The sequence below is a fragment of the Nothobranchius furzeri genome, chromosome 18 (genome assembly GCF_043380555.1).
Source record: "Nothobranchius furzeri strain GRZ-AD chromosome 18, NfurGRZ-RIMD1, whole genome shotgun sequence".
NCBI lineage: Eukaryota > Metazoa > Chordata > Actinopteri > Cyprinodontiformes > Nothobranchiidae > Nothobranchius > Nothobranchius furzeri.
Genome location: NC_091758.1, coordinates 6,383,578 through 6,455,666, shown reverse-complemented (window position 1 = coordinate 6,455,666; position 72,089 = coordinate 6,383,578). Strand labels below are relative to the sequence as shown.

At 41.1% G+C, this 72,089-nt stretch overlaps 2 protein-coding genes across 2 annotated transcripts; one reads left to right on the top strand and one right to left on the bottom strand.

Moving 5' to 3' along the window:
• Positions 1-27,702: 27,702 nt before the first annotated feature.
• LOC107373429 (G2/M phase-specific E3 ubiquitin-protein ligase) lies at positions 27,703-43,611 on the bottom strand. The gene is made up of 9 exons (XM_054750614.2): positions 43,463-43,611; positions 40,627-40,709; positions 39,971-40,117; positions 36,443-36,508; positions 34,498-34,805; positions 33,203-33,384; positions 32,973-33,124; positions 28,921-29,135; positions 27,703-28,401 (listed from the first exon to the last, which is right to left on the bottom strand). Exons 1-9 carry the CDS (start codon positions 43,589-43,591, stop codon positions 28,142-28,144), a joined length of 1,542 nt encoding a protein of 513 aa, XP_054606589.2. The 5' UTR covers positions 43,592-43,611; the 3' UTR covers positions 27,703-28,141.
• An 8,201-nt stretch (positions 43,612-51,812) lies between these two features.
• Positions 51,813-66,985, top strand: LOC129166924 (uncharacterized). The gene is made up of 7 exons (XM_054750615.2): positions 51,813-53,094; positions 53,279-53,325; positions 60,679-61,212; positions 62,556-62,711; positions 62,783-62,994; positions 65,880-66,193; positions 66,301-66,985. Exons 2-7 carry the CDS (start codon positions 53,321-53,323, stop codon positions 66,499-66,501), a joined length of 1,422 nt encoding a protein of 473 aa, XP_054606590.2. The 5' UTR covers positions 51,813-53,094; positions 53,279-53,320; the 3' UTR covers positions 66,502-66,985.
• The last annotated feature ends 5,104 nt before the right edge of the window (positions 66,986-72,089 follow it).

Here is a 72,089-nt window from a genome sequence, read left to right as displayed (position 1 = left end):
TAACCCAGATCCATCTAACACTGAACACTATTCACAACACTTTGATTTACTTTGTAATCAGGTCCTGGACGTGGTTGCCCCTCTCAAACTTTGCAAGTCTCGGCCTAGGAGGGAGCCTTGGCTCTCTGATGTCACACGGGCTTGTAGGCGGGCGTGTAGAGCCTCTGAGAGAAAGTGGAAAAAGGATGGCCTACAGGTCTCGCGTGAGTTGTTCAAAGCATCACTGGTTGCTTATCAGGATGCTGTGAGGGCTGCTAGAACTGCATATTTTGCAGACATCATCGAAACAAACTCCAAGAATCCCAAGATTCTCTACAAAACACTTAATTCTGTTCTGGTGTATCAAGAGCCTAGCTCCATGTCTCCTACAGCTGCTGGAAACTCTGAAGATTTTCACAGATTCTTTGTTCATAAAGTATCAGACATTAGAGCAGCTATTTCTGCTAACTCTGTTGACCCTGTTCCAGTTCCTCCATCACCACCCACCCTGAGCTCCCTCAGTACTGTTTCATACTCTAAGCTAAGTAAGCTTGTTGCGAGGCAGACGACATCTGGCTCTCCACTTGACGTTCTGCCGCCTCGTCTCTGGAAGGCTGCCTTTCCGTGTCTTGGCCCTTCACTTGGTCAGATTATCAATGGGAGCCTCAGCACAGGTGTGGACCCAGCTGCTTTGAAAGCAGCAGTTATTTGTCCGACCCTGAAGAAACCTGGTGCTGATGTCTCTGTGATCGCAAATTACAGGTCTATCTCTACCCTGCCTTTTACATCAAAACTGCTTGAGAAAGTCGTTTATCAGCAGCTGGTCTCACATTTAGCTGACTCTGATCTGTTTGAGGTTTTCCAATCAGGGTTCAGGTCTGGCCATAGCACAGAGTCAGCTCTACTGAGGGTCCTAAATGACATCTATCTATCACTAGGTCAGGGAACATCTGTGGTGCTTCTGTTGTTAGACCTGACAGCAGTTGACCACGCGATTCTACTCGATCGCTTGGAATGATGGGTTGGGATCAAAGTGTCTGCTCTGGACTGGTTTAGATCGTATCTCCACAACAGGACATTCTGCGTTAAACTGGGTGATGTTTTTTCATCTTGGGAGGGGCTCCGCTGGGGGGTCCCGCAGGGATCAATCCTTGGTCCTCTTTTGTTTGCCATTCATCTGCTACCTCTGGGGTCAATCTTTCGTAAACATGGCCTATCATTCCATCTCTATGCTGACGATTGCCAGATTTACTCTCCATTGTGTCAGGAGAAAGGTTACTCTATCCAGTCCTTTGTGTCCTGTCTTAACAAGGTGAAGTCTTGACTAATGGCCAACGTTCTACATCTGAATGAGGGAAAGACAGAGCTCATCGTTTTTCACCCCAACAGCAGGAATGTGGGTCGTTATGTTGATCTTGGCCCTCTTTCTCCCTACTCAAAACCAGTTGTTACCAGTTTGGGGGTGAAACTTGATGCTGGACTTAAATTTGATGCTCACATCAACTCTGTGATCCGGTCCAGTTTCTTTCACCTGAGACGCCTTGCAAAAATCAAGCATATGCTGTCGAGAGCCCACCTGGAGCGGGTACTGCATGCCTTTGTAATTTCTAGGCTTGACTACTGCAACTCTCTATATGCAGGGTTGTGTCAGTCATCACTGCGTCGCCTACAGGTTGTGCAGAACAGCGCCGCCAGGTTCCTGACTGGGACCAGGAAACGGGACCACATCAGTCCGGTTCTGGCCTCCCTGCACTGGCATCCGGTTTGCTATCACTCACAATTCAAAATCCTCGTCTTTGTTTATCATTTCTTCCAGGGTGGTGGTCCCCCCTATCTGGCCACTCTCCTGAACAAACATTCCCCATCACGCGCTCTGCGCTCCTCTGACCAAGGCCTGCTCGCTGTCCCTCGTTCTAGGTGTCGTACCCGCGGGGACCGGGCTTTCTCAGTCCTAGCACCCTTACTCTGGAACCAGTTGCCACCCTCAGTTAGGCTGTCCCCATCTCTGCCAGTCTTCAAGAGTCACGTAAAAACACACCTCCTCCGCTTGGCGTTTCCAGAACATGTTTGATTTTGTCCCTCTTTTATGTTGAATTTATCTCACAGTTTTCATTGGTTCACTCTATCCATTGTTTTACACATTTGTCCTGTACCAGAATGTTTCACCTTTTTTGTAATTTGTATTTTGTGATTTGAATTGCTTTTATTTTTTATTTATTCAATATATTTACCTTCAACGGAACCATGTTCAGCGCTTTGGGCTTCCTGACAGGGTTGCGGAAGGTGCTTCATAAATAAAGCTTTGATTGATTGATTGATTGATTGATTGATTGATTGGTCGGAATTCCAAAGCATTCAAAAACAACAACAATAAAGTTTTAAGTATCAGAACAGACAGGACACGGTAAAAAAAAAGTTCTGTTCTTTATACAGGCTAGGTATTTTTTTCTTGGTTAGATTGAAGCCATTGGACTGGAATTGGATTATCTCCCTGACGAGAGAGATGGCGAGCCTTCCCATTTGATCGAACCAGATTTTGGCTCGAAAACAGGCTGTTCTCCGAGCACGAACTATTGCAACTGTTCGGTAAGACTGTTCCATACTACTCACTTGGTCTTGACTTGACTAAAACTACTGACTAAAAGGCCGGCTGGACAAAATTACATCTGAGCTCAGATTAGGACAAACAGGGCCAGATTAACACTTTGTTGTACCCTGGGCAACAATATTCAAGGGCCCCATCATCACGACCCAAGGATCACCACAATATGGTCACATACAGAATATTTTAATGGAATATGCAGTAAATATACTCAATACTTGAATGCCTGACATCACGTAACCTGCCCAGAGTAACCTTTGACCAACCTCGTCTGGACTGACCAATGAGGAGAGGGTCTTAACTTGAGGCCCTCTCTTCATTGGTCAGTCTGCATGAGACTGACTCTCAACTGACGTTCAGTCATAGGCAGCGAAGCGTCTCTGTGCAGTGCAAAAGCCTGGGTGGACAGTTTGTTTAATATAGGGTGATCATATTTCCATTTCCAAACAAAAGGACAGGGGATCTGTGCCTATGATGTCACACTATGGCAACCCCACACAAACCACGTTGGGACCCATTTTTTGTAAGAACTAAATTAATATCAGATTCTGCCAATAAAAGGGCTCCAAAACAATTCATATGCAAATATTTAGCATATTTAATGCAAAATCTCATTTTTCTGCTTTAGTACTGCAACAAGGTTTTATTAATAATAAATTATTATACATTTTGTTTAATAATTGTATAAACAAAGCAGAATGCTTGTTTCAACTGTGAGATTAGACGATAGGATCAATGAAAAAATAAGTTGTCACACACTCCATGGAAACTTTCAGAGATTCCACAAATAGTGGCTTTCAAATAGTTTTGTTACTTTTTGCAAGTTTAGAAAAGCAGCAGATGAGACAGCATGTCTGATAATTTAGTTTTTCATCTGATAACATTAGAACATGTCAGTAATGTCTGAGGGGCTTTTATAAACACTGTATAACTAATACTCCTGGAGAGGGTATGAATTACACAGAGGCTTCTGGGGAGCCCAGTTATGGGGGGGTGGGGGTGGTCATTTAGCCTTGGACCCCAGAATGTCTTTAAACAGCCCTGGGTGTGTGACTGAGTTTTGAAGGTGATCTGAATTGTATCAGATGTATAAATATTACATGTGTATAACTTATTGTTTTATGCAGGTAAAAACGTGTAGTGGAGATAAATCTACATACTTTTTACTTTTCAACACTTTGTTTTGTTTTCTTGTTTTTATTGAACTATTTTCCTGTCATGTCTGTCTCTCATCTTCCTGCATCTCCTCTAAACTCTCCAGAAAAACTGCTGCCTGGATTCTTACCTTTTCACCTCATCAGTTACTTCTGAGCAGATCAAAGGGATCTCCTGACCGCAAAGCGGAGAGCGTGTTTCGATGCTGCGTCAGCGAGGTGACATCACCGCAGCGCAGGTGATGAGCTCCGCAGCAGCAGAGCGCTTCAGGCACAAATAAGACAGAAAGTAGAGAACATGAGCGGACATGAACGATCGTGTGTTTATTATAGGTTTTTGGTTGCGCCACTTTGAGAATGGACCGTGCGCTGGAAGCAGCAGCCTGGATCGCTGCACAACAACGCAGCGCTGTGCCGCTCTCTGTGCTCTCTGCTCAAAAGAGTCCATAAATGATGTCATATAGGTAGAAAACTTTTTCCGGCTCCCCTGGATGTGTAGGATATACAGCTCCCCATAATTCGACCCCTGCTCCTGGATGAAAAACCGGACATTTTCATCAGTACAAGAACCCGCAGTCCGGACGCCCCGGACAGAGAGTGAAAAGTGGACATGTCTGGGGGAAACAGGACGGTCACCCTAATTTAATATAAAGCGGGAGATCACAGTTACAGTACTTTGCTCGTGCCCTTGCTGTCCTGGGCCCTTTAGAGTTCGTGGGCCCTGGGCAATTGCCCAGTTGCCCATATGGTTAATCCGGCCTTGAGGACAAATTACGGTTCTGTTTATTTTCTATTTTGTATTGTATTGTTATTACTGCTGTTCACACAAAACTTTTAATACAGTACAACATACTGTATCTGTGGCTCTACTCATTCTTTTGCATCTTGGCGTGTGTTAATAATCAACCCTCCTCAATAACCTAGTAATTGGCCCAGCTGGTAATAATTCTATTATAGGTTTATTATCCATTGTAATTGGGTTACATAAACTACACACCAGTTCTTATGACCATGACATTAATTGTGAAAACCGTGATTATGTGATCTGTGAAAGCTGAAAAGAAATGAGCTCACAAACATGAAAAATAAACACAAAAACATGAGATCTTATTTTGTTTGTGGAAATTACATTTTCAACTGATAAGGATGGTTAAGTAGCATTTTGATGAAAAGAAACCGAGTAAGCTCCCTAACCCTAACCCACACTGACCCAACAGTGTGGTCAAGCTGCTCAGATTCTCTCTATGTTGTTCAAAAAGGGTGTCCCCCAGGGTTTCATTTTGAGCCCTATGTCATTTACGATTTATATAAATGACTTGTGCCTAAACATAGTTGATGCCAAGTACCATTTTCATGCGGCTGACACTGTTTTGTACTGTTCTGCTGCATCTTTAGCAAGTGCCACAGAGAAACTGCAAAATGTGTTTCACATCATACAGAAGAGTCTTTATAATCTGAGACTTGTGCTAAACTCTCATAAAACCAAATCAAGAACTATAGACAATGACTTTCAAATTGTTATGCTAGATGAGAAGGTTGCTGAACGATTATTGCTCTACAAATATATCTGTATTTTGTCTTTCTAGCATCATATACAGTGTCTTGCAAAGAAACTTAGAGTAAAGTTTATCATCCAGTGTAAAGAAAAAAAACTTATACAAGCTACACTGTTGTTAATTATGGATTAGTGTGATTGGGAAGCAGTATAGCTCAGGAGGTAGAGCAGGTTGCTTCATGATATGATAATTGTGGGATCGATCTCAGCTCCCACCAGGGTTATTCTGCTGCTGTGTACTTACCTGGTCAAGACTCTTCACCCGACTTGCCTATGTTGGTGGTGGTCAGAGGGGCCAATTGTGCAAACGGCAGCCTTGCCTTCGGCTACATAGTAGCTTACCATCACCGGCTTTATGTGAATGTGAGAGTGTGTGAATAATGGAAAGCTTTTTGAGTGCCCAGAAAAGTGCTCTATAAATTAAAATATAGCCCACAAATTGCTTTTTTAAACTAAGGCATTCCACAAAGCTTCTGGGGGATGTCCTATGTACAGATGAGACAAAAATGGGACTTCGCTACTAGCTAACTTAGCTAACCCAAGAAGCTAAAAAAGGGCTCCGAGGTAGCCCACCCGCATGGCCGACTGGCTCTCGTGCGAGACTGTAGACATGCTGGTTGCCTGTGGAGATTTAATATAGATTGTGACTAATAATAATAATAATAATAATAATAATACATTTTATTTATAATGCGCTTTACATTACAGAAGTAATCTCAAAGTGTTACAGAGTATAGGGGACAGGTATAAGGTACACAGCTAGTTAAAAACAGTTAAAATTTCAGGATACTATCAAGTATGGAAAATAAAAACAGTACCCAGAAATAGATAAAACCCATCTAAAAAGTCATTACAGTAGATACAAACAATAAGTAAAAACAACACAATAAAGTAAAACACTGAATAGGTCACTGTGCACTAGAAAGCCTTATTAAACAAAAAGGTCTTGAGGCCTTTTTTGAAAAGCTCCACAGATTGTGTGGCTGGCCCTTAGAAACTCTGGGAGATAATTCCAAAATTGAGGGGCCACTGCCTTGAAGGACCTGTCTCCCATAGTGGAGAGTTTAGTCAGTGGTTGGTGCAGGCGTTGTGAAGAGGTGGTAGATCGGAGGGTTCTTGTGGCAGTGTATGGGATGAGAAGTTCGCTCAGATAGGCAGGAGCAGTTCCATGGATGCACTGGTGAGTAAGAAGGTCAATTTTGTACTGAACTCGATATTGTATGGGCAGCCAATGAAGTGATCTCGGAACTGGAGTGATATGATCGTATTTGCGTCTCCTCATCAGGACCCGGGCATCTAAGTTCTGGATGTGCTGGAGCTTTTGTATGCTCTTGCCGGGGGCCCCAACGAGGAGGGCATTGCAATAGTCCAACCTGGAGGAGATAAATGCATGGACCAATTTCTCTGCATCTGGCTGGGAAAGAGAGGGGCGGAGTTTAGCAATGTTTTTGAGGTGGAGAAAAGAGACCTTGCAGAGGTGGCGGATGTGGGTGTCAAATGTAAGATTTGAACCTAGTCTGATACCAAGATTGGTTACAGTAGAGGAAAGGGGAATGTCATGACTGAAAATGGAAATACTGCTAAGGGAGAGAGACTGTGTTTGATGTGGAGTGCCGATAATGATTGCTTCAGTTTTATTACTGTTTAGTTAAAGAAAATTTGCGGCCATCCATGCCCTCATCTCCTCCAGGCAGACCCGAAGTACAGATGGAAGAGTTTTAGGTGTAGTGGAGTCCATTTTCATGTATAACTGAGTGTCGTCTGCATAAAAGTGAAATGATATTTTGTATTTATGGAAAATTTGTCCAAGTGGAAGCATGTAGATGGAGAAAAGGGTTGGCCCAAGAACCGACCCCTGTGGTACTCCACAATTTACAGTGTGGGGGGATGACTGACATTGTCCTAAAGCTACAAATTCCGTTCTGCCCGTAAGGTACTCCTGGAACCAATGTTGTGTAGTTCCCGAAAGGCCAACCACAGTCTGGAGTCGATTTAGTAAGATGGTATGGTCCACAGTGTCAAACGCCGCTGACAGATCCAGTAGGAGAAGAGATGGTGAGCCCTGATCCGCAGTTAGAAGTAAATCATTCATAACATGGACCAGGGCAGTTTCTGTGCTGTGGGCTGAACGGAAACCGGACTGGAATTTTTCATACAGATTATGAGTATTGAGATGATTGTGGAGTTGGTGCGCTACAGTTTTTTCCAGTATTTTAGCTAAGAACCGTATGTTAGAAATGGGTCTGTAATGGGACAAGATGGCAGCGTTTAGAGAGGGCTTTTTCAGACGGAGATGAATTATTGCAGTTTTGAAGGCTGAGGGAACCTGACCTGAATGTAATGACTGGTTTATAATTGCAGTGATTAATGGACTGACGACTGTAATATTTGATTTTAAAAGTTGTGTCGGGAGAGGGTCAAGGGGGCAGGTTGATGTATTCATGCTTTTTATTGTTTTCTCCACTTCTGTCTGGGTGGCTGCTGAGAAATTAGAAAAGGTATTTAATGTATGTGGAAGGGTGGTGTCAAACGGATGCCGAACTGTACGACTGATGGAGGATCGGATTGATGCCACCTTGTTGGTAAAAAAGTCCATGAACCTATTGCATTTATCTATGCTAGTGTCAGTATGTGGATTTGTATTTTTAATTTGCTTATTATCTTATATTTTGGGAGAGAGCGGAGAAGGCTGAAATCTACTCCCCGTTTTCCAAGAAGCTGATATTTTACTTCCTTGTGTGCTCCCTTATTAGGCTTTGTTGTTATCGTGCTCTGATGACATAGCATATATCGCGTTGGGTGAATGCCGCGAAACTGCAGCCGGTGGAGCATTAGCCCTGTCGATGCAGACTATTGAATTACAAGCAGAGCCTCAGACCGCTGCAATCGTAGTCGGGTGCCATGGCCTTTTACATCAGCTCATGCTCCATGGTTGGAGATCAGAGAGATATTGGCTACATGCTAACCCGAAGCTAACAGTGATTTTCTGGGCGTTTTTATCAAGAACGCGGTAGAGCGACTTTAAATGAAGGCACCTCCAGTCTGCCTAGTAACAAAATCATAACTAGGTGAGCTGACCGAGGATATCGGGCTTCGGTGGTTGACCACGGTCAAACATCCGTGAGTCCACTGTTGTTAACAGTCTCGTCTCTGAGAGCGTCTACTACCGGCGTTGTGTCGACATGAAGCTGGAAGCCATGTCGCAGCACACCGGGACCATCGACAACGGCAGACTTGTGGATCTTTGACTGCGGTGGACCAGCAAAGCCCAATAGCCTCCACTATCCTCGGTCAGGTATAGCTCTAGTTTTTTTACCCAGCAGCCACACCAACATGTTATATTTCAACCCATTCTTGTCGTGAAGCTTGGCGGAGGACCGCAAAAACACCAGAACACAGTAGGCGGTCAAAAACAGTCTTTATTAGCCTGAAGCTAAGAGGAGATGTTACCGAGCAGAGTTCAGGTAAAGGCAGAGTTGAGGGCAGGCGTATGTCGGAACCAGGATGATACGATGCAGGTTCGAGGAGAAGGCAAGAGACTTGGTCGAGGACAGATGAGGATCAGAACCAGGCTGAGATGAAGCAGATGCGAGGAACAGGCAAGAGACATGGTCAAGGACAGATGTGGATTGGAACCATCGACATATATACTGGAAAATGTGTTTCCATAGGCTCCAATAATACGTTTTTAAGCCAAAATGGGAGGTGGCCACCACCACCATTTTGACAGTGTCACAGGTTCCGTCAAGCCCAGACAATTCCACAAAAGAGAAAAGAGGTGGAGCTGAGGGTGGGGCTGTAAGGTTGGGATCAAATGACGACACCCGTCGAACAGAAGCAATGTAGCTACAAGCTGACAGAGGTGGGAGCTAAGCTAACGGAGGTAGCTACAACCGGAGTTAACTGTGCACAACACCAGAGCTTCTGAGTCACAGATACGCCGGGCTGACCGCTGGGTAAAACCGGGTAGAACACGGAGGTCTCCCGAGAGCTCCACAAGCTGGCAGCCGCGCAGCAGACAGGCACTGCTGCGATCAGAGATGCGCCGAGCTGCTGCTGGGGAGAACCGGGTGGAAAACATCTGTTTCCATCCGAGAGCTCCATAAGCCGGCAGCCTGAGCAGCAGACAGGCGCCGTTGCGATCAGAGATGCGTTGAACTGCCGCTATAAGTCCATACTGATAGTCGGAACCCAGCTCCACCAACATGTTATATTTCAACCCATTTTCAAAAATGCAGCATTATGTTAAATGCACTGGGTTTTACCCTATTACATTTCAATTTCATGGTTAAACAGTACATGTTAAAATCTAAGCTCAGCTAGTGCAAGAGCGACAGTGACCTAAAATACATAAATATAATTTTACTTACTGAAAAAAATTTAGAGGAGACTCCTTGCACGCTCTGTTAGTGAAATTAATACCACAGCAAGTCATTTTGTCCAACAATTGCACAAATAATATCCAAAAAGAACGCACTCTAAGTTGAGAGACTGAAAATGACCGAACAGTTTTCAGGCGAGGCCGAGGCTCAGGCTGAGGCCTTTCCATGGAGCTAGCTCTGCGGTCACGTGGGTCTGATGCTCATTAATTATTCAGAATTTTAGGCAAAAATTCACCCCCCTCAGAGTTGTCATGAGTGTAAACTAGATCTATTAAACCTAAAACATGTTTTGGTACCAGGCTGTAAACATGTTTATTTCTGCTGTGAAATTGGCATTTTTAACATGGGAGTCAAAGAGGATTTGCTCGCTTCTGACACCAGCCCCTAGTGGATGAGGGTGGAACTGCAGTTTTAGCCACTCGGCTTCTGAGAGCCTAGGGTTTCCCCTTGGGCCAGACTGATGTTCTCCAAATATGTCAGAAGAACCAGGAACTGGCTTCAGATCTCATGAAAAAAATCACTAGTTTGGAAGTAACTCACATGAACTAAAGTGCAGGTGGTCCAAAGTGATGTAAATCTGTGCAAATTACAGTGTCTGAAACTCTCTCAACATGTTTAGACGAGGCTCACGGTCAGAGTCTCTCACTCTTTCTGTTCACACACTCCTGCTTTCTGTTACTTTTTCTCCAATTTGTTTTTAAGTTGTACTTTTCACAATAAAACCCTCATTATTTACTTTTTAATCATCTCTTTATACATAATTAACGTTCTGACTGCTTTAATTAAAGCAAATAGATTAGAGTTGGCTTAAGGTAGATCAGTTAACCATCGTGTTGCACTGTCAAACTGAACGTCAAACAGTAATTGCATTAACTCATAAAAGCTGTTTCTCTGAGTGATGTTTAATCAGATATAAGCTGATTATCAAATTAGGGTTAAATGTGCAAAGGACACCACACCTGAGATAACAGAACAAAGGAGGTTTTCACCTCTTTAATGTCAAATGATCTAATTCACCAATCCAACTTCAAAGTTATAAGTTTACCAAAATATAAAAATGTTTTAAAACACATTTTTAACTCATGTGTCAGATTTCAAATGAGTGAAAATGTAAAACTTGATAAAAAATACATTCTTCTGAAACTTACATTTTTACAAATGCATTACAATTACTTCAATAAATTACTCTTACATTCTTTGTACATTTCTTTTTTTTTTATCAAATATGAAGGTTTTAGAAAATGTGTTATAGAAATCTTTGCTGTACCTATTTTTTCCTATCCATTTTTATAAGCTTTGGTCAGTGAATCTCATTTCCAGATGTTTTACTGGGTAAATCCGTTATTGTGGGAATAGTATTAAGTTCTATGACATAATTACACACATCCTGTACTTTGTAAAATAATTTGGACAGATGTTTAGTCTTATTGTATTTAATATAGAGAGTCCTGGAGGACTCTAAATACAATCAGCCATTCACAAACACATTCACACCCTGGTGGTAGAGGTGAGTCTGCTGTGCACAGGTGCTGCCGGTCCCTCTGAACACCACCAGCAGGCAGGGTGGGTTACGTGCCTTGCCCAAGGACACAACAACAGCAACAGACTGAGTAGGGCTTGAACCTACAACCTTACAATTATGGGGTGAGCACTTAACCACTGTCACCCTATGTAAATACAGGCCATCCTTTATTGTGGGATTATTATTTGGGAATATGATAAGCCACTTTTTATTTTGGTGATTAAATTCTCACCCTTGTGTCTGGATGTTTGAATAAACTGAGGACTGAGCACAAAGGCAGGCTTACAGCGAAGGTAAGGAGGAGTCAGGTATGGATCAGGAGGGCAATGTGGGAAGGTGGGATCTCCTGTTGATCCTCCTGGGACCAACACCAGGAAGAGAATTGTCAGGTTTACAGGATTCAGCGTTCTCCTGGGAAATATGAAAGCACTGACGCACTTATATAAGGTCCAGAGCCTTACTTACACACATTCAGTGGGAAAACACAAGTCACAGCAAACACTGCTACATATGCTGGGATTCATGGGAAAACAAGTTGATGGGCTTCACATGCGTCGGGAGATGCATTCAAGCATGTAATCTCATGTAAATGTGTGCTCGTACCTGCTATGGTGTGGTGGAGATGCTGTAGGTTTATAGATTTCATTGCCAGATGCATCTTCTCTTGAGAAGTTAACAACCATAAGCACATGTTTGTCATCTTTATAAAATCTCTTTACTGAAACATGATTGAGCTAATGCCAATGAGTCGTAATGACACCAAAATCTTTCCACCATCTGACTGCAGCTGCCCACCTAACTCTTACTATGGGTGATGACATCAAAAGTATTTGCTGCTTGTGGACTTCTCATTCAGTCTATGATACATTAAAAGGTAGCCGGTGAACTAGACACGTCTAAGTTAATTGTCACAGCTTGGTAAAAACCAAGTGGAATGGAGAAGGCCATTTATATCCTTTAACTTTAGAAACAGCTAGATCGTCCAGTAGATGTCATGGATGTCCTCGGCCTAAGGAATGATATCTTGAATGGAGTATTTTTTTTACCAGAATGGTTGAACTTCTAAAAAAGAATTCTGTTTGTAGACTATTTGAGACAAAATTATCAAGCGAAATTGACAGACTGCAAAACTGTTGTGGTAGAAACTTGACATGGAACAGCAGAGTGTGAAGACAGCGAGTGTGTGGGACCCCAGCCTGCATTAAGGAAAGGGATTATAGTGATTAGAGCTAAAGAGCATCTCATCCTGTGGAGCCTCTTCTAAACACCAGCTCCCATCAGAAGTGCCTAGCGTACCAGAGGAAACAGCAGCGATTAAACAAGTTCAGCTGTAATCTGCTTGTTCTGGAGCTGTGCCAACAAAGAGAAGAAGAGAACCAGAGGAACAAACCCAAAGAGATTTTAAAAGAGTCACATCTTTACAGCTACTTGGGTGCATTTCACATGAGACTACCACATACTACACTGCTGGAAACTTCCAATGAGAAAAATAATATTCAGTGATACTATAATCTCTAGCTCAGTGGCCTAGTGTCCACCCTGGGACTGGGATAGTTCAAATCCTGGTGGGGTCATAACAAAGACTAAAAATGGGACTCAACGCCTCCCTGCTTGACACTCCGCTTTAGAATTGGGGGTTAAACCACCAAATAGATCTCGAGCACGGCCACAGCTGCAGCTCACTGCTCACCACGGGGATGGGACAAATGCGGAGGACAATTTTCACCACACCAGTGTGTGTGACAACTATGGGACTTAAATCCAAAGTTCCAATTTTAATACAGTACATAATATATATTGTGAAACATTTAGTTATTGATTGATTTTTGGGTCATATTGGAAACTTTAATCCAAAATTCCCTTTTGAAATTAGGTGAAATCTCGCAGTTACTTGATTCTGTGCAGCAGATAGTTTGAATACTTATAAGGCTGTTAAAGCTACGGACCAGACTGCATGAAAATCATAAACATTCAGTGTAGCTACACTTTACCATTTATATCAAGATAAACTGGTATCAGTTTTTCATTTTGTTAAACAACGTTGTCAAAAAAAAAATTAATTAATTTATATGTATATATATATGTATATATATATATATATATATGTATATATACATACATATATATATACATATATATATATATATATGTATATATACATATATATATATATATACATATATATATATATATATATATATATATATACATATATATGTATATATACATATATATATATATATACATATATATGTATATATACATATATATATACATATACATATACATATATACATATACATATACATATATACATATACATATACATATATATATATATATATATATATATATATATATATATATATATATATATCAAACAGCTCTACTCTAATCAGCAAAGGACTGTGTTTTGCATCCATCACTCGTTGAAGTAGCGCAAGGCACTACTTAGTGATTAACTCTATTTTGTCCAACATTGTGGTCCTAGTAGTTATGAAAAACTGGGTTTACATAAGCAGAAAAAAGTCTGAGCCAAATATCTGAGCCTTACATGCATTTCTAACTAACGAAGCAACATTAAAGTGATAGAAACTATTTTTGAGTGTGGAGCAGGGGTGGGCACACTAGTTCCCCCCCGATCTTGGTGCCTGTACGATGGGGTTTACCCCGGTGAACAAGTGGGTAGCCTCCCTCCGCCTAAGGGTGGGTGGACAGGTCCTGACTGTAGGTTTGTGCCTATGCACAAAACTACAGTTCAGACTACCTACCCTTTTCAGAGACCTTGGAGGGGGTGCTGGAGAGCGCACCTCTCAGTGACTCCCTTGTTCTGCTGGGGGACTTTAATGCTCATGTGGGCAAAGACAGTGACAGGGAGCAGTGCGTTACCAACACTATCATCTACAGTGGGGACAGTGTGCTGTTGAACTCTACTCGGGACATTGTGGATCGGTGGGCAGAATACTTTGAAGACCTCCTCAATCCCACCGGCATGTCTCCAATGAGAAAGCAGAGTCTGGGGACTTTGAGTTGGGCTTTCAAATATCGGGTGCTGACGTCACTGAGATGGTCAATAAGCTCTTCTGTGGCAAGGCTCCAGGGGCAGATAAGTTCCGCCCAGAGTTCCTTAAGGCTCTGGATGTTGTAGGGCTGTGTTGGCTGACACGGCTCTGCAATATCGCGTGGACATCGGGGTCAGTTCCACTGGACTGGCAGATCGGGGTGGTGGTTCCCCTATTTAAAAATGGGGACAGCATGGTGTGTTCTAACTACAGGGGAATCACACTCCTGGACCTCTCTGGTAAGGACGTTTTAGGGATTCTGGAGAAGAGGGTCCATCAGATTGTCGAACCTCAGATTCAGGAGGAGCAATCAAATCAAATCAAATCAAAGATACTTTATTAATCTCAGAGGGAAATTAGAGTGGTTTTTGTCCTGGCCGTGGAACACTGGACCAGCTCCACACCCTTAGGAGGGTCCTGGAGGGTGTGTGGGAGTTTGTCCAACCAATCTACATGTGTTTTGTGGATTTGGAGAAGGCAATTGACTGCGTCCCTCGGGGGGCCTGGGAGGGGGGATTCTGGGATCATGGGGTACCAGGCCCTCTGATACAGGCTGTTAGGTCCCTGTTTGACCGGTGTCAGAGCTTGGTCCACATTGCCCGCAGTAAGTCGGGCTCATTCTCAGTAAGAGTTGGACTCCGTCAAGGCCGCCCTTTGTCACCGATTCTGTTCATAACCTTTATGACAGGATTTCTAGGTGCAGCCAAGGTGTGGAGGGCATCTGTTTTGGTGGCCTGAGGATCAGGTCTCTACTTTTTGCAGATGATGTGGTCCTGTTGGCTTCATCAGAACGTGATCTTCAGCTTTTGCTGGAGCTGTTTGCAGCTGAGTTTGAAGCAGCTGGGATGAGAATTAGCTCCTCTAAATCTGAGACCATGGTCTTGATTTAGAAAAGGGTAGAATGCCTTCTCTGGGTCAGGGATGAGGGTTAGGGTTAGGGCTGCCCCAAGTGGAGGAGTATAAGCATCTCAGAATCTTGTGCACGAGTGAAGGAAAGCTGAAGTGCATTATTGATTGGTGCTGCATCTGCAGTGATGCATGCATTGTACCGGTCTGTCTTGGTGAATAGAGAGCTGAGCCAGAAGGCGAAGCTCTCGATTTACCGGTTGATCTACATTCCTACCCTCACCTATGGTCATGAGCCTTGGGTAGTGACCAAAAGAACAAGATCTCAGGTACAAGTGGCCGACATTAGTTTTTTTTCGCAGAGTGGCTGGGCTCTCCCTTAGAGATAGGGTGAGAAGCTCGGGCATCCGGGAGGGTCTTGGAGTAGATCTGCTGCTCGTCCACGTCGAGAGGAGCCAGTTGAGGTGGCTCAGGCATCTGGTCAGGATGCCTCCCTGGTGAAGTTTTCCGGGCACGTCCAACCGGGAGGAGGCCAAAGGCTAAAGGGAGACCCAGGACATGTTGGAGGGACTATCTCTCACCTGGCCAGGGAACGCCTTGGGATTCTCCCGGAAAAGCTGGCCCAAGTGGCTGGGGAGAGGGAAGTCTAGGCCTCTCGACATAGGCTGTTGCCCCGCGACCCAACACTGGATAAGAAGAAAATGGATGGATGGATGGATGGATATAGTTTACAGTCATAACAACTCTAATGGGGGTGATTTTGTTTTGTAATTCCTCCGTTTAGGTGTAATTAAAAACTTGAAATTATGAATAATCTGATTTGATTGAGCATTAGCAGTCAGAGGTAGGGCTAGTGGCTAGCTCCGGGAAGGCCTCCTACTCACGTTAAAAGTGTTCAGCCATTTTGATTCTCTTTCCTTTAATTGTGTGCTCTGTGTATTCGTGTTCAGATATTAATCATGGAATTACTGAACAAGAATGATTAGCTTTGGTATTGATTGCACTAACAGACCAGAAGTCTGCTTTCTTGTAAGGGAAATTATATTTCCGTTCTTTAATTTGCTTGTTCAGTATGGTAAAATGCTGCACGTTTAGCATGACACTGCTTGGTACAAGTGGGCTAAAATATGACAAGGTACTGAATATCTGGGTCAAATCCAGACGCAGTTGCACGGCTCCGCTACCCCACCGTGGCCCTGGGATGAGTGGAGTGTGGGCTGACCTACTTCTCCAAACACAAAAGCAAAGTGTCACAAGCGTGCCGGTGAGTGAAATGGAGGTGAGGATCCACACGCGGGTGAGGAAGGAGGCAGGCAGGCAGACAGGAACATTTAAAGGGTTTGAATGAGACACGCAGGACAATGAAACAATGAACCAACCCGACAAAATGGACTAACTGGCTTTAAATACAGGAGGAACTGGGACCTTGGGTGATTGGGAGACGAGAGGCAGGTGGGAGCAGTTAACATGGACACAGGACTAAACGGAATGGGGAGACAGGACAGGGTGTGACACAAAGTTTCAACACCTGAGGTCTGACTGCACAAGAAAAATAAATTCACTAGCACCTGTGGCTAAACACAAACCAGTATAATGCGCTATGTAAATATTTAAAAACCAGAAAACCTCTAAGGTAAATGTTTTTGTTCAGAAAGGACCTGCAATTTTAAAGAATTGTGGGATCAAGCATGTTTTTAATCCCAGGTTGGACTACTGTTTGTTTAAATTTTTTGTTAAAAAATAATCAATGCTTTCAATGTTAGATCCATTTAATTTTATTGATTTGAAATATTTAAACATGAAAACAAAGCTGAAACTGAAGAAAATTTTAAGGAGCACATACTTTTCCACAGCTTTTTTGCAATGTCGAGCCAGTTCAGATGACTTGGGCACCTGATTACTATGGTTCCTGGTGAGGATTTCTGGGCACGTCCAGCAGGAAGGAGACTCAAAGAAAGACCCAGGACACGATGGAGTAACAGTATGTGTCTTGGCTGACCAGGGAACACCTTGGGACTTTCTCAGAGAAGCTGGCCCAAGTGGCTGAAGAGAGGGAAGTCTGGGCCTCCCTGCTTAGGCTGTTGTCCCCGCAGCATGGATGGATTGATGGATGGATGTTGTCTTGCTTTTATTTAAAAGGGAAAATGATCTTTGTTAAGAAAAGCTCTCTAGCAGAATGATAAGCAGCAAATATTGAGCACAGAGAGGAATCCAGTGGTTTTCTGTGGATTTTTACACGATGTGAGTTCAAAAGCAAAAGGCAACACAATACACTTCAAAATCCAAAAAGCAAAAAGAGATCAAAGATATAAACAGACATTCATGCTGAATGAATGGCTAATACAGGGAACGAAATCTGCCAGAGACACTGACAGGGAGCTGACTCAGAGTCTGAGAATGAAACAAGATGTGGAGGAATTAGGGAACGAGTAGAAAGAAAATATTGAAAGTTTAAGATGAGTTTGTTAACTCTCCTCTGATGACTGGATGGTTTCCCGACCACACACACACGGATGATCAGATATGGACATCTGCTCAAACATGTCCTCTCTCTCTCTCACACACACACACACACACACCTGGCTGGGTGGGCCTGGTTGCTGAGGAGAATAGTTGCAGATTTAACGTATTCTCGTGTCAATCCAGTAGAGACTAGGGTCAACAATGATGCAGTGAATGATGTGCAGAGGGGCATGTTATGAAACTATGAGACTTTTTAACACGGACAAATTTGTCCTGATTCTCTTCCACCTCTCCATGCGGTAGCCACCTCCAAACCCACATTTCCCATAATTCCATTCCAGGAATTAAAAGTTTCTTCATATCTTTGTACTTCTTCTTGAACCTCATAAAATTAGCATATATAATCTATAATTTTTTTCAGTGTATGTATGTATGAATTTTCTGTCTCTAACATTATTTATTGTTTACCACTATTTTATGGAGCCATACAGACTTACACCACAGGGTGGGGGTAGTGGTGTGTGAGACATGTGGACTGATTTTTCCAAGGCTTGAACTGCAGTTTATGTTTACAGGTGCTGGCCAGTAAATTAGAATATCATCAAAAGGTTGAAAATATTTCAGTAATTCCATTCAAAACGTGAAACTTGTACATTATATTCATGCAATGCACACAGACCAATGTATTTCCGATGTTTATTACGTTTAATTTTGATATTTATAGGTGACAACCAATGAAAACATCAAATCTGGTATCTCAGAAAATTAGAATATTCTAAAGGCCAATGAAAAAATGTTTGTTTCTCTAATGTTGGCCAACTGAAAAGAATGAACATGAAAAGAATGTGCATGTATAGCACTCAATACTTAGTCGGGGCTCCTTTTGCCTCAATAACTGCAGTAATGCGGCGTGGCATGGACTCGATCAGTCTGTGGCACTGCTCAGGTGTTATGAGAGCCCAGGTTGCTCTGATAGTCGTCTTCAGCTCCTCTGCATTGTTGGGTCTAGCGTATTGCATCCTCCGCTTCACAATACCCCATAGATTTTCTATGGGGTTAAGGTCAGGCGAGTTTGCTGGCCAATCAAGGACAGGGATACCATGGTCCTTGAACCAGGTGCTGGTGGTTTTGGCACTGTGTGCAGGTGCCAAGTCCTGTTGAAAGGTGAAGTCTGCATCCCCATAAAGTTGGTCAGCAGCAGGAAGCATGAAGTGCTCTAAAACTTCCTGGTAGACGGCTGCATTGACCCTGGACCTCAGGAAACAGAGTGGGCCAACACCGGCAGATGACATGGCACCCCACACCATCACTGACGGTGGAAACTTTACACTGGACCTCATGCAACGTGGATTCTGTGCTTCTCCGCTCTTCCTCCAGACTCTGGGTCCTTGATTTCCAAAGGAAATGCAGAACTTGCTTTCATCAGAAAACATAACTTTGGACCACTCAGCATCAGTCCAGTCCTTTTTGTCCTTGGCCCAGGCGAGACGCTTCTTGCGCTGTTTCATGTTCAAGAGTGGCTTGACACACGGAATGCGACACCTGAATCCCATGTCTTTCATGAGTCTCCTCGTGGTGGTTCTTGAAGCGCTGACTCCAGCTGCAGTCCACTCTTTGTGGATCTCCCCCACATTTTTGAATGGGTTTGTCGTCACAATTCTCTGCAGGGTGCGGTTATCCCTAGAGCTTGTACACTTTTTTCTACCACATTTTTTCCGTCCCTTCGCCTGTCTGTTAATGTGCTTGGACACAGAGCTCTGCGAACAGCCAGCTTCTTTAGCAATCACCTTTTGTGTCTTGCCCTCCTTGTGCAAGGTGTCAATGATTGTCTTTTGGACAGCTGTTAAGTCAGAAGTCTTCCCCATGATTGTGGTGCCTTCAAAACAAGACTGAGGGACCTTTTAAAGGCCTTTGCAGGTGTTTTGAGTAAATCAGCTGATTAGAGTGGCAGCAGGTGTCTTCTATATTCAGCCTTTTCAGAATATTCTAATTTTTTGAGATACCAAATTTGGAGTTTTCATTAGTTGTCACTTATGAATATCAAATTTAAATGTAATGAACATTGGAAATACATTGGTCTGTGTGCATTGCATGAATATAATGTACAAGTTTCACGTTTTGAATGGAATTACTGAAATATTTTCAACCTTTTGATGATATTCTAATTTACTGGCCAGCACCTGTATGTTTCATATCAATGAAAGCCTCTATTTTTGGGGGCACAACTTTATTATACCAAAGATTCATATGCATGTTGATCATTTGATGGTAATTAGGGTTATATTGCCTCACAAGAACTTTTTCCCTAAAAAAAACAAACAAACTGGGGCATAATATTTTTTACTGTCATAATACTTTTATTTTTTCTTAACATTTATTTTGATCTTCTACTGATACTTATATATAGTGGACAAAACTTACCGTTAAACATCAGTTATAATACAAAATATAGATAGCTGCTGCTTCTTCCTCATTTCTGTTTCTCCCAGCTGGGCTTAAGACGGTTTCTCTTGCTTGAGATGAATTCGCCAGCTTTATAAAATAGCCTGTCATAATGCACAGATGAAGCAGGGGTAGCCAGAAAAGAACACAGCAACAAGCTCAGATAAACAAATCTGTGTCCAACCCAGAACTCTAGGGGATTCTCCAGTCTTCCATTAATAAGTTCATTAAGGTATTTTTGAACCTTCACTGTCATTTGTCCCCAGAACTGTGGGGTCCAAACGAGGCCACAGTTTGCTATGTAAAACAAACAGAATGTAGGTGACTAAATGCAGTAAAATAATCATAAAGTGTCCATACCTTGAGTCACAGGCTGTGAAGCTGCTGATATTGTGAACGAGTGACCTATAAAACCAGTCTCTTTTCAGCATTCAATGCTTCACTGGGGCTAAAAAGGTCTATTTTTTTAAACCTGGGATCCCACACTGTTGCCAGTGACATTATGCTAATCAACAGCAGGGGCGTCGGACTGGGGGGGGGGAGGGTACCGTTTACCCAGGGCCCACTGCAGAGAGGGGCCCTGAGACAGCTTTGAATAAAAATGTTTTATTGTTGTTGTTTTTTCCCCCCAACTTACTTAATGTCTTCATAAACTTCCCTTTACCTGGATAAAGAGGTTAAGAAACAGAATTTCGCCTTAAAAACAATACCTGAATAATCTCTGAGGCACCCCTTAAAAATGTGCAAAGTGGTTTAGTCCACACCAGCGGCCAGGGGCTGCACGGCCGCAAGTACAGCTTAAGCTTGGTTTATGCTTGACGCATTCACTTTCCGCGCGGTGATGCGGCTCGCGGCTGGAAGGCGCTTCACAACTCGCAGCGTTTTTATGGTTTGTGCGGCTCGTCTCTGCGGTGAGCCAATATTCTCCCAAACTGAACGGGGCAGCATGGAGCTCTACGGCATGCATCCAACACTACACCATAGTAGAAGTAGAAATGACTGTTTACAACATGGCATTTCAGCATTTTTAACAGCGTTCTCGTCTTTTCCGACAGTGCGAGCTATTTCTCTCCAAGAATTATTAACAACATGTTGATCACGGTGATCTCTGAGAGCTGAATCATACAAATGTCTGTGTTTACGAACCTCTGCCGTGCCGGTCCGCCATGTTTTTCCGCGTCCGACCGTGCGCGTGGTTAGAAATTTTCCGAGGTGCGCGTTGCGGAAATCTTGGGCCGTGCGGAGACGTGGTGGAGGGGCGTGGTTGTTAAAATGACGCAAAATGACGCAACTTTTCCGCGCGAAGCCGTGCGGACCTCGCAGACGCGTCAAGCATAAATCAACCTTAATGAGACATCGCAGATGCCGACAGCCAGAGCTGGAGGCAGGAGAGTCAGTCATGTCTTTTCCCAAGAAAGGGAAATCTGGCTTCCAGAAAAGAAAAGGAGAAGGAGAAAAAGTTAATTGAACAGAAGCAAGTATTGACTAGGTTTTTCAAGACGGAAGGTGAGTAGCAGCCAGCAGCAGCAGAACACAGTTTTAGCTGATATTAGCTAGCTCTCAGAAGCTGCATTCATGTTAGGTGTTCAGTGTTAAACGCCTTTAGCTTCACCATCGAGATCAAATATAAATTAATTAGTGTTATCAGTGAAAACACTAATATATATATATATATATATATATATATATATTAATCAGAATTATTATTGCGGGCGGCCGCCGCCAATTAATTTGCGGACCTCGCAGTAAAAACAGGTTCACTCTGTGTGGATATTTCAGCTCCTTCCCAGTCATGGACCAGGACAAACTTGGTATCGATGGATTCGTGGTAATCTCAGGAATGAGAAGCTGCCTCTGTTTTTCGTATAGCATGATGACACTGGTGTTAGAGGATTGTTATTGGCTTGGTTAGATATTTTAAGCCTATTTTAAATTTCTTTATATTTGATCTTGAAAACGGACAATCTTATAATTTGGCTGATAATGCAGGGATTATAACATTTAGAGTACATTACATTCACAGAGAGAACCTGGTTTATTTCATGTCATATGTATTTAATATATCAATATATATCAGTATTAGCAAAGCTTAACATCATGAACCATGACAGACATGACTGAAGAGCAGATGAAGATATCATGCCAGGCACTGATGAGAAAATATTACAAGGATCTCACAGCTGAATTTGAGAATGAGATGCTACACCTGAGAACAATATATGGTGCCACATTTCCACACATTCGGTCTCCTCTTGAGCTGCTTAATGCCATCTATACAGGATGCAATTACAGAGCATTTTTGGAGAAGTTTGTATTGGACTGAGGATATTTTGCACACTACCTGTGACTGTTGCTGGGGGTGAATGGGCTTTTAGCAAACTGAAACTGGTGAAAAATTATTTGAGATCAACAATGTCCCAGGATAGACTGAACAGCCTAGCTCTTCTTTCTATTGAGAGCCAATTAGCCAAAGGATTGGACTTTAAAGATCTCATAAGTGATTTTGCTAACATGAAGACCCGTCAGTGGGCATTTACTGGAAAATAAATTCCAGGATTTTTGTTTGAACACATTGTTGGCAAATAAAAATAATTATATGTGAAGTCTGGGCATTTCACTTTTATTATGCTGGCATTTGTATTTGCTCAATATAGAGGTTAAACTAAGATCATATTTATTATCTTGTCTTATAGCATGACAAAAAATGTGTAAGAGAGATATTAATTGAGCATGGGGGCCCACCTAGAAGACTTGTACCTAGGGCCCAGAATTTGGTGCTACGCCCCTGATCAACAGCAAAGTATACAGCTTCTCCTTCAACTGTCTCTTCAGGCTATCAACTATAGTTGAGTCCAAGGACAACCCTCCTTTCTTCATCATTTAGTGCATGGCGTAACATTGATAATAGTGGGATTCCTTATCCAGAAACAATTTTCTTCAGGCAACTCAGTGGTGCTATACAAATAAACATTGATTGATTAAGTGGGGAGAGCATTTTTAGACATTGTGCCATAATGTGATACTGTTCTGAGGAAAGTGGGCAAATGTCAGTGGCAGCGTGACAACTGCAAATTAATTATGGCCAATAAGATGTGATGATTCCATTTAAATATGAAATATCAATTTGATTGTTCTTTGAATGTTTAACCAGAAGAGTTTAGGATTCTTTGCTTGTTCAGGAACCACTTTGTATTAATTCAGACAGTCAAGTATATACTTAAAAAGGAATTTTATTATTTTCTAAACTAATGATTATACATGACAAGAATAATGAGATGATATGGAATAGCTATGCGGTGATGGAAAGTGATGTGTAGGTGGTCTGATGTAAGCTAGATGTTTATCAGATCTTTGTATCGGAAAGAAATTGTGAAATCTGGGTGTAAAATGATTTGTTGTCTGCTATAAACTAGAGAGTTGATTATTAATAAAACATCATCAGACACAATCTGTTGTGTCTACAAACCCTGGTGGAGAACCCCAGCAGATCCGGACTGTCAGAAGTCAAGTAGACCTGATGGCACCGGGATTTTGTAGATTAAACTCCGATACGAACATCCAGTCTTGAGATGTCTCCAGGTCACAACAGTAGCTGGAATGCTTGTCTACGTCCAAAGTGAATATGGCTCTTAAGGAGCCGTCTTGCTGTGTCAGCTTGCAGCGTGCAAACATGTTGACTGTATGTCAAAGAGATGTTTCAAAAGAAGCTTCTTTCCCGATTTGGCTTAATCAGGGTTCAGCTAGAAACTGAATTAATCAGGAAGTAAATCCTGTTTTAATAAACCGTTATGATTTCCGGCCATTCTGGCAAATCAGAATGTGCCATGTCTGGAAGGATTTACCAAAACATTCCTCAGTAAGCCACTCCTTCCGTCAGATACAAGATTCTTAATTCTGTGAATAAAGAATCTTTAAATGTTATGTGAGGTGATCCTTAACGTTAACTTGTATCTTATGAAGATGTGTAGATGGTGATTAACTTGTTAAATAAAACACATACTGATCATAAAATCTGCAATGGATCATTGTAAGAACAATATTCATTTCAAATTCACTGATTTAAAGCAGAGGTTATTAAAACATTTGATTTAGACATCTTGTTCATTCATCACATATGATTATGTTACTTATGAGTTGTAAAAGTTCACTTTTTATTCAGAATGAGGTATCCAGCAGTCTGAGACAAGAGAGAAACGGGCTTTTGCATCTGGTGAGACCTTGACAGTTTATTTATGCCTGCGTTGAAGAACAATAAGTGAGCAAAAGGTTGATTTGTACGTTTGTAAAAAAAAATAATAATAAAAGAAGATTTGTACGTCTGGATCCTCAAGCTAGCATAACCTTGACTTTGCAGTTCTGGCGTGCATGAAAGTTTATGCTGTGTCAGTTTGATGGTGAAAATTGACCCTTTTTATTTATTACACTCCTCATCCAGGAGGTGGCGAAGACAGAGGGCAGGAGGGCTGTCAGCGCAGTGCCAGAAGAAAAATAGGCTTCAGCAGAGACAATGGGCAAGGCACCACATCATGAAGCATGCAGCAGCCTTGACAGCGCCTTTGAGGAAATCTGACGAGAGGCAGTCACAGAGATAGTCCGTGAGTACCACATCAGCAGAGACTCAAGTGCAGGCCTATCTCTCAGGAAAAAAAACACCCCTAAGAAAAGCGACCCACTTCAGTACTGGAGAGAACATGCTAATAGTTTTCCCTCAATGGCTGCTGTTGCAAACCAGTATCTCAGTGCCCCTTGCAGCTCTGCGGACAGTGAGAGACTCTTTAGTGCCATTGAAAACGCCCTTGACGGGAACCGAAACAGGGTCAAACCTGAAAATGTAGAGATGCTAGTTTTCATTAAGAAAAACATACCTTTCCTTCAGAGCTCCATGTAATAGGAAACTGAGCGCCGACCAGAACTAACCAATAGCGTTAGACTACCGCTTAGATGCTTCAAATTTAAGGAGCTGATGCAGAGCTGATCAACTTTTCATGGACAATAAAGTCGTTGAAATATAAATATATGAAAACATAACATGACATGAGAATAATACTTGTAAAACTGCGTGTTTTAACTCTGTTTGTCGACTACAGAAACACATTTATAAACAAGAAACGTGAAGTTGCCATCTCAGAAAACAGAGCGATAGACATTTTGTGTAACATGCTTGTCAGCCACTAAATAGTGCCATCAGATAAGTGAAATACTCCGGAAAGAGACTTTAAGTCATTGTGTTTTTTGCTTTTCTGTCCATTGTCAGAGAGAGTGCTGGATGGTGCCTATGGCAACACATCTGACACAGAGGGGGACTTATCTTTTTGTTTTCCTAGTGGTGTGTTGCAAATACGGCTGCGTAACACTGCCAAAATACTGAATCAGTCTGATTCACAAGATCATGATTCAATTTTACAATACAACGCCATTCTTTGTATTTACATTTTATTATAAAATCCCATTTAAAACCAATTTTAATTGTCACTTCATAAAATTACTATAAATTTATGGCTACCACTTTTTCATGTTGGAGGGGTTTGATTGTCCCAATGATCCTAGGAGCTAAGTTGTCTGAGGCTTGATGCGGCTGGTAGGGTCACCCATGGAAAACAGGTCCTAGGTGAGGGGTCGGACAAAAGGCAGCCCATAGACACCTTGTGATCAGGGGCGGCGTTAGGCCCGGCTACTTGGGCTGAAGCCCCGAATCTTTAATGAAAAGCCCCGGATCTCAAACGTGGCAGTAACATGCAGTACCAAAGTCCAACAGAGAGGGAGCAGCTGGCAGTAGTTTGTATACAGCCTGCCTGAGCCTCCACCACTGAAGAAGAAGCCCTTCAGCAGCCGGCTTCTTCTGCACTCTCTGCCTGAAACGCACGAGTGAAGATGGACATAAGGACGTTTTTTAGACCAAAAGTACGACAGAACCCCAGCTCTGATGAGACTGGTGTTGACTCAGGTTTGTGAGTCTTATTTGAAAATATTTGTTGTGCTGCTGGTTTGCCTAAAGTTAGCTTACATCAGGTAAAGTTGTTGGAGAAAGAAAGGGAATATTTACTATCATCTCACACTAAACACTAACAGGAACAATACTCTGCCCTGAATATGCTTAATATGTAGCTTCAGATAAAAAAATTATGTGGTACAAGACAAATATGTCTGTTGACTAGTGCGTGTCACGTGTGTGTGTGTGTGTGTGTATGGCGCGGTATGGGGGCCAAAATTAAGACTACTGCCCAGCAGCAGGAGGCTATATAAGTTCCGAAGCAAACTACTGATCTGATTAATGATAAGCTGGCGCCGGTAACTGAGAGGCTGGCGCTGCTTACTGAGAAGTAGCACCTTTACCGGCGTCACTACTAGATATATTAGGGACTAGCAGCCCTCGGCTGGTAATTGACTGGATCTCACACTCCCTCTGCTGTCTATTAGCATGGATAGGCTAGCGTTAGCCTGGACGGGCTGGTGTTAGCATTGGAGAGGCTAGCCATTAGCGTGCCTAGGCTGGCCACTAGCTGGATTTCCTACCTCCTCGACGGACCATTAGCATGGATAGGCTGGCGTTAGCATCGGAGAGGCTAGCCATAAGCGTGCCTAGGCTGGCCACTAGCTGGATTTCCTACCTCCTCGACGGACCATTAGCATGGATAGGCTGGCGTTAGCATCGGAGAGGCTAGCCATAAGCGTGCCTAGGCTGGCCACTAGCTGGATTTCCTACCTCCTCGACGGACCATTAGCATGGATAGGCTGGCGTTAGCATCGGAGAGGCTAGCCATTAGCATGTCTCGGAGAGTCACTTTATTAGATGCGGGGGTTTTTTTTGTTTTAACTTTTATTAAACGTATGACATACGGTGAGACCAGCAATCACAGTTGCTTCTTTGACAGAACACACTGTTCTACAGATTAACTTTAAGCATATTGTAAAGCTGACAGCCTGTTAGCATTGATCAGGTGCTGCGTAAACTCCATTCTATTAATTACATGTTGATGGCGTTTTCTTTTTAAATAGTTTTTTTTTTTTTGCACATATCAGAGAAAAAGCCAGAGCTAACTAATATGTACTTTTCATCTCTGAATTTTAAATCCTTTGTATTGAATTACAGGTTAGTAATTATTAAAATTGTGATGTTATCTTTATTAAAACTATATATGTAAAATGTGTCTGATAATCATTTCCCTTAGGGGAACAATAGTTTTGTTGCACTAAACTTACTGTTGTCTCTGCTGAAGGTTATGGGATGTGAAGTTTTCTCCTCAGATGATCTTGTCAAAAGAAAAATAGAGTATGGCTGAATTTATACTTTATACCACACACAGTAAGTCAAACTTTACTACAACAAACAGCTGGAGTTTGACCTGAATTTTAAAAGTGGAAAAAGAACTTTAATTAGTCAGTATCCTAAGTCACCGCCTGCTAATGTATTCAAATTTAAAGCTCAATAAAACTGTAGCACTTCTTCAATAAGTTTTTGTAGATTAAAGAAATTCACCAATATCACAAGAAAGTCACATATTTTACTGATAAAAATGACTGTCTTAACAGTGTTGTAGATGTGTAGTCAGTATTTTTGCATTTTGGTGCAGTTTGTTTAATAAGGGCTGGTTGTTCATTCAAAAAGGTATAGGAACGACATTCATGTAGTGCTACAAGTACTCATGCCTCAATAAAAATCACTTAAGTGGAAGAAATACAGAACACTCTGCAGTAGTGAGCTAAAGATTTTTTTAATGTTGCCATCAAAAATTCAGCCAGCCGCAGTGCTTCCATGTACAAATCTGCTCCAAAACATGAGCTGGCTGTTAACGGGTCTATTCTGTCCAACAATCTGTTGACATTTTATATTAATGAGTCTGGATGCTCTGGCACGACAATGTCAGCAGTGGAATCAGAGGCGGGTAAAGATCCCTCAAAGTCATTGCCCCATTCACTGAGGCTGACTTGTGTGGACAAACAAATATTCAAAACAATAGACTCAATAGAATCAGAATGAGAACAATGGAGCACATTTGGTAAAATCTGTACTCTAACCAATAAAACTGTTTTCTGTGGGAGAAATTGGCACCTAAAATGCAAAGGCTAATATGAATAAAACATTTCAAAATAATTCTATTAGCCAACCTTGAACAAAGGAACAATCATTTAATAACTATGATAGTCCAAACCCTTCACTTGCACCAATCCCAAAAACCATGTGGCTTTTGAATTCTTGGTATGTTGTGTGGACTATGGGGAGATACAGCCGGTTTGTGCATGTGTTAGCTTTTGGGTATTTGGAAAACTCCCCACATTCCTCAGGATCATGTAGAAAGCACAGAGTTGGACTGGGCCTTAGGTCAAGTGGAGGAAAGGATTTCAAGCCAGTGGAGAAAAACAGGATCATCTCCAACGAGACATCTGAATCTTCATCTACAAAATAAAGAAAAAATGACATAATGTTGGAAAGTACTGGAAGCATTGTTTCTATAAGCATGTATATTCATAAACTGTAGGGTTAAAGTGACATTCTAAATATAATGCATAAAAATGTAAAGTTTTTAAAAAGGCCTAACCATGTAAATTGTAGTTGTTTTTTTATCATCTTCCAGGTTAAATTGTTATGAGTTGTTCTATTTCAGAAACAAAAACAAAGCAGAAATAAAAACAGTTTGTGTTTTTACAACGTACAGGTGAAATTAGAAAAATGAGAATCTGGAGCAAAAGTTACTTTATGTCAGTAATTCAACTTAAAGGTGAAACAAATCTATGAGTAGACGCATTCCATGCAAATCCAGATAATTCAACTGTTTATTTGTTATAACTGTAACAAAATGTTATGGCTTACAGCTGATGAAAACCCCACATTAAACATCTCAAAAATTTATGAAACATTACTGAAATAAATGGACTTTGCATCATATTCTCATTTTTTTAGTATGCCTCCCATACCCTCTGCTTCCAAGATGAAGTTTTCCCACAGACAGAGTATCAAGTTCTCAGTGGAACGCTTGTTGGACCCAGGGGTGTGTAGCACAGGTCTGAATGCATTTTTGATGTTTTCGGCTGTTATTCGGTTGTCGTGATGACACATGATCTTCAAGAAGAACTCCTTGTTTTCCATCATGGCAGAATAAACACCCAGGGTCTTTAAGCCATCTTTGAACCTAGCATGACAAAATATATTTAGCAAGTGATTTTCAAATTAATATATACAAAAAAAGAGCTAACACTGTAACGTGCTATATGAAATCTTTGTACAAAAACAAAGATTAGTAATAGCCAAAGCTTTTGGGAAAATGCTATAAAATCCAAATCCAGCGTAGATCCAGTTAAATAAAGGGCTTTGAACTACAGCCCTGTAATGAGATTGTGATCCTGAAAGATCTCATTGCAAATCTTGCAGGAGTGGCTGACTTTGAGGTTACAACAGACAGCTAAATTTACTAGAAGGTGGAGTGCTAACAAAGGCTGGTGAATATGAAACTGAAAAAAGAAAGGAAAATTAGTGCCTCAAGTGGAGGAGTTTAAGTATCTCGGGGTCTTGTTCACGAGAGAGGGAAAGATGGAGCGCTAGATCGATAGGCAGATTGGTGCTGCTTCTGCAGTGACGCAGGCGTTGTACTGATCTGTCATGGTGAAGAGAGAGCTGAGCCAGAAGGCAAAGCTCTTGATTTATCAGTCGATCTACGTTCCTACCCTCACCTATGGTCACAAGCTTTGGGTAGTGACAGAAAGAATGAGATCGCAGATACAAGCGACCAAAACGAGTTTCCTGGAGAGTGATCCAGTGTGTAATAAGGGTCTACATTTACATGTCTATTTCATCTCATTCATTCTATAAGATTCCATGACGGATCCAAGGTGCTGAACACAACCCAAATAAAACATAAAAGCTTTAAATAAAGTGTAACAATCGTAAAACCAACATAGAAATATTAAAAGAGAGAAGTTAAAACAGACAATTAAAATACAGTAAAAATAATAAGAGGCAGGGGCAACAAAACCAAGTTAAAAAAATGCTAATCCTGGAATGCCTTGACATAAAAATGGGTCTTTAAAAACCATCAATGGAGGTGACTGGTGCACCACCAAAGGCATCTGGTTTCAAAGTGTATGAGCCAACACCAGAAAAACGCACGGTCCCCTCGTGACCTGCACTTGGTGCACAGAAACATCAACAGCTCCCTGTCATCAGAGCAAAGGTCCCGCGAAGGGGCATGTCTATGCAAAAGGCTGACAAGATAATGCTGTAGCCAGGGACGAAATTTTGATTTCAGAAGTGGGGGGGACACAGCAGGCTTGTGCGGATTTGGGGTGGGGGGTGTTATGTAAAGACCCCTTGACACGTCACGTGCCCATCTCAATAATTTTCCATCCTCTCTCTCTCTCTCTCTCTCTCTCTCTCGCTCTCTCTTTATATATATATATATATATATATATATATATATATATATATATATATATATATATATATATATATATCAAAGTTAAAAAATGTACAACTCTATTATTATTTTTATTTATTATCATTATTGAAGTGCAGTTTTGGCTGTTGACAATGGACAGGCCATTGTATTTATTGTTTTGGGTCTTTTTTTATTGTTTTTGGTGCAACATTTTCAAACGGAGTGAGATTCCTTTTTTATTTAATTTTTGTTTGTTATTTTTATTCATTTAGAAGTTCTGGTTCTGGACATTTCAATGTTAAATGAAGGTTTATTTGTTGCATTTTAAAGGGTGTACTTGCATTATTATGATATATTAACATTATATTAGTGGTTATTTTGGTCTAGATAATGTTGACAATATCGTTTATCATCAACAATTTGTTGGACAAAATATCGTCCAGCAAAATGTGTTACTTTCCCAGGCCTAGTCAAAAGTATAAAAATTATTTATACATAAACGGTCCCTCCTGAGATCTGGCCGTTTGTTCATTTGCTGTGTTAGAGGACATGCTGAACTAATGTTTTACACATGATCATCACCCTAACATTTGAGTGTATAAAAACATATTAAATATGTTTTTTTCCCTTAAAAGTGTTTAAACAGTTGTTGCATTTCAACACACAAAAAATAAATGGAAAAAATAAGATAAATCTAATGAAAAGTGTACATCTTTGACATTAAGCTTAAAAAATCTGTTGACGATGATGATACTGTTCATTTTTCAGAGCTTTTTAATGTGAAAATATGCATAGCAATAGATAAGTTTACAATAAAGTTAAATGATAAAAGTTTTGAAGTTACACTTCTACTACTACTACTACTAGTAATAATAATTATGATGATAATAGTAATTAAAAAAATAATAATTATAATAATACGAACAAATTGTGTCTGAGGAGTCAGTTATGTGGAGGAGATGAGTTTGTAAAAGTTAGTTTTGAGTATGTTTGTGAAGGAGGAGGTGAGTCTGAGCTTAATGCAGGGGTGTCACATGTCCAACTTACGTTTTGACTTTGAAAGAAGTCTCTTATATCCACTTTTCGTTTTCTTGACATGCTGCCTCCTGGCTGTGCCTAACTACCAAAGACTCACAAATGAACACTTATTCAAATGTTATGTAATGGAAGCTGAGCTGAGCTCTGATATTACACAGCGTCTAGTTGACGATGTGACTCAGTACCGGTGTTCCCTAGCGGCTCCAAACTAGCAAAACAACGTGAGCACGTTCTGACTGTTTACAACTTGAGTGACAGCAGCAACAGCCAATAATACGTTAGCAAGTATCAGCAGAGCCAATAGATTAGCTTTTGGGCGGGTCTAATAGTAAACCGGTTTCCGTTTCGGTCCTAGTGCTCAACCAAATCCATTTAATGGAGCGTAATATTGTTCTTGGACGGAAAAAAGTGCAGGGGACCAAAACTGCCTTTTGAAAAAGTGGGGGGGACATGTCCCACCCGTCCCCCCCCAAAAATTACGTCCCAGGCTGTAGCCATTCCTTGTAGGGACTTGTATGTCAGTACCAAGACCTATGGTCAGCTAGCTATGGGCTAGCTGACATGCTAGTGCTGGAGTGTGCATCCAGGAGTGTGGTTCCTGCACGTTTTCAAATCTTTCCCTGTGTGATCACAGCTGATTTGTTTGACTTAGTGATGAATCGCTCCTGTAGAAAACATTGAAGGCTGAGGAGACATTTCAGCGGTTAGATTAAGTGTTGAAAACAGCACATGAGGAGGAGAGTACAGCAGTTTGTTTTTATAACAGTGAATTAAAACAACACCAGAGGGTGTTAAAGCCAAAACTTTGTGTGTCTTTATAGCCAGGCAACATCTAAATCAGGGCTATTCGTTTGGGCCTCGAGGGCCAGTATCCAGCACGTTTTAGTGGTTTCTGTGCTACAACACACTTGATCCTGTGCAGCATCTCATCAGGCTCTGCAGAAGCCTGTTAATCACCTGCTGATTGAAATCAGGTGTTTTGAATCAGGGTTAAAACTAAAACATGCTGGAAACCGGTAATCGAGGCCCAGAATTGAGTCTGATCTAAACCATGCAGGGCAATGTGCCTTGAGGGACAGGATTGGGATTCACTCCCATCTGGCAAGAACAGTTTCTTCCCATGTGGTCGGAGCCAGGAATGTCAATCATAGAGCTGCCCACTCCATTTGCTTTGCTTCAGTCACATAACCCTGTGTTGTGTTGGCACCTCAACTGATCTGCTCTGACCAGTACCTAGACTGTCTTGTATAAATAGTACCCGCTTCTCTAATTATTGCCAATATTATATTTTTATCTTTTCATTGGGTTTCTTTCTTAATTCTAATTTTTGCTAATCATTTATTTTTTCTTGCACCAAGTACCGCAGCAATTACCTAATGTTGTGATTTCATGCACACATAACAATAAAACCCTTCTGATTCTGAATCACTGGGGCACTGTTTGAAGAATTTGCATCTGGTGTGTGTTTGGTATAAAGTAAAATAGTGTAAGTAATATGACTGTTGTGAGTTCTGCTTTTAATAGTCACTAGCACAAGGTTGTGTGTACTATCATTACCTCTCAAATGCAGACCGTGTTCTGCCAAAGATGTACCAGTGTGCAGTGTCCAGAGCCATTTTTTGTGCATTTTCAGGTGTTGCCAAGTTGCGTCGTGACCCTGCCAAGTCAATGGTGTCTTCAAGGTTCTCAGGAACTTCACCAGAACAAACCTATAAAATATTGTGATATATGTTTATACACCAAATAATGTATGTTATATACATAAACATGTGTATTTATATACTGGCCTTCTGTAGATCTTCTCTCAATTTCAAATCTGGAACTTCGTCAATGGTCACCGTTGTCATCTCTGGTGACTCTGTGAGTGCATGGAATAGAGTTCTGGAGAAGAACCGGGGAGCAGGTCCTCCATGGACTAGAGACATTGCAATGGTCATTGCGGCGTAGAAGTAGTCATCTCTTTCCATAGCTACAAAGGTAGAGTTTGTGTGTGGTGTGAGGAACATTAAAGATAAAAAAACTATGCTTTGTGAAATACACTTAGAACAGATGACAGTGAAGAAATAACATTTTTTTATTTTAGCAATGGTGTGAAATTTTAATGCTATGTCAAATAGGGGTGTGCAATCATAGCTACTTCACAATTAAATTTCAATTCAGTGAAGTCTGTGATAGAGACTACCCCCACACCCACTTTATACCGCTATTGTGGAATCTTATTAAAAATACACGATCGCATTCGCACCACACTACTGCCACAGATCGAACACTTATAAACGAACAAACGCCCCCCTGGTGCTGCCTCAGCTTTGCAGCAAAGTAATGCTGTAGTTTTATGAAAGAGGCTGGAGTTGCGGGACAGTTTTATTGATCATTACTTGATAGTTAGCTGGTTAGGATGAACCACCGGCTTTTTCTCTTCATCTAATCCGTACTGTAAACATGTAAGGGGCTGTCACATGTTGGTAGAGTTGTTGGTGTATTTTATTTTAGCTTTACACAACTGTCCTTTAGTCCTGATGAGTGAATTCCATCAGTGGCTGAAGCTGAGAAACAGCTTCCTTGGTATGTTCTTTCTGTGTTTGGCTTCTAATTCCATTGTTGGTTCTTTTTTAAAACACAGGAAAGGTTTCTCTTTACCTTGCTGACAGGAGCTGCACAGCGTCAGCTCTGAGGATGTTTTGCTGTCGGCAAACCAAACTGTCAGCAAGGTAAAGAGAAACCTTTCCTGTGTTTTAAAAAAGAACCAACAATGGAACTGAGAAACAGCTGTTCATTGCTGTTTTGTTATTTACTGCTGATCAGTCCCCTTAAGTGTCCAGGTCGCATGCTTCATTTTCATGTTTCTTCCACGCTTTGTGGCAGTTTTTATTTATAATCATTTATGAAAGATTACAAATCAGTATTGAATTGGCACGTCTCATTGCGATGCATCGAATAAATTGTGAATCAGCACACCCCTAATGTTAATACTGCAATACTGTTCATATTTTTTGTGGCTAAAATGACTGTTGAAAAAACAACAACATTTAATACATCCTTGATTTTGACATGTCAAATAATTACTAAATATGCATCTCACCTGAACTGCAGTAAGATATGAATTTGCTGTTTTCTGGTCCTACAAACAGCTCACTACCATGCAAATAATCCAAAACAAGGGTGAAGAACTCCCGCTTTGGTCCCCCTGAATCAACTGCTCCTTCAGCTTTTCCAACATCGTCCATGAACTTGACATCGATGCGCCAATGAGGTTGAAATGACTTCCGGCTAAGAGCCAGTCTTACACCCATCCAGATCCGAGATCTGCACACACTTACATACGATGCAGGACTTTCATCTCCATATTCAATTGCCTTCTCCAGTTCTTTGAGAATATTCTCAATGTTTCTGTATAAAAAAATGAAGCACAAATAGAACTAAGTTAGGTGTGAATCATTGCTGCACCCAGTTTTGAATAAGAAACATTTTTTCTATAGCGCCTCACTAGAAAAAAAATCACAAGGTGCTTCACAAGAACAAATCAGAGAAAAAAGCAATTATTTTAAAACATATTTTGTGATGTAAAAATTCAGAAAAAAAGTAAAATATGTGAAGGAAGAAAGAAAATGAATTACAAAAAGGTAATCACAGGATCCCAAGAAAGACAGAATTAACAGAAACAGCAGCATGACAAAAAACTACTGAGGAACAGGAGGGTTGTCCAAGTGTGAGGAAATGAAGGTGTGGATAATATGTATATTCCAGTTACATTTTTTTATCCCAAATTTAAGATTTAGAGTATTTGCCATTATTGGGTCCTGATCTTGAGCAATGCATAAAAATAAGAAGAAAACAAGTTGTCCAAAATTTTTTTTATTATCAATTATATATTTATTTCTTCTTGTATTTGTATTTTCATTAGCTTACCACCAAAAATCACTGGTTTACGAAGTACATTGATAAATTTGTTCATATAATGAATATTTAAAAGCAGAGTCATTGCTCACATTTACAATTTTTTATGTCTTCAATTTACAGCTGTATCGAGTGATGAGTGTTCCCATTTTGGGGAAGGCATGTAACGCCACGGATGGCAGGCTCGCTTTACTCTGCACAACACGTGTAGCTACCGCAAGCAGCTCTGACGCAGCTAGAGACAACGAACCCTGATGTTTTGCAGTTCCACAGCAATTTATCTTTGTTTATCAACATATCTTTCGAAGCTAACTACGTGTCTTTTGCTGCTGCTTTTTGGCCAGATCATCGTCGTAAATGAGAATGAGTTCTCAATCGACTCATCTGGTTAAATAAAAGTAAATGAAATAAAAATCAATGCTGGCTGGCTCAGTGTTTTTGCCCAAGTTGCCACCTAGAACTGGCAATGTTTGTGGCAAACTGGGACTTAATGGTAATTTGCTTTGGCAACACCTTAACCCTTACTTCACAAAGCACTTTTTTGTGCTCAAATGACTTTAACGTTGGAAAATTTAAACGATGGGTAAGGGTTAAGGTTAAGTAAAAAGCCAAAAGAGAAAGGCGGTAGATCATGCAGCTCTGTATTTTCTACCACAGGAAGTACCCAGTATGCACACATTACAAAGGTCAGTTACACTGACTTCACTGTCCGGTTTACAATATGTCCAAACGGAAGACATTTTTCTCTCCTGAAGAGACGTTACCTAGCTAACCGCTACATGTTATGTTTTCTGAATTTTGCACCCACTGTAAATTGTGTGACATTACAGTGTTGTCGTCTAACAGACAATGAATACTGATGTAGTGGAACTTGTAAAAATTAAAACTAAGCCATTGTCGTTAAGTTTCAAAGTGTCTATCACAGGATGAATTTAAAAGATATTTCTTGTTCCAATGTTGAAGCAGATTTATTTATTTTTTTGCATCCATTAAGATACTTTGAAAATCATGTGATTGGGGTCAATTTTTAATCACGTGATCGGATTAAGTATCCCTAATTAAATTCAAATAATACCTCACAATGCAAAACTAAAAAAGAAGAATGTTTAAACTATGTGCTTTGTTCTTACCGCTCATTTGTGCCTGGAGTGTCCTTATCCTCAACAGCTGGCTCAGGAACATTTTGGTTCAGCGTCCTAATAAATATTTTATAATAATAACATTAAATCTTTGTGTTTTTAATACCACAAAAATGTATCATATATTCACTGTGTAGCAAGTCTGTATTTCTCAAATAACATTAATAATCATATAAAAACACAACTGTGCTTAATTCAAAGAGAGAGCATTGTTACTTGGCCTGATATTATTCAAATTATTATGCTCATGAGTCTAAGGTGTACCAGTTCTTCAGGTTGAATTTGGCATTCAATGTCTTAATTATTTAACAAATATCCCCCTATCCTTGACAAAGGTAATAGTCTTTTTTAAAATGACACAGAAGTCAAGCTGCAGGTGTGAATAGTTGACTCAGTCTAGGGCTGCTCGATTATGGCAAAACTGATAATCATGATTGTAATGAATCTAAAGGGTCAATTTTCACCATCGAATTGACACAATAACCTTTCATGCACGCCAGAGCTGCAAAGTCAAGGTTGCACCAGCAAGAGGATCCAGACGCACAAATCAACCTTTTGCTCACTTATTGTTCAACGCAGACATAAATAAACTGCCAAGGTCTCCCACAAAAGCCCTTCTCTCTGCTAAAAGTCGTACTGCTGGATTCCTCACTCTGAATAAAAGTGAATCTACACGAATCCTACAAGGCATTACAACTTATATGCTAAATAATCATGTGATGAATGAACAAGATGTTTAAATGAAATGTATGAATAATCTGTGCTTAAATCAATGAACTTGAAATGAATATTGTTCTTACAATGATCCATTTATATCTCAAATCACTGTGTTTGACTTAACAAGTTAATCATTGTTTACTCATACACGTTGCAAAAAGATACATATTAAGGTTAAAAACATTTTTGTATCTGAAGGAGGGCGTGGCTTTCTGAGGAATGTTGGTAAATAACCAGAAACTTCTCAAATTCGGACTTGCCAGAATACGCCATAAATCATAACATTGTAGTTTAATAAAACAAGAATTACTTCCCGAGGGATTCAGTTTCTAGTGGAGTTCCGAACCGGCCAATTCGGAACAAGCATCCTTGAGACATCTCTTTTGCCTGTTTGCACGCTGCAAGCTGACACAGCCAGACGGCTCCCTAAAGCCTGGTTTATGCTTCTCCGTCAGCTCCGCAAGGGACAGACACACACGGATTGACGGAAGTGTTTTGCTTTCATACTTCTCCGTCTCCTGGAGAGTGTTGCAAAGCAATTGCCCGGCAGGACCACAGAGGGCGTAGCGCTGTTCTGTGGTATCCTGTCATGTATCGGTCCAAGATAGTGTGTTTATATTGTTTTTTTTGTGTATATAAGAGACTTTTAACACGGACATGTTTGTCTCTCATTCTCCCACCGCTTCATGCGCTCCCCACCTCTAAACCCACGTTTCCTGTCATTTTCGTCCACAAATAAAACGCTTGCTGTGCATGTTTTCACTCCTCCAGTCACGGGAGAATGAAACGTTCATATTTTTAGAGTTTTTTTGCGAGGTATTCTTCAAGCTTCTCCGTGTCTGCCGCTAGTTATCCTCGGCTCTCTTTGCAATGGCGGCGCTGTAAACAACAGCGGCGTCCTGACCAATCACAAGCTTGCGTAATCCGTCTCATTCGACGGATGTTTAAAAAAGTGGGCTCGACTCCGTACGTACTTGCGTGCCTGCCGGAGCCCTACGCAAGGACGGATAATGGCGTTGCGTGTCTCCGCACTGACGCAGACGGAGAAGCATGAATCAGGCTTAAGAGCCACATCCACTTTGGACGCAGACAAGCATTCCAGCTACTGTTGTGACCTGGAGACATCTCAAGACTGGACGGGTCGCATCGAAGTTAATCTATTGGCTTCAGGTGCCGTGAGGTCCACCCGACTTCTGACAGTCTGGATCTGCTGGGGGGTCTCCGCCAGGGTTTGAAGACACAACAGATTGGGTCTGATGCTATTTCAATAATAATCAACTCTAGTTTATAGCAGACAACAAATTATTTTACCCCCAGATTTCACAATTTCTTTCAGATACAAAGATTCTGATAAACATCTAACTTACATCACACCACCTACACCTCACATTCCATCACCGCATATCTACTCCATCACATCTCATTATTCATATCTTGTCACGCATAATCATTAGTTTAGAAAAGAATAAAATTCCTTTTTAACTATATACCTGACTCTGTCTGAATTAATACAAAGTGTGTTTATGGTCCCTGAACAAGTAAAAGTAACTATAATACTCTGATTAAATGTTCAAAGATCAATCAAGTTGATATTTCATATTTATATGGAATCATCACATCTTATTGTCATAATTCATTTGCAGTCGTCACTCTATAAAGTGTGACCGCTACACCATTATTGTGACTGAAATTGAGATCTCAATTATTTAAGACAATTTTCAATTAATTTTGATTTTATATGTTTATTTATTCGGATTTTGCTCAGGGCACAATCAGGAAAAAAATAAATAAGAAAAAGAATGAAACAAGATAATCACAACAAATAACTCCTGATTCCTAGTAGAAAAAGACCAATATAATTGCTCATAGTTTATGACCCAAGGGCTATAGACCTTGGTTTAACTCATTTAAGTCTAACCAGTACAGACCCAAATACCAATATCTTGCAACTACTGACTGCAAGAATTATACTTTGACATTTATAACATAAATAAAAACATTAAAACATATATGTTTAGTGATGTTCACAAAATCTTGCATAATATTTATTTTGTCCTGTCAAGGTGCTGTAGTAGAGTGCACTAGCAACATGTCCTCAGTCTCAGAGAGATTAATTATTATTTATCAACGTGAGGAACTTATTTCTATCTATTTCTACCTATTTATTGACAGGTCCCATCAGTTAAAGTAATAATTGTCCCAACCACAGCGATCAGAGGTGCGCTGCAACCCCCAACGCAGTCTCGCAGCAATCAGGGGCAAGCTGCACGTGTGTTTAGCGTGACGCACGCTCATATTTTACTGCTTTGAGCAGCTCAGCAGCCTGCAGGTACGGTGTGTGCCACTCACTCTGGTTGATCCAAGAGAAAGCCGGCTCTGAGAGCCGTGTCTTTAGCGACCGACACATCACTACATCATTCCCTTTCCTAATGTCCTGAAGAACGGTCCGGGGCGCTGGCAGGGTGTTTTGCTGACTTACAGTAAATGTCGACAACAATTATCCAGAAAGAAGCTAAGGGTTACCAGAAAAATTTCTGGGTTTATCGCTATGTACTTTGAAGGTTTAAAAAGTCAAGAAGGAAGTCTGAGAAGCTGTTGGAAATAGCGACAAAGTTGCTAAGTTGGCAACACTGTGGGAGGAGCGCTTGATTTGCAACTCGTGGCAGCACAAGAGGGAGGAGCAAATAATTGGCTTGTTTTGTTTTTATAATCGTTCAAAACTCAGATCGTAATTGGTATTAAAATTAGATTTATTGAGCAGCCCTAACTCAGTCATAGATGACTCATAAAATGAATACTTACAATATAGACTCTTCAAGTGCAGATTGAACTGTCACATTATCAAGCTCTTCTTCACTTGTCTCCTCGGATACTTCCACATCATCCTCTTCACTCTCGGTCACACCTTCAGTCTCTACATCCTTTTCATCGGTTAGGTCAATGCATGACCTGAAAACAACAGCACATTAAATTAATTAACAGTAAAAATTTCTTTAGATTGAGGAAACACAAAAATTTCGATTTGTATAACACTTTTGAAAGCTGTTTATAACAGCACTTTATGAAGGAAGTTTTATTATTGAAAATGGAAATAATTAAATAACAATAATTGTAGCTATTCTATACATTTAAATATCAAAAGTGATAAATGATAATGATAAATGACCCGCAGTTGTACAGCACCTTTCAGAGTCAGAGGACTCCAAAGCGCTTTACACTACAGTGTATCATTCATCCATTCACACACACATTCACACACTGGTGGAGATGCGCTACGATGTAGCCACAGCTGCCCAGGGGCACACTGGCAGAGGTGAAGCTGAAGTCTGAAAAAGTCTGAAGGCTATGAACATCACTTCACTACAACAACAAAAAAATGAAATGTATTTACAAGTTTATTCTTGTATTTAGCCTTTTCTCATGTTAAGAACCTTAACACATGAATACAGTACACATACCCCTCACATTCGTTGAAGTGATTCTCAAGCTTATAAAGGGGGATGTCCTCTTTGCAAGACTTGCACTTCTCCAGCACAGTGTCCTTCAATAGAAAATATGTTGGGTTATTTCATTGATCAAAATGCTTTTTAAACTGTACTGTATGATATTTGCCTTTTAACCTAGTTATAACCTGTAATAAAAATGAACTTGTCATCTGTTGTATAATTGCTTTATATAAGTTATTGATCACTACTGTTTGTCAATCACACTTATCATGAGGATGTAATCAAGGGTAATCATGGTAGAGCCGAACATAATGTGATCATGAGGATGTAATCAAGATAATCATGGTGGAGGTGTGCAGCTTTGCACGCACATCAGGGAATGTATAAGGAGCAGAGCAGGGCTCAGGGGGTTAGAGCTGCTTGAAGGATTCTACCTGACGAGGTTCATGGATTACATGTGTTCAGTTCTTCACCTATCATGGATTACGTTTTCTAACTGGGGTGTTCAGCTCTCCACCCATAAGCAACGGTAAGAGAAATGTTTCGTTCATGATTGATAACTTGTATGAATGCCGGTTGAATAAAGCCTTGTTGTTCATCTGATATTCAAGTTGTGTTTCATTGTTTCTGGCGTCGACTTGACAACGATCCTGATTAAATAAATATAAAGTGTAAAAAGAGACTTTGAGTCTTTTAAGGTAATTAAAATAAAATAAAACATTTTATTTTAGAACATAACCGTATAAAAATTGTGCTCCACAACTGTCCCACATATTTAAACACATTAATTCTAATTAACAAAGAACTAGCAGTGTTTTCTTTTTGCATTTACATGGTGCATATGAAACAATTTAATAAAATGCTACATAATTGAAGAATAATACCACGGGGCGTTTAGAGCTGTGCAGAATGAATGTAATGTATTTCCTTTAAAAGCTCTACTTTAAAGGTGAAATATTTTGGCTTGCTTTGAGCACCCCATAGTGTTGGTTTGTAGAACCAAAACCAATCTCATTGCTTTTTCACAAAACCAGACATATGGTATGGCATGATACTTAAAATATAATTATCCATCCATCAATCCATTTTCTTCCGCTTATCCATAGTCGGGTTGCTGGGGCAGTAGCCTTAGTCAAAAGGCCCAGACTTCCCTCTCCACAGTCATTTGGACCAGCTCTTCCGGGTGAATCCCATGGCATTTCCTGGCCAAGTGAGAGACATAGTCTCTCCAATGTTTCCTGGGTCTCCCTTTAGGTCTCCTCCGGGTTTGACGCGACCAAAAAACATCACCAAAGAGGCGTCAGGAGGCATCCTAATCAGATGCCCGACCCACCTCAACTGTCTCCTCTCGATGCGGAGGAGCAGCGGGTCTACTTCGAGCCCCTCTCGGATGACCGAGCTTCTCACCCTATCTCTAAGGGAGAGCCCAGCAGCCCTACAGAGACAACTCATTTTGGCCTCTTGTATCTGGGATCTTGTTCTTTCAGTCACTACCCAAAGCTAGTGACTAGGTGAGGGTAGGAACTTAGATTGTCCAGTAAATGCAAGTCAATGGGGCTAAAAAAGCTATTTTCTAATCCGCTTTACCTCATGCCCTGCATCACACATATGTTGTGCTGCAATTTAAATTAAAAGTAATTACAGGCTTTTCAAACATGCCAGTCATGTACTTTCAGAGTTATCAGCTTGTAAAAATTTGTAATCACATGACTACAAATCAGATGCATATATGACGTCACCACAGAATCTCCTCTCATTTAGCGTAGCTGCTACTTACCACATGGCCAGATTTATGGTGGTTCTTTTCTCCTGAAGGAAGGATTTGAAGTTTGCTGAACTTACAGCCATTTTCATTTTGTTTTCCCCATGTTTGTTTTGAAGGAGCCCGTGGTCCAGAAGTAGATGGGCGTGACTTAGACTCCCTATTGAGGTCCCCATAGTGGGTGGTCAAATACGATAAACAATCTGCTTTACACAGCGAGGCTGGCCCTGTGGAAAATGGCTGACTTGGAAAGTCAAGCTTCTGCTTCTGAGCCCAGAAGATGTTATCATTCTCAGAAGAGGAGTGACCATAAAGGTTGTCACTGGACATAGTGCTGGTTGGTCACTTCACATATCAGCAGTGAGCCTGACATCCCAACGGCTGAAAACTTTGCTCCATTGTTGTAACTACAACGTCCACACACTAGATGTCACTTTGAAGTTTGTATTCTACATTCAACCTTTAAAATAACTTCGATCACTTAAAATTAGGGACGCTACAATCAAGTTTTTTGCTGTTGATACAAATCGCATGGATTGGCTGTAAATTTTTCAGTGCAGCTATGAGTGCTAATGACATAATCCACATCATCTTGTAATAGAATCATAACTTTGCCTTTAGACAGAAAATATATTTCTCTTACTTTTAAGAGAGAAAATTCTTTGGAGCGTCAGTGTTTCTTTCTGACCACAAATTATAAGCCTCCTACTCTCAAAACAAGTTTTAGAACAGAAGAAGCCTTTTGACTGAGAGACAAAATGCAGGGTTTCCCCCAGCGCTTTATAAGTCTGGCGGCCAGCCAGGCTTTGCTTGGCCACCCGCCACGCTAAGCGTCATGCCCTGCCCCCCTCCCCGACCCTACCGTGTTCAGAGACACGAATGGCGCAACAAAACTATAGCCCTCCGTCAGCTGATACTGGTGAGAAACAGCAGCGGAACGTGTGCAGAACGTGTGCAACGCCCCACCCCCACCACCGCTCTCACGGAGGAGCGTTGCAGGATGGAGTGCGCAACCACCACCACCCCCACCCCCACAAAACACAGAAATTATATATTTATAATATAATTACAAAATATGATTCTTACCATTGAACTGTTTGGTTTGTGTTCGTTGATTTGGGCAAGCTTCCCTTGAAGTGGCACAATGTAGGCCAAGGCCTTATTCAGGCCACTCTCCAACCTCAAATACCTCACACTGTAACCTGAGGAGGGCATTGGTATGTCGAACAACACTCTGTTCCGTCCACACCGCATCAACTTAAAGCCCCCTGCATCCATAAGCTGAGGGTATGCATTGGTGAGATTTTCAACAAAATCTTTGTGTGTCCCATTATTATTTGGGAAGGTCACCTTTCTTCTACCCAAACCCATAGTCTGGAGAATGCATCGCTCCTCAAGAGGTGGTGACATGTCAGACTCCGGATCAGAGAGGCAGAAGAAGTCATGGGACCAAGGCGTCTCATACTTTCTTTTTAAGTGGAGTTTCTTAGGGCCCGTTTGTTTAGGATATGGCCTAAATAAGGCAGACATCCTGGACTGAATCATATCTTGTCTTGATGGTCCAGGGTAAGGAGGAGGCTCAGTGGAAGCAAAGCGAGGCGCGCTGATAGACGAGGTACACGGCTGAGGGCTCAACATGTTAAAGGGACGATCATTTTCATTGATTGCATTCTTTGTCTCCTCCCTTTGAGTAGCAGCTATACACTGGTAAGACTGCTTCTCTGATTGTTTCTCGGTCACCAAAGGAATGAGGCACTGAACAGCATCCTGTATTAGACTTGCTGCTCTCCTGCTGGCTTCTTCATATCTGAAATCAGACAACAATATCAGACTTATGGAAAATGTTTGAGAAAGGACTAGCTAATTTTATCTTTATATATTTGCACTAAAATGGACTCCAACTATCAGTCGTTGGATTAAATCTTAATTTACCATATTCTTGCACCTGCAACAAACATATCTATGCAGCTGTCATTTCTTGCAAAAGAAAACTTCAGTCAGAGTAATTTTAACTTATTGTTTCCTAACAGAATTTCAACACCCTCACCATTATTAATGGTTAAAATGTTAAACATAGTTGAATCTAACAGATTTTGATGTAAATAGTAAACTGAACTAGGCTGACGTTAGCTTCTGTTTCCAGCTTCTGATTCGGCAAATGGCTAAAAGGGCAACCCGATCTTTCTCTACTCTGAGCATCTATAATCTGCTCGATCTTAAAAACTAAATTACTTGGGCAGCTGGTCTAGTTTACTCTGCACTTCTAGCAGAAATATTAAAACCACCTTCGGGATTTGTGACAGCTTTAAGTGATTTGTGAAACTTCAATAAAGCCAGATTTTAGCATGTTTTCTGAATAGACCACACTAAAACAGCTGTAGTTTAAAAATTACAATACCTAGATATTTTGTTCTGTTAGTAGTGATGAATAATCTAGTCCAGGTTTGAAATATCTAAGTACTGTGATTATTAAACTACATCTGTTTAACTGTGGTCTAGCATACAAAAACATGATGCAATTTGATTTTATTTAAGTTTCAAAAATCAGTTAAAGCGTTCATAAATCCCAAAGGTGGTTTTAATAGTTTTGCAATTAGTGCAGAAAAACTCCACCAGATTAGAGCTGTCTAGGTATTTTAGTTTTTATTTTCCGGAGTTATATCAATATATACATGGAGCAGTAAAACTGGCAGCACACATATCTGTTGATTACAGAATTATATTGGTTCACATTTGGAGCTAAGACCAGCTGAGAACTCGTCAGTTTAGTGCTCCCGGTGGAGCACAGAAATTAAATATTTAACAAAATGTGATGGGACAGACAGATCTTGTCTGGTCCCATCCCAGTACAGAACCAGGTGGCTCACATTAGACTGATTGCAGGGCAGGTGAGCCATCCAATAAAAGGCAGGTGTCTGCTTCCAGCAAGACAGCTCTTGTATGGCACTTCAGGTGCTGGGGTACTGAGAGACTCCAACTGCAAGATGCGATCGTAAGTACTCTCCCTCCCGTGTTGCCTGTGCGGCGTTAGTTCATGCTCATTTCTTCATCTTAATTTGTTTGTAGCATGTGATCGCAGAATGGAGCTGCGCATGAGGTTATAGGGTTAACACTGCATCCAAGTACTCCTTGTCAGCTCTCTGCCCATGTGGGTGTATCAGCCGTATGAAGGCTGATCTGATCCAGTGGCGCAACAACCGTCCATAAGTCCTCGCCTCTGCTTGGGGAAGGTTGTGCTGATCTAGGGGGACCATGCCAGTTTTGTTTGTTTGCAGTGTGGCTGCCTGTGCTGGTTGGCCCGAGAGCCGCTCTTCCATCCGGTTTTGCCTGCAGCGGTACCACATAGATCAGCGGCGCGTCTGATGTCGGCAGCGGTGAGCCTTCTCCTCTACTGCTCCATCTCGCCGTCCTGCCATTACCAATTCCATCTACCGAGCTGGTGGTATGCCCAGGGGGCTGCATCACTGCAGTTTCGTCTAAATTTGTTTTAATTAGATGTTGGGCTTTAAACGCCTGGTTGATGGGGCAACCACCAGAACCCCCACAGGATTAAAAGGAATTATCCTGATTTCTTTTGCTAGTTTTTTTTTTGTATGTTTCATTATTTTTATTCTTTTAAATTTTTCATGTTTAACTTTGTTTGCCCTCGGCCTGTGTAATTATTGTGGACTGACTGCTGATAACTGGACACTGAGCACTTCATCTGTAAGCTTTTAGCCTATCTATAGATATTTAAATAAAGATTTGCTTTATTGGAAAGACGCCATCTGTTCCCATAGTGATTGAACTTAAGGGCCTTCTACCCTTCTCTAGGGGATTAACCCAGGGTGGCGTTGTTGGAATTTATCCTTAATTTATTTGTTACGACTACCACTAGCCACAAAAAGTAAACTGTACCGATTTTGCTTCTGGTCGCGGGTCTTCATCAAACTGTCATGTCTGCACCTCCGGTAGTGATATCCAGCTAGCAGGATTTGAGTTCGTTAACTTCTACGGTAATCCAATCTGTCACCATATCCCAGAGTAGAAAAACCTAATCTGAGCGACTCGCAGAGGCTTCTAAAGCTCCATGACGACACATTGTTCTCTGCTATAACGCTAATGCAGAAACACCAGAGTCGGGCGTTGTTCACTGTAGCTGTTTCAGCTCCTTGTGAAACGTCGACAGCTGCCCAGGGATTAAACCAGTTTCTGTTTTTCCCGCGCCAGTCAAACATCGGCTTTTCTTAAATTTCCAGCCGTGAAAATCCCAAAACTTAAATTTTAATCCCACTTTACACATGCCATTCAAAGGAAATTTGCTTCAAAGGAAATTTGCCTCTGGCCGATATCTTGAAAGGCCAGTTATAGATGGTCAGAGGTAGGAAAATTGGCTGTAACTAACCTTTAGCCATGTCCACAATCTTAAACTGCCTTCAGCCTCTTCCGAAAAAGTCTGTTAGGCAATTTTCCCGTGATGCCATGTACAGAGCATTGTCATTTTACAGTTCTAATATTTCAATTAGGAAAAACAGGAACAACCCAGAAAAATGCTAATTGTACCTTTTGTAATCTTCAAGTAGCATGTTCTCAAAGTCTTTCAGCAACTTACCTTTGATTATTGTCCATTTTCTGTTGACCCACCATGTGCTGCATAAACTTAACCATCGACATATAAATTTAACGCTAGCTGATCCTAATCGTTAAGGGTGGGGAGGAGGAAACCAACAGGATCTGCTGTGATTGGTTTAAAGACAACATTTCATTCTAGATAACCAATCACAGCTCTACTTCGATAGTTCCCGCGAATTACTACCAAGAACAAGACGTCTGTTCTATTTTTTTTTTTTTTTTTTTAAGCAATAGGCGGTCTGGACCGGTCTGGACATGACCACATGACTGATTCCGTAAAGACCAACTAACAACGCGACACAGCAACCGCTACGTCACCTGAAAAGGACCGATAGGACTTAAAGTTACTTTAAAAATGATTATGAGAACAGTTGCATTGAGTAAATTAAACAGAATGTTTTTAGAGTTCCAGTATTTCTTTATTCTATTAACTTCAGCTACTTTTACATTTATTTCCAGTTGTACGTACCCACTTATTAAACGTTTTTACTGAATTTGTCTGGTCTTAAATTCAGTTATTTGTAAACATATTTTAATGTTTTTTTTAATATCATTTCCAGATCTATATCAAGTGATTAAATATTTTTTTTCTTAGGGCTTGTCTTTTCAGAAGTCACCACAGCCAATCGTCTGTCTCCATTTAGCACTTTCTTCTACGTCTACCACCGTCACACACTTTACTTAATTTCCTCTTTAACCACATCCATAAATGTTAGTTTTGGTCTTCCTCTCAGTCACCTGCCTGATGGCTCCAACCTCAGCATCTTTCTATGTTTGTCATCACTGTCTCTCCTCTGGACATGTCCAAACAGCTAAGTCTGGTCTTTCTGATTGTTATCACATATCACATCTCACTGGCCACACCTCTTTTCACACTGTCTATAGCTTTGGACCATAGAGCCTTAGTAATTAAAATACTTTACCTTTTTTACTTCTACTCACAGTAACATCACCAGTACTCATCACCACCTCTCTAGCTTCTTCTCTACCTGCACCCTGCTCTCACTGCAGATTATGTCATCTGCAAACACCATGGAGACTCTTGCATAACTTAATTTATCAGCCTTTCCATCACCAAAGCAAGCATGAATAGAGATTCCCACCTCCACCTTGAACTCTTCTGTCACTCCTACAGCACACGCTCTGCACCACTCTAACAGACGTCTCTGCCACTCCAGACCTCATGAACCACAGCTATCTCAGCACATCATACACTTTCTCTAAATCTACAAAGATAAAATTCACATCATTCTGCTCTTTGTACCTCTCCATCAGCATCCTTAAAGAAAAAGTAGCATGTAGTACACTTTCTTTGCATCAAACCATTCTGATTATGACCTAACCCATAGCTTCCACCATTGTTTCCCAGAGCTTCACCTTATGTCTCATTAGCTTTGTTCTTCTGTATTTCCCACAGGTCTGTAAGCCATCTCTGTTGATATCTTTTAATGAAATAAAGTGAAATTATTAAAAAAGCAACAGAAAATAATCTTTTAGAGTTTGATGAGGGGTGAATTGGGCTCTTTGGAACAGGCCTGAGGGCACCTTATAGCGGTGTTTCCCAAACCTTGGTCATCAAGGCACACTGTCCTGCATGTTTTCAATGTAACATCAGTGTTTCCCTGCTGCCACAAACCTGACTTAAATGAAAGAGTGATTAACATGCATCTGCAGCACTTCATGTCTTGGCCAGAACTCCCTTGGTTTTTAATCTCAATAGGACCTTCCTGTTTAAATAAAGAATAAAAGAAAAATGTCCTCCTCAGAAGGCAATGTAAATCATGTGTACTGAAGCAGAGACATGGAAAACATGCAAGTCAGCGTGTCCTGTGGACCAGGGTTGGGAAACATGACCTTATAGGGTTCCTGGGGCACCAGGTTGGTGACCCCTGTTTCAGAGCTTGTTACAATACAATAATACTTTGTTATTACAATCTCTAGCCTAAAAATCTAGACATACTGTTTCAGTAGTAAACACCTATATATTCACATATATAGGATGGTTTTCTAGGCCAGTACTCCTCTACATGCCCTAATGTTTTTGGAATTGTTTTAAAGCTGCCCATGTATTCTAACACAAGTCGTTTGTTTGTGAAGCACTGTGTCTCTGAATTAGAGACCGTGAGAACATGAGAAATTTTATTTATGAATGTGTGTGTAGGTTTAATAATGAGATGTTTAAAGTTTGATTTTCAGTGACACCAGACATACATCTGGTTATTCAAAATATAGGATTAAGTCTTATGTGTTATACGTTTTTGACCGTTTTTTTTAAATGTATTTCATGCTAGTTTTTTTTCTGTACCTGTAATGCATTGTATGCTATTTCAAACTGTAACAGTGTGTAAAGTTCGTCATAAGTGCCCACAGTTTACAGTGCATGTCAGTGCACAAACCAAGTGTGAGGTCAAGGCACAAATATGGAGAAGGTTACAGACCATTTTCTGCTGCTTAGAAGGTCTCAGTGAGCACAGTAGCCTCCAAAGTAAAAGGTTGGAAACCACCAGGGGCCTCATTTATAAATCTGGAGTTTGGCCAATAGGCATCTGAAGGACTCTCAAGACCAAGAGACCAAAATTCTCTGGTCTGATGTGACAAAGATTGAACTCTTAGGTGTGAATGCCAGGCGTGGTTTTGTATGAAACCAGGCACCACTCATCAACATGTAAATACCATAAATACAGTGACGCATGATAGTGGAAAAATCATGCTGAGGGAAGATTTATAGCAGCAGGAACTGGTTGACTGGTCAGGATAGAGTAAAATATTGTTTCAGCAAAGTACAGAGGCATCATGAATGAAAACCTGCTCCAGAATACGTTTGACCTCAGACTGGGGCAACACTCTCAGAAGTACAATGACACTGAGCACACAGCCAGGATACAAAGGATTGTTCTCAGGACAACTCAGTGAATGTCCTGGAGTGTCCCAGCCAGAGCCCAGAATCAAATCTAATTGAACATCTCTGAAGAGATCTTAAATGGCTGTACCAATGCTGAGAATTCTAATTTGAGATGTGCTGCAAAGAGGAACAGGCCAAACTGCCTGTTATATCACATTTTTTTGTAGCAGTGATGGTTGTACAATGTACTACACTCCACTCCCTGAATGTCCACTAGTAACAGTTGTTTATCTATATATTCCCTTGTGGAAATCCACTATCCATAACTCTGTGTGCTATAGACTGAGCGTTTAGTGCAGGGGTTCTCAATACTGGTCCTGGAGGGCATATATCCAGCATGTTGTAGTTGTTGCCCTGCTTCAACACACTTTAATTTAATCAACAGGAGATTAAAGACGATGCTGATAAGCCGCTGAAAAAACCACTGAATCAAGTGTGTTGGAACAGAGGAACAACAAAAACATGCTGGATAACAGGAGGAATATTGAAAACCACTGGTTTTGTTTATGACCAAAAATTTTCTTAATGCTAATTACATGACAAAATATTATACGTTGTATGTGAGTAGTACCAGTCAAGCATAAACATTTTTGATGAAGAAGAAGAAGAAAAATCAAACATTCTGATTAAAGATAAATAAACATCTGATGTAGCTTTTTTCTTTCTAACTGTTCACTTTTGGTACAAGTTTTGATTTGGTTTTTATTTTAGAAAACAGCAACAACAAAACCCACAGATTTAAATATGACTAAATGTGACTAGTTGAATACTCAAACATTTATTATTGAATTGCATGTAATATAAATCAAACTAGCTAAACTAATAATGCCCGTTAACTGTTTTCCGCACTACTGGTAGCAGAGCCTTGTACAGACATCGTATAGGTAGACGCCCCATAGACTGGCGCTGCCGCAGTGGGCGGCCACCATTTTAGATGGGTCTCAATTTGACCCCACTGCATTCATTTATACTGAGTAAGGTGCTTATAAAAAACACATTTTATCAAGCTTTTGCACAAAACCATACACAAGATATGGCATGACAATTAAAATTTTCATAGAAGTAAACAAATTAAATTTAAATACATTTAAATATAAAATTCTATCAGGTAGGCTAGAGAGGTCCCTATTAATCCCACGTGATCTGTTTTCTCACACAGGTTGTTTGAACCGTAGGCTGCACAGAAATGGACATAGTTGCCCACTCTGCTTTGACTTTGGAGAGTGAGGAGACCCATTCAGTATGGCGGTGTCGGTACAGGATCTGCTCGGGTGCAGGATCGGCTCGGGGTCCTTCGACTGCCGATGACGTCAAAGTAGTTGATTGGCTGAACATGAAGCTTACGGAAGTTACGTTACGTTATGATTTTGATTGGTCAGAACAAATTTGCGGTCGTAGCCTTAGCGGTTGTAGTCCTGTAGTCCAAAAATCAACACTTTTTGGAGAAAATATGTTTGAATTTCTAAATGAAATGTTAAATATAAGCTAATGATAAACGGTGACCCTCAAAAGCTCTTGATGTTGATGAAATGGGGCAAAATAAAATATAAGAACTTTATTGAAAGACACCAAGCGACATTTTGAGTCAAAGAATGTATTTAGATAACAACTAAGGAAATATACAGACGAACTCCACATCAATACAAACAGATGTGGCTTCACATTTAAGAACTGTTCTATTTTTTGTCAGTCCGATGTTGGTTTTATGCAGTTTCACATTCTTTACAAAACAAAGATAATATGGTGTTTTATTAACAAATTACAATTATAAAGAAATCATTTAGGTTTCAACAAACAAGAATTTATTAACAAAACTACTGATGTATTGTGTGTGAAAGCCGAGTAGATTTGCAGTAATGTGACGTCATCGGCAGTCGAAGGACCCTGAGCTATTCTGCGAGGTCTGCAAAACTGTTTTATTTGGAATAACTGCAATATTATTTATAAAAATAAAACTATTTTTTTAAATAACTGGTTTAATAATGGAATCATCTTGGTTAGCCAGTTATTTGATGAAAAAGGGCTTTTATACAATTACTCTGAATTCCTTAGGAAATACAATATACCAATAACGCCTAGAGAATTCTCAATAGTGTTTGATGCCATCCCATCCGGTCTGTCTATGTTGTTCAGATGCTCACACAGCGCTCCACTACCAGTCAGTCGCCCGGATGTGTTACATTCTTCTCTTGGCAACGTTTGTTTTTCCTCGCATAAGTCGGTGAATAGAAAAATAAGAACTCTCTTTCAGGATACAATGATTTCTGTTCCATCAACTATATCTTATTGGGCTAATTTTGTAACAGATATTTAATGGAAAAAAGTTTGGACCTTACCACAAAAATTTCTTTTAACGAACAAAGTTAAAGAGATTACATTTAAATTGATTCACAAGTTTTACCCTACCAAACAATATTTGTCAGAATTTATAGCTGATATAAATGTAAGTTGTACCTTTTGTCAAGAGCAACCTGAAACAGCTTCTCACTTGTTCTGGTCATGTAAATTTACAAGTAAATTCTGGAAGGACTTCCACAAGTTAGTTTATTAATGACTCTGTTCTCCCTAACTTTCAACTATACTACAAATATGTTATTTTTGGTCTTCATAATTTTAATAAGAAGGACAACGATGCTTTCTTCTTTGTAAATATGTTTTTATTTTTGGCTAAATTTCACATACACAAGAGCAAAGTCCTCGGCAAAAAACCTGAACTTCTTGTATTAAAAATGGAACTTGAACAATATATAAGGACGATCTCCTCATCAAAAAACACCAAGGCTCTTAAGTCTGTTAACATTTGCAACCATCTGAAACTGTTCGATTGACTTGACCTCTTCCAAACCTTTCTTTTATTTATTTATTTATTTATTTATTTATTTATTTATTTGTTTATTTATTTATTTTCCTTTTTTCTCCATGTCTCCATTATTTGTCATTCTTCGTTGTAATACCACAATGGTATACTTTATGTGTTGGTTTCATGTCTTACAATTGTATGTTGAAAATGTGCTAAATAAAGTTATATTTAAAAAAAAAATTCTGCGAGGTCTGCACCCGAGCAGATCCTGTGCCGACAGCGGCAGCCTTGCACATGCGCAACAGCTCAGTACTTACACCAGACTGCTCGCTCACGAGTAACAACGGTTGATTATCTTTCTTCGTTTGGAAACACGCTCATGGGTATCAAGTTGTAACTAACACGGTGAGTAAAAGTAGTATTTCAGTTTTTAACAATGATTGACATTACTTTTTCCAATTATTTCCTTTATGCGCTGCTGAAAATTATGACGTTAGCTAGAATTGTTAGCTAGCTACACGATGACCCTCAGTATGTACCGTTTCAAAATAAGTTTCAAGCAACATTAACACGTGTCTTTGTATTTTAGTGGATTGTTTTGTGTAACTCGGCACGTACTGCGAAAAAAGTCATGAGGTGAGTCAAACTGTGTAACATGTTATATTTGTTGTTCACTAAGTTGTTGTTGTAGTAAACATTCTATACACATTCTTTGTTATTGCTAATTCCCAGTCCTTTTTTCTGTGTTGGACCACTAACTTTTATCTGATTTAGTTTTAAACAATATACATTAGCAGATGTACTACATTTTCATATGAAGCTGAAGTTGGTTTACAATTAGAATCAGAATCAGATTGATTGCCATGTAGGTGAGAGGCTCATCTACTAGGAATTTGTTTAGGTGGCAAGGTGCAAACTTAAATTCAAATCAAAGTCAGGTCAGACTGTATGTACATTAGGATACATCCACTAATCAGAAAAGAGAAATAGCCATAAAGAAATCATTAGCGTAGGAATGTGGGTGACCAGGGTATAGGGCTGAACAATTTTAGGAAAAGATTGAATTGCAATTTTTCTAGCAGAAATTGTGATTTCGGTTCAATTCACGATTTTCTGCAAACAACGGTCCAAGCCTGCCAAGCCATCCTGTAGATTAAGTGAAAAGATGGTCTAAATTCGGATCTAGTACAACAAATCATTCACATTAAAATTTACTATTTAATCATACAATAAAAACAGTTAAAGATATTCAAATTTTCTCTCATTATCTTTTTTTTAATGCGTGCGTGCGTGCGTGTGTGTGTGTGTGTGTGTGTGTGTGTGTGTGTGTGTGTGTGTGTGTGTGTGTGTGTGTGTGTGTGTGTGTGTGTGTGTGTGTGTGTGTGTGTGAAGCAACTTGTGCTTGTGATTTTTATCTAGAGAGGAGATTTATAAAAACATGTTCTACTCCAAAAATGCATGGAGGAAATCTGTAGGTAGAAATAGCTTTTAAATGTATTAAATAAAAAATGCACAGTTTTCCCTGCATTACCGCTGCAGGCTGGCTGCATGTTTTCTAAGCCGTCTGATATTTTTTCCTCACTAAAACGTCAGCTCTGTGACAGAGATGCACGCATTCTGACGCCTTAGCTTGTTTGAACAAACTTGTGCCTTCATAAACATTCAAACCATTTTTAAAAGAGAAGTTGAGCTTAAAGTGCGCAACTCCGCACTCGCGCTGATGAAGCATAAACCAAGCTTTAGAAATCAGTCTGAACCTGCACCGACGTGGGAGGAGTGTCTCTCTCCCTTAAGCCTGGTTCATGCTTCTCCGTCAGCTCCGCAAGGGACAGACACGCACGGATTGACGGAAGCGTTTTGCTCTCATACTTCTCCGTCTCCTGGGGAACGTTGCAAAGCAATTGCCCAGCAGGGCAACAGAGGGCGTAGCGCTGTTCTGTGGTATCCTGTCATGTATCGGTCCAAGATAGTGTGTTTATATTGTGTTTTTTGTGTATATAAGAGACTTTTAACACGGACATATTTGTCTCTCATTCTCCCACCGCTTCATGCGCTCCCCACCTCTAAACCCACGTTTCCTGTCATTTCCGTCCACAAATAAAACGCTTGCTGCGTATCTTTTCACTCCTCCAGTCACGGGAGGATGAAACGTTCATATTTTTAGAGTTTTTTCGCGAGGTATTCTTCAAGCTTCTCCGTGTCTGCCGCTAGTTATCCTCGGCTCTCTTTGCAATGGCGGCGCTGTAAACAACAGCAGCGTCCTGACCAATCACAAGCTTGCGTAATCCGTCTCGTTCGACAGATGTTTAAAAAAGTGGGCTCGACTCCGTACGTACTTGCGTGCCTGCCGGAGCCCTACGCAAGGACGGATAATGGCGTTGCGTGTCTCCGCACTGACGCAGACGGAGAAGCAAAAATCAGGCTTTACTCAACTACGTTCTCTCTCTCTGTCCCCGGCTCACCAACGGTGCCATTATTACCGGCTCTAGCAGCGCTGTGTGTGGAAACATAAAACAGGGAAAATAACATGAACATGCAGCTCTGGCATCTGTGGAGTTGGGCTCGGCTCTGGACGGTACTCCCCACCCCCTCCCTCGCGCTGGCCTTTGCCGCCACCATAACATGGGGAAAACCCCGGATGTAAAAAAAAAGTGACACAACTGATCCTGGATCAGTCAAAACCTCTAAAACCGCAGCTTTGACGGTCACGTGATCGTGCTGTTTGAAATCGCTATTTCGGTCCAAAAACAATAGATCGTTCAGCCCTACCGGGGCATTTGTGTGTGTTTTGGCCATTCATTTGTTGTTCAGGAGCCTTATAGCAGAGGGGAAGAAGCTGTTTTTGTGGTGTGAGGTTCTAGACTGTAAGGGCCTGAACCTCCTCCCTGAAGGTAGGGTTTCAAACTGTCCATGACCAGGGTGAGAGGGGTTAGCTGTTATTCGACCTGCACGTTTCAGAACCCTGGAGTTGTACAGGTCATGTACTGATGGAAGGCTGCATCCTATTACTTTCTACACTGAGTGCACTACCCGTTGCAGTCTTTGTATGTCTCTGGCAGTGGCTCCTGTGTACCACACAGTGATGGAGGAGGTGAGTACTGATTTGATGATGGCCATGTAGAACTGGATCATCATGGCATGCAGAGCTTCCTCAGTTGATGCAGAAAGAACGTCCTTTGCTGGGCCTCCCTGATGAGGGTATTGATGGACCCCTCCCTCTTTGGTGGACCCAAGGAAGCGAAAGGAGTTCACGGTTGAAATCTGGATGTCTGTGTCATGGTTATTCTGGGCAGTGGAGCTGGTGTTCTCCTGAAGTCTACAATCATCTCCACTGTCATCTGCTCGTTCAGCTCTAGGTTGTTGTTTCTGCACCAGCATGGCACTCCACCTCTCCTCTGTATGCAGACACATCCCCATCTGAGATAAGGCCAATGAGGGTGGTGTCTTGACCAGTTTTATCGTGTGGCAGTTAGAGGTGCAGCAGTTAGTTTAGAGGGAGAAGAGTAGAGAGAGGACACAGCCCTGGGGGGTTCCAGGGGGTTCCAATGTTGGTGGTTCGGGTGTCTGAGACTTTTTCCCAGCCTCACGTTCTGTATCCTATCTGTCAAAGTCTGTGATCCACTGGATAGATGGGGTTGGGCACGTTCAGCACAGATAGCTTGTCCTGAAGGAGAGCTGGGCAGACCTTGTTAAATGCTGAGCTGAAGTCTACAAATATTGTCCTTGCATTTATTGTCCTTGATTAGGAAAGGGCAATTCCAAGCAAATTTTCCACTCCATGATCATTCTAATCTACTCCTATTATTAAACTATAACACCTAGACTTCAAACCTGGGGCCTCATTTATCAACCGTACTTACACACAGATCTGTGTGTATTAACTAATTTACGCATTGTTTAGCATTCGTCATTTTGTACTCGTGCGTGAAAAAGTTTCTAAGGATAAGAAAACTTCTAACCATTCGTAGGAACAGCATCTAGTAGTAGAATGGGTGAACAGGGTCTCAGTCGTTCACACATTTTGAAAAACGTGCATTCCTATTTCACAATCATACATGCATTGTCAAGGTAACTAACTCAAAAGAATGACTCCTTAAAGCAGGGGTGCCAAATCCTGGTCCTGGAGGGCAGGTATCCTGCATGTTTTAGGCCTAGTTCACACGTAGCCGGGTTTTTTAAAAAAACGAATATCCGCCCCTCCAAAAACTTGCATCCACACCACCTCGTTTAAAAAAAAAGCTCTGTCCACACGTACCCGGATAAATACGTTGTTAAGGACATGCCAGACCTGTAGGCGGCAGTACTTCCCCCGTTCTTAACCTCGTCCTTCGTCTGTGGTCTTCCGCAAGGAGCAGTAATTCCGCTTGCAAAAACAAACAAGCAAAAAGCGCTTGGACAATTGATAAAGCGAGCGCAGCTCTGAGGGCATCCATGCTGTCGGCTAGTGTAAACACAGGTCGCACACGTGATGTCAGCATTTTTTTGTCGCGGAAAGTGACGTTGCAGACCTTAAAACTCCGGTTTTGTCCGTCTACACGCAGACACCCAAAACGGAGAAAACTCAGATCTTCACTTTGGCCGGAGTTTTTAAAAAGATCCGTTTTTGTGTGAAAAAACTCCGTTTTCGTGTGGATGACAGGCCAAAACGTAGAAAAATATCTACGTTTTGGCAGATCCCCGGCTACATGTGGACAGGGCCTTAGTTTGAACTCTGTTTCAACACATCTGATTTCAATCAGCAGCTAATTAATAGGCTTCTGCAGAGCCTGATGAGCTTCTGCACAGGTGTTTCAACACTGATTCAAGTGTGTTGGAGCAGAAAAACCACAAAACCTGCTGGATACCGGCCCTCCAGGACCAGGATTAGGCACCCCTGCGGCTTAAAGGGAGAATATGCATTTTTGTATTGCTTTTAGCACCCCCATTGGTAGAGGCAAAAGCTAAACCTATTTCCTCGCAGTCCGCTAAACTAGTATGCCCACCCCTGCTCTGCGCCTCTCAGTGGGGGCAATTCCAGAGTGGTAGAGTGTCCATCCCCTCTTAAGGAAACTGGTTCCGGAGCCAGAGCCATGTGTCGAGGTGAGTCTGACTATATCTACTCAAAACCTCTCAACCTCTCACACCAACTCAGTAGAGGTGCTGAAAAAAATCGATTCAAGTCTTAATCGGGTATTCTTATTTATAAAGGTTCAGAATCGATTCCAGGAACTCAAATTTTTGGCATGTTACAGGTTTGATATGCACTTTTGTATGTTTTTTGGTCTTTGTTAGGAGAGTCAGTACTCCATTTACTTTTGTGGTCCCATAAATTGGGATGATTTATTTTTGAATCTGCTGAAAAGTGGGGACTAGAATGTCATTTTTTTCCATACTCAGAAATTTGAGATATTCTCATATTTATTTTCTAAGTTGATAAGTGAGTACTCAGGATTACTCATGTGTTTATTTTAAGTTATTGATAAATGAGAGAACACATTTTCCTTTGTAAGAAATCTGAGGCACTTTTTTTAAACAGGTTGAAGACTCAAATGTTAAACATGTTTCCAGAGTTACTTAAAAAGTATTTGACTGTATTATTTTCAAAGCTACTGTTAGGTAACTAAAGATTTGTTATATTTTACAAGATAAGCAAAAAAAAAAAGTTGCCATTTGGTCTAAAGATTGTTTCTGTTTACAGTTTTAGAATCACTTTATTTTACTTGTAAATTAGCTTTTTTTTTTTTGCATGACCAGTTTAAAGTAAAATAAAAAAATTCCCATAGCTTTAACTAACTTGCACAACAAAGTAGTTAATCCTGGAGCTGAGACTCTTTGTTAATATTGATTGTGAATCGATTTAAATCGAGAATTTATTCTGAATCGAATCGGCACCCCGAGAATCTGAATCGAATCAAATTGTGAGTTGCTTTAAGATTCACATCCCTACAACTCAGGCTTCTTACCCACCATGGGTAACCCACGTACCGAGAGCCAGCTTCTGTAGCTGAGATCAGACTGCCAAGGTCCCCATCTTCGGCTACCACCCATCACACATTGCACCCAACCCCTTTGGCCCCTCCCACAAGTGGTGAGCCTATGGCAGGGCTATTCAGTTCCGGGCCTCGAGGGCCAGTATCCAGCATGTTTTACTTTTAACCCTGCCTCAACACAACTGATTTCAATCAGCAGGTGTAACTTCCAAAAGGGTCAATTTTCACCTATATATTGATCAACATAATAACCTTTCATCTACAGCATAAATCCACTTTCTAAATGGCCTATAGAAATGGAACACTGTCCATTTATATTATCATAAGAGGTCTTCGGGCTGCTCTTTGTCTGATCCCTCACCTAGGACCTGTTTGCCATGGGTGACCCTACCAGAGGCATAAAGCCTCAGACAACATAGCTCCTAGGATCATTGGCACACTCAAACCCCTCCACCACAGTAATGTGGCAGCCCAGAAAGAGGTATCGTTTCAGTATTATTTGGAAGTAGATGGGCGTGACTTTGGCTCCCTACACCCTTCTTGTAGTAGCTGGCACAAACGTTGCAGAGTTATAATAATTGGAAGTAAGAGTGTCCAATGTGGCAGTGTTTGGTGTTGTAGCAGTGTATTTGTGTGAAACATTCAGGCGGTCCCTTTCAGTAAAACAACTCAGGAAAAAGTCTGCGTACATGTTTAAAGGGGCATTATGGAAGTTTGACAGCCAAAACATGTATAGAAATAATAAAGTTCTTCTTCATACATTCTCCTGCAATGACCTGGTCCTGTAGAATGAGCCCTGGCATTTTTACTGTGATTGCCTGTTTTTCTGTAAAATCACAGAAAAAGAGAGATGCTCGGGTCGAGCAGGCTGCTTCATGCGCGTTCACGCTCAGGCATAGCCCGTAGCATTTGCTATCCGTAGCTTTAGCAGCAGAGAGAGAGGCAGTGCCACTTTGTCGCTGTTCCTAACGCCTAGTGACAAAGCTAGCTACATTTCTGAGGACCCTTAGCTACTTTCTGTAGAACTTTCTTCTAGATATTTCCTGCAAATTAGCAACAAAATAGCCATTTTCGCTCCGAACCGTTCTTTGGATTGATGTTGTTTCAGCTGTCATCAAGGATATAAAAGTTACAGATACACCAAATGTTACTGGCACGTAGCTCACCCTGTAAGATGTCTGACTCTCATGCAGAAGTCCTGGGTTCGATTCTGGGTGTGAACACAATTTATTTGGAGTTTCTTTTTTACATTAATGGTATACTTTTTTACAGTAAAACGCCCAAATTTTTATTTGAGACTCGCCGAACGGCGTTGAATTCACAGATAAAAAAGATGTGGGTTCAACTTTCATTTTGGAACAATTTTTCAAGCAAGGGAAGGGAATGATCTGAGCATGCAGGACTGACCCATCATAAACCTTTGTCGGCTGTGCTGAAGAGAAAGGTACAGAACCAAACTATTTAATTAATTAGCTGCACGTTCTCCTGTCCTCTGTCCTCCGGGCCCCACACACACACACACACACACCACACACTGCACGTTCGGCCGGCCGACGAGAAAGTGCAGCTGCAGAGACAGAGGCACATTATTTTTATTAATTTGTTGTGTTCTTCTGTCCTCCGGGGCACACACACGGGACTGTCTCAGCTGTTATTTTCATGAAGGAGTGTGCACGTACAGCATGCGCGCCTCGTGCACGAGCCTACTATTGAAGCTGCCGTTATGCTTTTGGCCTGAGGGGGCAATCGCGAGCATAAAAATTCAAAAGTCAGAAAAGTCCCTTTAATTTAAATAAATATGCTCGAAAGCAATTCTTACTTTTTGTTTTATCATTGCAATATTAGAGCCAAAAAATGTAATATTTTGATGGTATTTATATTTGTGAATTGAATGGAAATCACATTCTGCCATAAAAATCAAAATAGGATATTTTCCTAAATTATGTGGTATTGTTTAAGTGTAGGCTGTTTCTGATCTTTACTGTTTAACAGTTAATAACATAACTTTCTGTGTTTACAGTCAGTATGGCATTTCAATGGCTGCATCACGAGTAACAGCGCTGCTCAATTCAGTCAGCCAAAGCCTTTCTCAGCAACATTCCACTGAAAATGCAGACTATGCTTGCTACCAGCTGGACTGCATCATAAGGCTTTTAGGAAGATACTCAGACCTGTTTGTGAATGCTGACCAGGCCTTACAGAAGCTGGAAGAAGCATGTCACCTTTTGGAAAGTGGATCCCCAACATCAATTACAGGTTTCCGAGTCCCTACAGTAAGGATGGGCAACAGAGGACGCCCAGCATTCATCATAACAGCGGAGCAATTGGAATATTTGCTTAACTTCGACTTTACAATTCAAGACATTGCACGCCTGTTATGTGTCAGCGTAAGGACAATAAAGAGAAGACTGAAAGAGCATGGTCTGTCAGTGCAACAAACTTTCAGTGACATTACAAGTGCAGAGTTACAAGCCATTGTCTCTGCACATCTGGATACAAATCCGAATTCAGGTTACAGAATGGTGAACGGTTACCTGAGGACCATGGGTATCAGGTAAGAATCATGTGACAACTGAGCAAAGTGATCATTATAAATTCCATTATGTTGCTTGTTATAATAGAATAGATAATTAATCCCTTAGGGTGTGAATTCAATTGCAACAGATGCACATACATACACTTAAGAGAAACAAAGGAAGAAAAATATAAGGTTACAGGTAAACACACAAAGGCAGTAAGCTATTATTGCAACCTTCATCCACTATAAACAACATATAAAAAGAAAACTTAGGTTTCCAGAACTATGCAGCACTAAATGTACGTCTGGTATTGCACAACTATTGTACACATACTGAATATTGCATTGATGTTAACTCTTAAAACTTGTGTCGTAGAAACATACAGGTGAAACTGGAAAAATTAGAAAATAGTACAAAACTTAGACTGAGACTGTATAAAGGCTTGGTATCCATGCTTTGGATTCATTTGCTGATTTGAAACATTTTGTCCTAATCCTAATACTCGCACTCCACCCATAGAGTCTTCTGTGAAGTGCACTTGGATAAAGTATGCAGTGAGGCTTTGAAGGTGTAAGCAAGGGAGCTTTATTTGTATAGCACATTTCATACACAGACTATTCAATGTGCTTTCCATTGGCATTAAAATCTACATGACAGAAAATACAATTTAAAAACGACAAAGAAACTAAGGTAAGGTTAAAGGGTGAGCAAAAACAGTGCAGAAGGTGCAGCATAAGAACATTTATTCAAAGACTGATGAAAACATGAGGGTTTTTTATTTTGATTTAAAAGTTTCTAGATTTGAAATGAATAAGCAAGCAGCATTCTTTGTGTGTGTGTGTTTGTGCACGTGCCCGCTCGCTTGTCCCTCCGTCGGCCATGACAGGTGTGTGTGTGTGACTACTACAGACAAATGCATGAGAGTTAGCAGACCTGAAACAGCTTGGTGAACAAATCTCCCCACGTTTGAAAAATGCTAATACTACATTTCCGCTACGCTAAATAATGATTTCTCTATAGAAATACAAAGTCCGACTGGGGGAGGAGAGTAAGTTCTGCACTGTGGAGGGGGGCGTAGTTTACAGCTCCTTCTCCAGATTAAAAGAGACTACCCAAAAACGGCTCATTCTCAAGACTCCTCAGAACAGAGGTAGATGAGGGTCTGTAGAGCAACAATAATGAGGAAATCAGACCAAATACAGTTCGACTGTATTTAGACCCCAACTGAAGGATTTAGATGTAAAAAGGAATTACTTAAAAGCATGTTATGTCTCCTTTAAAATAAGAGTAGATAGTTTCAGTCAATGCAATATTTTATGATGATTAGCTAATTAAATTAACTTGTGTGTGTGTGTGTGTGTGTCCCTTTTTTTAATAGAGTCTCTGAGTCTAGGCTGAGAGAGACGATGCAAACTGTCGACCCTTTTGGTAATCTCCTTCGTGGTCTGTGCTTGAACCCTATTCAACGGCGATCATACTCTGTTCCTGCCCCACTGTCATTGTGGCACTTGGATGGGTACCACAAACTTATTCGGTGAGTAACATCAAAATTGATTCACATGAAACCAATTGTGTACTCCTTCAAGCCTCTCTAATATATTCAAGGTGGAGAATTGTCATTCATGGGTGCATTGACGGCTTCAGCAGAAAGATAATGTACCTTCAGGCTTCCAACAACAACAAGGCTTCAACGGTTCACCAGGCTTTTTTGGGAGCTGTGCAGCAGTTTGGTTTGCCACTCTGTGTCCGCAGTGACAAGGGTGGCGAAAATGTGACTGTGGCCAGATGTATGCTTGAACATCCACTCCGTGGACCAGGTATCTATATTACTCACCATTCCCCACCAAACATTAACTCATTAACTGCCAGCCATTTTCTAATCAGAAAAGCCCATCGCTGACAGCATTTTTTAGCGTTTTCACAGTTTTTTTAACCCTCCCACTGTCCTAATGGGTGTGATCCCGTGAGGAAAGTTGACCATTGAGCAGGGTTGTTGGTTTATCCCTTGAGGTCCACGTGGCAGGGGTGAGGAGTGAGCACCACCTCACCCCTGCCACGTGGACCTCAAGGGATAAACCTTCAATCCTGCTCAATGGTCAACTTTCCTTGCGCGATCACCCATAAAGACAGTGGGAAGGTTAAGAGTCACAGAATTTTGCGCTCTGTCAATGCAAAAACTACCAAAACAAAGCGGAGACTCACCTCTTACATCAGGAAGAATCAGCGCGTTTCGAGCGTTATCCGTTCTTTCATAATTCGCTGTTGAATTGTGATCGGAAGAAGCTTTTCTGGTTCACGCCTTGCTATTTTACAGCAGCGGCCAAAACGATCTCCTAACACATGGATTTTCTGCTTCCTGATCACGTGACGTGTGACGTATGCAGATGAAGATCGGCTTTAGAGCTGAGATGTTAGTTCACATGGAGCGGGGGCTCGTGACGCCCACACACAGGGTCCGAAATTAACACTCGCCAAATGCGAGCAAATTGCTCCATTTGGCGAGTAAATTTTTGAGCTCTACCTGCCACCTGGCGAGTAAATATTTGCACCAAATTAGTTATGTTTATCAGTCATCTTCCATGGATTTCTGATACTCCTCCCGCCTGCATGCAACGTACGCGAAACGTGAACGCCGCATCCAACGTCATTTCCACCTATCCCATTCAATCAGTTTATCAAGTTAGCAGTTAGCTTCGTGTTAAAACTAGCGGTGAAATGTGGCGGTTTTTAACTGGAGTCAGCCAGCCTTCCAAAAGAAAACTTGTCAAACTGGAAGGAAAACCACCAGGACCAGTGGCAACCAGAAGATTTTGTGAAAAGTGGCGAACTGGAGACGGCAGAGTCGTGAGACAATGGCTACATTATGATGGCCACGTAGCGTTGCTGCCTTTCACAGACAACTGTCCCTCGGCATTCTTCAAACATCCAAAAAATGCCCATACTTCCGACTTTGTCTTCTTTGAGGGATAATAAATGTCCCGAGTGCTGCCGTCTCCTCCTTTGGCCATTATTTCAGCTTTAGCTTCAAGAAAGTTTTGGTCGTAAACAACAAAGTACGCATGTGCCGCCGGCAACTTCAGCAGATGATACGGTGGCTGGTAAGGGTCACCGCGCCTACACCGCAGCCACGGTAACCCACCGAGATAATATATTTTTTAAAAACAAGATGGTTATTATTGTCAACTTTTTTACCGGGGTTTACTACTACACCGGTTACCGTGACAACCCTAGCCCTGACACACTTTCAGATATACTCATGGTGCAGCTGTGTTCTCCAGAGATCAAGGACTAGGACCCAAATGAGGCTGTAATGCTTTGGCACAAAGACGGTGTCAGAAGCAGGAGGCCAGACTTCATGGACAGAGAAAACAAGGAGTCTGACTAGATTTCATTGAAAGAGTTCATAAAAACATCTCTAAAAATAAATAAATAAATAAATAAATAAATAGTAAAAATGACAAAAGAGTTGTTTTTCTTATTAATTGATGTTTTAATTATTTTGTCACTCTGTTTGGAATCAACATAATATAGAATAACATGCTTTAGGTAGATCTAAATCATTTAGAATTTTGGCTGGTAAAAAAATATGCTTGGCCGGTAGATTTTCATCATCTACCAGCCAACTTGGCCGGTGAGTAAAAAATTTAATTTCGGACCCTGCCCACACAGTAAATACATGACAATAGTGAACGGTTGGATTTAAAATGACGACTTTTGTCATCAATGGCAGTGAATGAGTTATAAAGACATGGACATCAGCAGCCTACTCTGATCTTTTCATTTTTTTAAATGGCAAAATGACATTGGTAAAAGTTGTACATTTTGGTAATGATAAATTTTCAGTTTACTGCCCTTGTCTAGATAACTTCATTATTATTTAATACAATTTTATCATGTGATACTGCTCATTTTCTTATGTGTAGGTGGCAGCTTTGTGTTTCCATAGGTATGTTCTGTTTTTGTGGAGCGTTTTATGTCATTGTTAAAGTTAAAGTCTCATAGTTAACACACACACTGGTGTGTGATGAAAATTGACCTGTACATTTGAACCATCCCCATGGGGAGTGGTGAGTTGCAGACACGGTCGTGATCGGGAACTATTTGGTGGTTTGACCCCCTAATCCAACACCTTAAAGCAGAGTGTCAAGCAGGGAGGCATTGGGTCCCATTTTCAAAGTTATTGGTATGACCTGGCCAGGATTTGAACCCTAATCTCCCTGTCTCAGGGCAGACATTCTACCACTATGCCACTGAGCTGGTCATCTGTGTGGGGAAACCCCACTGGATTTCATATTGCATGCAGTAATGTTCACATACTGATGGCAACCAATAATTTAAATGTTTTTCTCAATAAAATTAATAAATAAAATTGCCTTTGTAAAGTACAGTACTGGAAAAACCTCATCGTGAACATCCTTTTTTTAAAGACTGGATCATAATTTGTCCACCACACTGCTCATCTGTCTCTCCCCCATCTGCACATAACCCTGTGTGCAAAAATCACGTCACTTTTTTTTGAGTGGCATGGTTCATTCTCAACTTACACCTTTACTGGCTTCAGGGTAAAAAGTGTCTCCATGGTCAATGTTGCAGTGTGGCTAAATTATATTCTCTCTTAATATATTTATGTACATATTTAGACCAAATTCTCCTATAGAGGAAGATGTATAGGTCTTTGTGATAACATGCTTTTTCTTTTTAGAGAGCAGATGTTTCATCACGGGCCGAAGTGTTCATAATCAACGCATTGAGAGGCTTTGGCGTGATTTGTGGCAGTCAGTGGTTTGCAACTACCATGCAGTGTTCCAGTACATGGAAACTACGGGTGCTCTTGATTCTGACAATGAGATCCACCTGCTGTGCCTGCACTACGTAATGATTCCAAGAATCAACGCCCACCTAAATGTCTTCAGAAGAACTTGGGACAGACACCGCATTTCCTCTGCTGGAAACCGCTCCCCTGACCAGCTGTGGATCTCCGGGCAATTGACAAGTGAAGTGGAACCAACTCAACCAGTATGATAAATATATTTGTATTTTTGAGTACTGCTCTGCTTTTACATGTTAAATGTGCAAAAATTTTTGTCATTAATATTGTTTTGAATATTTGTTTGTCCACACAGGTCAGCCTCAGTGAATGGGGCAATGACTTTGAGGGATCTTTACCAGCCTCTGATTCCACTGCTGACATTGTCGTGCCAGAGCATCCAGACTCACTAATACAAAATGTCAACAGATTGTTGGACAGAATAGACCCGTTAACAGCCAGCTCATGTTTTGGAGCAGACTTGTACATGGAAGCACTGCGACTGGCTGAACTTTAATTCTCTTCTTGGTGTTCAAAGTAGTTGCTGTTTTTAGCATCAAAGTAACTTGCTCTAAAAGTGTATAATCAAACTGTAAATGCCTGATTATGTGCTTCACTTGAAAAAAAAATGTCTGTCATGAGCAGGACTTATGATAATGTGTCAACATAAAATTAACATGTATTGATGGCTAAGACACAGATGGGCTGATGACACGTGTGTTCCTTCTTTATTTGTGTTAGTATTGTTTATTTTGGGGGGGGGGGGGGGGTGTTATTGAGACATGAATACTTGTAGCACTATATGAATGTCGTTCCTATACCTTTTTTGAACGAACAACCAGCTTATTAAACAAACTGCACCAAAATGCAAAAATGACTACACATGTCTACAACACTGTTAAACACTAATTTTTATCAGTAAAATATGTGACTTTGTTGTGATGTTGATGAATTTCTTTAACCCTCCCACTGTCTATGGGTGACCCCGCGAGGAAAGTTGACCATTGAGCAGGGTTGATGGTTTATCCCTTGAGGTCCACGTGGCAGGGGTGAGGTGGTGTTCACTCCTCACCCCTGCCACGTGGACCCAAGGGATAAACCATCAACCCTGCTCAATGGTCAGCTTTCCTTGTGGGGTCACACCCATTAGAACAGTGGGAGGGTTAATCTACAAAAACTCTTATTGAAGAAGTGCTACAGTTTTATTGAGCTTTAAATTTTAATACATAAGCAGGTGGTGACTTAAATAGGATACAGGTTGCTGACTAATTAAATAAAGTTCTTTTTCCACTTTTAAAATTCAGGTCAAACTCCAGCTGTTTGTTGTAGTAAAGTTTGACTTACTGTGTGTGGTATAAAGTATAAATTCAGCCATACTCTATTTTTCTTTTGACAAGATCATCTGAGGAGAAAACTTCACATCCCATAACCTTCAGCAGAGACAACAGTAAGTTTAGTGCAACAAAACTATTGTTCCCCTAAGGGAAATGATTATCAGACACATTTTACATATATAGTTTTAATAAAGATAACATCACAATTTTAATAATTACTAACCTGTAATTCAATACAAAGGATTTAAAATTCAGAGATGAAAAGTACATATTAGTTAGCTCTGGCTTTTTCTCTGATATGTGCAAAAAAAAAAAACTATTTAAAAAGAAAACGCCATCAACATGTAATTAATAGAATGGAGTTTACGCAGCACCTGATCAATGCTAACAGGCTGTCAGCTTTACAATATGCTTAAAGTTAATCTGTATAACAGTGTGTTCTGTCAAAGAAGCAACTGTGATTGCTGGTCTCACCGTATGTCATACGTTTAATAAAAGTTAAAACAAACAAAAAAAAAACCCGCATCTAATAGAGTAAGTGACTCTCCGAGACATGCTAATGGCTAGCCTCTCCGATGCTAACGCCAGCCTATCCATGCTAATGGTCCGTCGAGGAGGTAGGAAATCCAGCTAGTGGCCAGCCTAGGCACGCTTATGGCTAGCCTCTCCGATGCTAACGCCAGCCTATCCATGCTAATGGTCCGTCGAGGAGGTAGGAAATCCAGCTAGTGGCCAGCCTAGGCACGCTAATGGCTAGCCTCTCCAATGCTAACACCAGCCCGTCCAGGCTAACGCTAGCCTATCCATGCTAATAGACAGCAGAGGGAGTGTGAGATCCAGTCAATTACCAGCCGAGGGCTGCTAGTCCCTAGCATATCTAGTAGTGACGCCGGTAAAGGTGCTACTTCTCAGTAAGCAGCGCCAGCCTCTCAGTTACCGGCGCCAGCTTATCATTAATCAGATCAGTAGTTTGCTTCGGAACTTATATAGCCTCCTGCTGCTGGGCAGTAGTCTTAATTTTGGCCCCCATACCGCGCCATATGTGTGCGCGCGTGTGTGTGTGTTAAGCCCCGGATCTTCTTCAGTCCTTAATCCACCCCTGCTTGTGATGAACATTACAAATAAAAACAATGTTCCCTTGCCTGGATGCAGGTCACCGGAGCCCCCCTCAGGAGTAGAGCCCTTCACGGGCCTAAAATCTGAGCCCGTGTCCGGCCCGGCCCGAGGGGGTGGAGCCCCAGCCCGACCCGGCCCGAAAAGGTTTTCAGGATTCTCTGGCCTGACCCGAGCCCGACTTTTTTTTAACCAACTAAATGAAAACAAAGTGTGTCAATCCTGACCAATGTGTTAAAAGATGTGCAGGATCCGATCAATTTGTTTTCCCCTCATTTACCGTCATGGAGATGACGGCGCACTGGCTCTGGTGGTAATCAAGTTAAATTATATCTCTTTCCAACAATTTTCACAAGAAAACAAAACAGTTAAAAGCAGGGCTTGTGTTGACCGGATAGTTCCCGTATTTGACCGTTTATTTTGACGGAGAAAGAATAGAAAGAATTACCCCGACGCATGCAGACGAACTGACACTTTATTCGTTACACACATCGCAGATGTAGCTAAATCACTCAAGAAAAGATTCCCATCTGAACATCTGAGCTGGACACCGCTCAGCGCAGCTCACTGTCAGCGCATATGTGCACAGCGAGCTGAAGATGTGGAGAATGGCTTGGAGCGCATCGCAGAACCAGAGCGCATGCGGGAAGGTTCCTCCCACTGAAGTGAGTGTTTTCCAAACCCTGTCTCTCAGAGAGACTTGTCACTTAGAAAATGTTCCCTGATTATGAAACTTTGGCTGAATAGTGCTTGTTCCCATCTCCAATGTGGCGACACATCCAGGAGCCGTCTGAGGAGAAGCCCAGAATCTCTTCAGCTCAGAAAGCGCCTATGATTACGCACAAGCGTGACCCGTCAACCCGGTCTCACAGTAAGACCGGGTTGGACCTGTTCAGGTTTACGCAGACAATCTTCACATAGAATTGACATGCAGATGTAAAATTAATGCAGTAAAATAGAAAGCATTTTATTTAAATATCCATTCATTATTTTACAAGCACAGAGAGCCGCATCAGATGGATGGAAGAGCCGTGGGTTGTGACATGTTTTCTCCAGGACCAGAGAGGACGCAAACTCAATACATCTCTTTTATTGTGAGGTAATAATTTCTCCGAGGTTTGTGGTTGCGGGCGGGAGTAAACATGCACGCTGCAGGTGCGGGCGGGAGTGTAACACACACGTTGCAGGCGGTAATGGTCAGAAATTCAGCGGGAGCGGGATGAAGAAAACAGTCCCGCGCAGGGCTCTGCTGCTGCGTTTTTGTTAAAAAAATGTTTATGAATTTGATTAAAAATAAAGGCGCCCGGCCCGTGTCCGAGGTAATTACACAGTCGTTGGCCCGAAGCCCGGCCCGAGGACTGTCGGGCCGACCCGACCCGAGGGCCTAGGGCTTCAGTGCAGGGCTCTACTCAGGAGCCAGGCCTGGAGTTGGGGAACGTTGTTGAGTGCCTGATGGCTAGGCTTTTTACCCATGGACATCGGCCGGGTACAACCTGAAGAGGAGATGTGGGTCTTCCTTTCCATGAGCTCATCACTCGTGGGAGAAACCAAAAGGGTACGGTGCATTGTGTGTCAGGTGGTAGCCAAAGGCAGGGACCTTGGTGGCCTGATCCTTGGCTAAAGCTAGCTCTTGGTTAGGGTTGTCACGGTAACCGGTATAGCGGTAAACCCCGGTAAAAAAGTTGACGATAAAAATAACCGTCCAGTTTTTAAAAAACTAAATTATCTCGGTGGGTTTACCGTGGCCGCGGTTTAGGCGCGGTGACCCTTACCAGCCACCGTCGCTTCTGCTGAAGTTCCCGCGCACACGCACTTTTTAGTTTGCAACCAAAACTTTGAAGCTGAAATAATGGGCGAAGGAGGAGACGGCAGCGCCCAGGACATCCATCAGCCCTCAAAGAAGACTAAATCGGAAGTATGGGCATATTTTGGATTTCTGAAAAATGCTGAGGGACAGTTAATAGAAGACGGCTATCCCGTTTGCAGAACGTGCAGGAAACGTGTCTGCAAAAGGCAGCAGCACTTTGAATCTAATGGCACATCTGCGTGACCATCACCCACGTCTCTACAGCCAGTGCAAGGTAAGTTAACATTAGCATTTAGCTTAAATGCATGACATGAGGACTTTTGGTTGAGGGAGAATGCAACGAGTCACTATATACTGCAGCCGCAGCGTCCTCTGCCAGCATTTAAACCGTGTCACGGACACCCTGTTGCTGAATGAAGCATCTTATTTGTTGATGATGAAGAGAAATATACAATTAGTTCCTTGTCATTGATTTGTTTACTTATTCAATGCCATTTATACTTGAACATTTGGATTTGATTACATAGTGTAGTAGTTATTTTAGTAATTTGTTTAAAGTGGCTATTTATTTTAAATACATATTTTTTAAGGTTGACTTGTACAGCGCTCAAGTCAAGTGTGGACTGGAGTTTTAGATTTTCATTTTGATAATGAAGAAAACAAGTATATGAGAAAACAAGTGGTGTTTCTTTGATTTGTTTACATATTGTTTATGTTTTGAATGTTTGGATTTGTATCATTTAAACCTGCACTGACTACTGTAACATGTTCCAGAAAAAGAAGCTATTTGTTCCTTGTGAAAAGTTGCACTTTTGCTAAGGCTTTGTGTTATTTTAGGTTTAATAAACATTGTTAAACCTTTTCAAAACTATTTCAGTTTGTGTAGAACAGGACTATCAATGCTTTCTGAACATATGCAACACCGTTTAAAAAATACCGCGATAATACCGAAAACTGTGATAATTTTTGTCACAATAACCGTGAGGTTAAATTTTCATACCGTGACAACCCTACTCTTGGTATGTGGAATGTCACTTCTCAGGTGGGGAAAGAGCCGGAGATGGTGGGTGATATTGAGATTGTGGTTACTCATGGAAGTAGCTAAGTTCTGTGCCAACCAATCACAGCACAAAGGTGCTAAAAGCCAAGGTTGTGATTTAAAAACCATAGTTGCACATTTCAGAGTGCTGTTTTTTCCACATTAAAGCTCATGTTAATTTTACTCATGACTATCCCAAAGCAAATTATTTATTTTCTTTACATACTAGAGTTGTTACAGCCCGTCTAGGAAGGCCAGGCTGTGACGTAAAATGGTTCAATTTTCCACCGATTCCAAACCACCGCACGAGAGGTCTATATACAATAATTTATTATTAAGTGCACTTAGTTTTCAATAGGGATTGAAATTAAGATCAGTAAAAAAGACTGTTTTTTCTTCTCTCTAAAGAAGGCAAATATTTAGCATCAAAGAAAAATATCTTGTGTTAAAGGAGACATGTCATTCTTTTAAATTCTCCCATTTTACAATTAAATCTTTCAGTTGGGGTCTAAATAGTGTAGAACTGCAGTTCTTTGGTCTGATTTCCTCAGTATTGTTGCTCCCCAGACCCCTCATCTACCCCTGTTCTGAGGAGAGTCTGAGAATGAGCTGTTTTGGTACGGTCTCTTTAAATCTGGAGAAGGAGCTGCAAACTCCGCCCCCTTCACAAAGCTGACCTAGGAGCTGGCCTTGCGAGGCAATGTCTTGCAAGGCCAAGCACATTGCTTACGAGGACACTGTCCTTCCTTGGTCAAAGAAAATGGTTAAATGGAACAGACTTGCATCACATGACCGTGGCTTCCACGGCGGTC

Coding starts and splice junctions, on each gene's coding strand:
- LOC129166924 (XM_054750615.2), top strand. Junction 62,712..62,782: donor GGGTACCACAAACTTATTCG/GTGAGTAACATC, acceptor AATATATTCAAG/GTGGAGAATTGTCATTCATG. Junction 66,194..66,300: donor AAGTGGAACCAACTCAACCA/GTATGATAAATA, acceptor TTGTCCACACAG/GTCAGCCTCAGTGAATGGGG.
- LOC107373429 (XM_054750614.2), bottom strand. CDS start 43,591: ATGCCCTCCTCAGGTTACAGTGTGAGGTATTTGAGGTTGGAGAGTGGC. Junction 40,118..40,626: donor CACTTCAACGAATGTGAGGG/GTATGTGTACTG, acceptor TGTTGTTTTCAG/GTCATGCATTGACCTAACCG. Junction 33,385..34,497: donor CATATCTTACTGCAGTTCAG/GTGAGATGCATA, acceptor CTACCTTTGTAG/CTATGGAAAGAGATGACTAC.